General features: G+C 42.3%; 1 protein-coding gene and 2 long non-coding RNA genes across 3 annotated transcripts; 1 reads left to right on the top strand and 2 right to left on the bottom strand.

Annotated features, from left to right (window-relative positions):
* Positions 1-13,242: 13,242 nt before the first annotated feature.
* LOC135275882 (uncharacterized) lies at positions 13,243-64,800 on the top strand. Its single transcript, XR_010343458.1, has 3 exons — positions 13,243-13,367; positions 50,575-50,700; positions 64,691-64,800. It is a non-coding gene; the product is annotated as an uncharacterized LOC135275882 (long non-coding RNA).
* LOC105716551 (uncharacterized) lies at positions 44,171-52,818 on the bottom strand. The gene is made up of 5 exons (XR_001107303.3): positions 52,603-52,818; positions 50,126-50,212; positions 49,383-49,457; positions 48,340-48,458; positions 44,171-44,987 (listed from the first exon to the last, which is right to left on the bottom strand). It is a non-coding gene; the product is annotated as an uncharacterized LOC105716551 (long non-coding RNA).
* Positions 58,366-60,383, bottom strand: SOX14 (SRY-box transcription factor 14). Its single transcript, XM_012451252.2, has one exon. The coding sequence runs from the start codon at positions 59,907-59,909 to the stop codon at positions 59,187-59,189; it is 723 nt and encodes a 240-aa protein (XP_012306675.1). The 5' UTR covers positions 59,910-60,383; the 3' UTR covers positions 58,366-59,186.
* Positions 64,801-72,089: the final 7,289 nt, after the last annotated feature.

The raw sequence follows: 72,089 nt of genomic DNA, 5'->3' as shown, positions 1-72,089 counted from the left end.
AGAGATCTGTGTAGATGCTAAATAACTTCTCTAACTGACTTTTATTTTTTCTTTGAGACAGAGTTTCACTCTGTCATCCAGGCTGGAGTGCAGTGGCGCAATCTTGGCTCAATGCAACCTCTGCCTCCCGGGTTCAAGCGAGTTTCCTGCCTCAGCCTCCCAAGTAGCTGAGATTACAGGTGCATGCCAGGCTAATTTTTTTTTTTTTTTTAGTAGAGACGGGGTTTTGCCATGTTGGCCAGGCTGGTCTCAAACTCCTGACCTCAGGTGATCCTCCCACCTCGGCCTCCCAAAGTGCTGGGATTACAGGCATGAGCCACCTCACCTGGCCTCTAACTGGCTTTTCTAATTGATGATATTTTGTTCTCACCTGGCTGCCTATATGCCTCCTGAGCTTAGTGCAACATTTCTTGTGCTCAGGCAATGAATGGCTTTATGCTTTTCAGCCTTTTCTGTCAGAAGTTGTGTCAGTGTTTGCGATGGTAGACACAGCCTGGTGTCCTGGATCCAGGTAAACTTCATCTCAGGTTACACTAGAAAACGAAGTTGCAGGAATCTGGGGGCCTGTTTAGAAACATGCTTCGCTACTGAAATAACCCAAAATCTTGTGCTTGAACTCAAAATTGCTTCTAGAGTGTGAGCAAAGGTAGGGCTGTGTTTCTTCACATCCCTAGGATGGAGCCTGGGCTGGAGTGAGCACTCAGGAATGGTTTGCTGAAGGAGGGTGCCCTGACGTGCAACCCTCAGGCCAAAGCCTAGCCTTGTCCACATGCCTGGGCTCAGCTAAGATTCAACAGAGCCGGTCTCTGTTGGAATTGGAAAGTCAGCAAGTCCTTCATGAGTGCTACCATTGTCTGATTCCCCTTTCCTTTCAGCAGTTCTAGGCATTTCAGAAAGCTCCCCGCTGCCATTTCCCGGAAGTTATATCAGACCATGTGTCTTGTTCTAGCCAATGGTATGTCAGGAGTGACCTGAGTTGTATTTCTAGGCTGAGACAGTGAAAAGTGTGGATGAGCCACAGGTGTTTTCCCAGGCTCTTTTCTCCTGTCATGGAGAGTGTGACGGAGGTCTTGTGTTGAGGTGGCAAAGCCTCAGCATGGGAGCAGTCTGGATGCTGGGTCACTACACGTAGGACAGCTGCCCTGGAGAGTTGCCTGGACTCATATGAATGAGAATAGAATTTGTGTGTTCTTGATCCTGAGATTTAGCTTTGTTCTAGGACTTGAGATTTTTAGCTCCTATTGCCTTGCCTTCTGGATTTTTGATTCAACCTAAAGTTCAATTGAGCACATTTTTTGAATGCTCCATGAAAAACAGAAAACAATGGAAAATCATCATTTGTCTTCTTGTGTAAGGACTGCTTGCATTTGAGGATGAATGAGGCTCAATGTGTGGATTCTCCCTCTAGACATTGGTATATTATACTCTATCCCTATAATTAGAGGGAGTGAGAATGGGAGGCGGAGGGAAGAGAATAAGGAGGAAGATAGGGGAGGTGTGGAAAGAGACTTTGGATTAAAAACTAGTTATTAGTGATCATGTGGACCTGTAGAGAGAGATTTAGAGGGATGAAAAAGTCTCATAGCACCCCTGATATGTGATATACTTACTTGTATATCAAGTATCAAGTAAGGGTTGACTTGAAGGCAAACTTTTTCTTGGCAGGATTTTTATAAAATAAAAGAGGATGCCATATTTGAGGCAAAACCAGTACATATTTGCTTCCTTCACCCCAGTCTTGTAAGATAGCTACTAACCAGATTTTATAGATGAAGTCACTTTGCCTAGAGAGGGGAAGTATCTTGTCCAAGTTCACGGCTCACAAGTGGCAGAGCCAGAACTCCCACCAGGGTCTGTCCACCTCCATGTGTACCACGTTTCCAGTGCTCCATGTTAGCAGAGGTTGCTCATTTTCAGACAAAACCTAAAAGTCTCCATGCATATCAACCTGCCTTCAATTCCTAGAAGGGGATGGAGTTGGCATCTCTTTCCTGAAGTTCCGTGCCTGCTTCACCTTAGAGCAAGCTCTCAGATTCCACTCTTAACTTCTCCTTTGACTGCCACCTGGTCTTCTCTACTGACCCAGAATGCACCAGGACAAGCTCACCTCCCTCCCAGACCAAGCCCATCTCTGCAACCCAAGGCGCCAGCCTCCAGGATTCCTGAGGGAAGACTCCTACACCTAGCACACTGGAATGGGGTTTAGGTAATGCAAGAGATGCTGAGGGGACACTGGAGCTTCCTCACCCCCAGGTTACTTGTGGCGTGAGCAACCTCATCTAATTCCCTCGATAGACTGTGCAAACACTATTGAGAAAGGAGATATAATGGATGGATAAGGCTATAAAATTTTTGTAAATCACAAGGTACTACAAATGCTTACGTTATAAGGAGTGCATATAATGACCCCATTTGTGATTTGCACTGTGTCTGTTAAATTAATAGCATTTTGAATTGTTTTCCATTAGAGTACTTAAAGGTTTACCATGTTTCTTTTTTTGTGCTATAAAAATTTTTTTCCCCATAAGTTATTGGAGTACACGTGGTATTTGGTTACATGAGTAAGTTCTTTAGTGGTGATTTGTGAGATTTTGGTGCATCCATCACCTAAGTAGTGTACACCACACCCGATTTGTAGCCTTATCTCTCACCCCCTCCCACCCTTCACCCCATGTTCCTTTTTCAATGACTGCATGTGGTTCATCCTACGCCGCACTGTACGTTACTTAACTAGTCCCTTATTGATGTTTAGGTTGTTGCTGTTTTTTTTTTGCTATTGTAAATAATCTTGTAGCGAACATCCTTACATATAGGATTTTCTTTCTTTTCCTTTTTTTTTTTTTTTGGTGCACATTTGTGAGTATACCTAGAGAATAAATTTCAGAAATGTAATTGCTAGGTCAAAATGTGTGGTCTTTAAAAATTTAAATAGTTATTACTAAATTTAGAGGCTTTAAAATGTACCTAGTCAACTTTGTTAGTCTCTTTTTCAACTGTGGTTTATAGGTTTTGTGCCATGCTTAGAAAGGCCTTCCCTCTACAAAAAACACTTCCTTCTAGTGCTTTTATGGTTTTATCTTTTTAATGTTTAAATCTTTGCTCCATCTGGAATTCAAGTTATTGTAAGAAGTGAAATAGGGATCAGGCTTTATTTTTTCCCAAATGACTATCCAGTTGTCCCAACGCTGTTTACTGGAAAATCCATCTTTCTCTTGCTGATTTGAAATGCTGCTTTTATCATGTACAAAACTCCCACATGTGTTGGGTTTATTTTTTTCAATTCTCTGCTCTGTTCCATTACCTCTTTTGTCAAATCCTATGTGAGTTTTAATTGCTATAGTTTGATTATATATTTTAATATGTGGTGGGCTTAGTCTCTGTCATTACTTTTCCTTTTCAGATATTTTCTGGCCATTTTTATTTATTAATTTTATCATTAAACTTAAATGTGATTTTGTTGAATAAACAGTGCTGCAGGTGTTTTGATTGGGATGACACTGAATGTAGAGATCCACTTAGGAAGAATGAGCTTCATTCACTAATCTTCCCATTCATAGGAATATGCTGCTGCTGCTGCTTCTTTTTTTAACTCAGTCATGTCATTATTTTTATTTTATTTATTATTAGTTTATTTATTTATTTATTTTTTGAGATGGAGTTTCGCTCTTGTTGCCCAGGCTGGAGTGCAATGGTGCAATCTCAGCTCACCACAACCTCTGCCTTCCAGGTTCAAGCGATTCTCCTGCCTCAGCCTCCCAAGCAGCTGGGATTACAGGCATGCACCATCATTCCCTGCTAACTGTGCATTTTTAGTAGAGACTGAGTTTCTCCATGTCAGTCAGGTTGGGCTAGAACTCCTGACCTCAGGTAATCTGCCTGCCTCAGTCTCCCAAAATGCTGGGATTACAGGTGTGAGCCAACACACCTGGCCTATTTATTTATTTATTTTTACAGATTTATTTTCTTTTTTCTTCCAACTTTTATTTTAAGCTCCAGGATGTATGTGCAGGATGTGCAGACTTGTTACATAGGTAAACATGTGCCATGGTGGTTTGCCTCACAAATCAACCCATCACCTTGGTATTAAGTCCAGCATCCATTAGCTCTTCTTCCTGATGCTTTCACTACCCCTGATCAGGCCCCAGTCTATGTTATTCCCCACTGCCATGTGTCCATGTGTTCTTATCATTCAGCTCCCACTTATAAGTGAAAACATGCAGTGTTCGGTTTTCTGTCCCTGAGTTAGTTTGCTGAAGATAATGGGTGCCAGCTTCATCCATTTCCCTGGAAAAGGCATAATCTCATTTCTTTTTATGGCTACATAGTATTCCATGTTGTATATGTACCACATTTTATTTATTTAGTCTATCATTGATGGGCATTGGGTTGATTTCATGTCTTTGCTATTGTGAATAGTAGTCCTTTGTATTTATTAAAATATTTTGTTGCCTTTCTTCAGAAATAAGTAAAAGTATTTTCCTCATCTTGATCTTTCACACTTATTTCAGAGTTTATTCCTTTTTGAAGAGGTGAGGGTAAAAGGTTGATTTTGGTTGTAATATTAAATGCAATACTTTATTTCAATATATTTTGTAACTGTTTGAATACAGAAAAATTACTTTTTATAACTTTGAAGCCATTTATCTTACTTAAATTCTATTATTTCTAATATTTTTCAGTTGATTCTCTTGGCTTTTTCATGTACACAATCATAGCACTGAAAATAGTGATACTGTGTCTGTTCTAATAGGAAGTCTTTTAGTACTTTAACATTAAACACAATGCTCGCTTTTGAAGTAGGTATTTATGTGTGCACGTATATATCAGTATACATATATATGTGCACATTTGTATATATACATGTAAGCATGTCTGCACATTAATCAAGTTAAAGAAATTTTTATCTATTTACATTTTGCTACAAATTTTTATTGTAATTCATATTAAATTTTGTCAAGTGTTTTCTTTATATCTATCAAAATGATCACATTATTCTTCTCATTTGACCTATTAATATAATGAATTGTATGAAAATATTATTGTCTAACCTTTAACCTTCCTTGAATTCCTGAATGATTTCTACTTTTCCATGGGTTGTTCATTTAAGGAATTATTGTATTCTATTTGCTAATATTTTATTTAAGATGTGCTTATCACACTGTAAAACAGCCTGTATTTTCTTTTTGTGCTTAGGCAGGTTTTGACAAATATTTTTCTAGTTCCTTTATTAAAATGAGTTTGACAGCATAACTGGGCTGGAAATAAAAGTACACACCTGGGTGAAGCACGGTGATTGATGTTCAGGTTTAGTGAGCAAGTTGGTTAGACAACAGAAGCTTGGGGGGTGTATGCGTGTGTGTTGTCTGTCTTTCTCTCTCTCTCTCTTTCTTTCTTTCTTTCGAGATGGAGTTTCACTCTTTTTGCCCAGGCTGGAGTGCAATGGCGCAATCTCACCTCACCACAACCTCTGCCTCTTGGGTTCAAGCGATTCTCCTGCCTCAGTTTCCTGTGTAGCTGGGATTACAGGCAATGCCACCATGCCTGGTTAATTTTGTATTTTTAGTAGAGACAGGGTTTCTCCATGTTGGCCAGGCTGGTCTTGAACTCCTGACATCAGGTGATCTGCCTGCCTCGGCCTCCCAAAGTGCTGGGATTACAGGTGTGTGTGTTATATTTCTCATGAAGGAGGTAGGACATAATTTAGCTGAACCGAGGTCTCCACACCTCTCTTTAATTCACCTTTCTGTCAGTGAAAATCAGTTTGAGCCTGTACCCTCAAATTCATGAGTAAATTGTTCATTTACTTTTAAATGATAATAGGTACATCTATAGTTATATATTAAGAAAACTCAAGAGAAGCCTTTAAATATTTATTAAAGTAACTGGAATTTTATAAAGTATCATATCATATTTCCCATGACTTAAACACCACTCAAGAAATGATAGATTTTTTTTCTAATATGATAGTGTTAGGTATCAGCTAAAGTTATAATATTCTCCTGAGTCAAGGTCTATTTTAAACAATAGCAAGTATAAAATTAGTATTATAAATAGTATTTTTCACAATTTTAACTTTTTTTTTTTTTTGAGGTGGAGTCTCGCTCTGTTGCCCAGGCTGGAGTGCAATGGCACAATCCCAGCTCACTGCAGCTTCTGCCTCCCAGGTGCAAGTGATTCTCCCGCCTCAGCTTCCTGAGTAGTTGGGACTATGGGTGCCCGTCACCATCCTCAGCTCGCTTTTGTATTTTTAGTACAGATGGGATTTCACCATGTTGGCCAGGCTGGTCTCAAACTCCTGACCTCAGGTAATCTGTCCACCTTAGTCTCCCAAAGTGCTGGGATTATAGGCATGAGCCGCCATGCCTAGGCATTTCAGCCTTATTTTTAATGCCAGCTTCATGTCAGATCTGGTCAGCTTGCCACTCTTATGACCTGGTATTGTGGCTGCAGATGAGCTTGTCTTAGGTACACAGGGTCCATTCTTTCATTTTCTCATTTCTCACATGTGCTTGCATCATTAGTAACTAGGATCTAGTCCATTATTCTATTTACCTGGGTACATATGAACACATAACCCACCAGCTGAAGTATCCAGAAAGTGAGGACACCACTGTCAACCTCACATTAGGGACACATTAAGGAACTGTGAGATCCCTATATGACAAGTGGACCAGCAAGGGTTCCAGTGTCAACCTATACATTAAAAGGCTAATTTTTTTCTTACATTTTCAGATTCAAGTTAAATATAGATTATCAATCATTCATATTGAATTTATATATTGAGAGAATCTGTATAAAGATTCTAACATTTTCTTACATTACTTAAACAGAGTATCCTGCCTTCCCCATTTTGGAGAAGCCCAGGAGACCTAGGGAGCCAGTCAGGAGACCCGATAGAGGGCAGCAGGGGTGCCAGAGGCTGGAGGCCAGTGAGTGGCTGTGCATCTAGGAGGACAGACATGTGCAATGGGCAGCAGGCGGCGGATGGAGCTGAAAAGACTGGAGAGTGAGTGGGCTGTGATGAGTTCCAGATTTTTCATCAGATTTGAGTGGGGTGGGAGTGGGGCTACCTGTCGCAGAGGTTAGAGACACACAGGAAGAGTTTGTGAGGCAGATGATGACTTTGGAGGACCCCTAGGTTGCTGTATCCATGGGGCTGGTGGTTGTGGGATCTGTAACTTGGGAGACAGGTCAGGAGTCATCTGGGCTGGAGTCAGAAATTCGGAGTCCTCTGTATACAGTTGGTAGTTGAATCCCTGTGGGTGGATGAGCTCACCCAGGGAGGTTTGAGCAGTCAGCACTCTGGGGATAACTGTGGTTAAGGGCAGGGGAGAGAGTGCCTGTGACACAGGTATGAGGATGCCCATGATGCAGGTGTGAGGAGTGACTGGCACTTTCTCCTGACCTTGTGAAAAGTTTGAGCAACTTGACCAACCCAGCCCTCTCCACATGCCCTGAAGTAGCGAGCCTATCACTGGCCCTTCAGGTCCCATGACAGGAGTGTGAGGCGACTGAGCCAGATAGGTGGCCTGTGCAGGCCTGGGCAGAGGGCCACAGCCTGCAGAAGCTCCATCCTCCTAGGGCTAGGGAGGGCCATCCCATGAACATGCCAGAGTACATCAGAGAGAGCTGCACCTGGACTCCTCCTCCTGCCAAGTCTGTTTTGTTGGTACCACACATAAATGTGACATTGTGAGGAAAATTGGGGTCCCATGACAATTGCTCCTCCAGAGGCTTTATGTTTTTAAAAAACATGTGTGAGCTGCACAGTGACCACGGGTCTGAAATTGTAGGTTCTAATTTGCAAAAGGGGAAGTTATTACCTAATACTACAAGGCTAGACTTTCAAGGCAGGTTGCCTGGGTTTACCTTCAGGCTCTGCCATTTACTACCTATAAAGTTTTGGGCAAATTATTTAACTTCCCCAACCCTTGGCTTTCTCATCTGCAAAACAGAAACAATAATTTATTGAATAATTGAAATAATAATGTATTGAAACAATAGTTTCAAAAAGATGGTCCATTTTATGACCTGGTATTGTGGCTGCAGATGAGCTTGTGCTCAGTCAATGTTAGCTGGTTTTAAGCCAGTGTGAGAATGACCTAAAGACAGCACTGGTTAGACTGGTCAGAGGGACACCAGGAAGGGGGACTGGCCTCTGGTTAGAGGTGGCGGGTTCTCATCCCAGGATCCCTGGGGTTATGAGGTCAGGGAAATCTGGCCACCTTTGTTCAGTGAATTATCGCTTCCCAGATATGTGGGCCTGTTTCTTCCAAACATCCAAGACTGCTCAATGGCTAAGTTGCTATTTGTGTTTTCCGATTCAGTTAATGAAATAGTTCATAGTTTACCATAACTCTTCATACAAAGCTGCTATTTTATTTGTTCATTTGATTAACAACTGAGTATTATACTTTCCAAGCAAAGGAAAGAGAGAAAATTTAGGAGTGGCTTGGGCTCTTTGTGGAATGACAAGAGATACTGACATTTTAAACTTGAAATAATTCTATATATCTATTCTTACAGTAAATAAGAGAACATCTTTTATTGGGTTTTAGGATAGCTAAGTGGCATCAGGTGTCAGAAATTAAGTTATTGTGGAAGAAAACTCAAAATTGGGAATAGGCTTGGTGTGGTGGGTCACACCTGTAATTGTAACACTTTGAGAGGCTGAGACAGGAGGATCAACTGAGCCCAGAAGTTCAAGACCAGCCTGGGAAACATGGAGAGACACCATCTCTACTAAATATGTAAATAAATAAATAAATTAGCTGGGTACAATGGTGTATGACTGTGGTCCCAGCTACTTCGGAGGCTGAGGCAGGAGGATCTCTTGAGCCCAGGAGGTCAAGAATGCAGTGAGCTGTGATTGAGCTACTGCACTCTAGCCTGGGTGACAGCGTAAGACCCTATTTCAAAAACAACAAAAACAACTGGGAGTATTCTAATATGAGTTGATTTTTAAAAATCTAAATGGAGAAGGCTGGTATTTTTAAATTTCCATGGTAAAGCACATTACCACTGATTATAGAACAGGATTCTAATGGCAGCATAGCCTAAATATACTGTTTGTGAAAGTCTTTTGTAAACACTTCATGGTCACTATATATTTTTTACTATGTATTTTTTTATTGTGGTAAAATACATGTAATATAAAGCTTCCATTTTAATAATTTTAAAATGTATAATTCAGTGGCATTAAGTACATCCACAATGTGGTACTGCTGTCACCTCTATCTAATCCAGAATGTTTCCATCACTCTGAAAGGAAGCCCCATAGACATTGAGCAGTCACTACTCATTCCACCCTCCCTCCAGCCCCTGCTAACCACTAATCTATTGTCTGTCTCTATGGTTTGCCTATTCTGCATGTTTCCTATAAATGGAATCATATAATTACTATGAATTTTAAAAACATGAATGACTCAGTCTGTCTTTTTATTAAAGGTAAAGGGTTAGGCGTGGAGAATTATGTACGCTCCCTCCTGAGACTCTGTTAAAGAAATAGAATATATAAACCAACAAGGACACAGGGATTGGTAGAGAAGACATCAGTGACAGGAAACTTATTTTTAGATGCTGAAAGGTAAATAGAGAAGCAAATAGGGAAGCCGTCACCTGAAGTGTGGATTGAACAGAGAGCCAATTTGCTCTTAGGATGCTGGGGAGTAACTGGGAGGTGCCATTTAAGAAGTGAGGGGGCATAGGGCTGAAGAAAGGGGATTAACACTAAAGATGAACTCACATCAGTCAACCCTAGTCTTCCATCACCCACCACCTCATCTGCAGAATGTCAGTGATCAGGTGTCCACTCTGTCATGGGGCTGAGAGGTTTTTCTCTGGATGGCCCTGTGTGTTGACACCTAGGGGTGCCCCAGAAGCCCTGCCTGCTCAGTCTAAAGCAGGGCTCACCAATCAGCAAGCCTTACCTAGTGACCTTCAGCTTACAATCATCTTTTACTGCCACATAGGTATAAATAGACCATAAAGACTCACCAAGCATTTAAAGAAGGCTTCCAGCAGGAAAAAAAAAAATGAAACAGTGTTTAAAAAAGAAGTCCAAAGCTGAATAAGAGGGGTAATCTAGGGAATTGAAAGACAGAACCAAAGCTTTAAAAACCAACAAAAATGAATCAGTATCCAAATTAGTATTTTAATTGGTATCCTCAAAAAATTAGGGAAAGATAGTCATAGCTCTTAGAAATTAAAAACATTATTGTAAAATAAAAAATTAAATATATGGTAGAAGATAAAATGGAGATAATCTCTTATAAAGGAGAGAAGACAGTGAGACAAAAAAAAAAAATTATATAGAGGATCTGATCCAGGAGGCCTAATGTCTGATCAGTAGTTGTTCTAAAAGAAACTCCAGAAAGAGGGGAAGGAAGAAAATTATTTTAAAACTACAGAACATGTTCCCAGAGCTGAAGGATACATGTAGAAACTTTTATTTAAAATGTACTAAGTACCTAACATAATTAATTTTAAAAGGGCTCACATTAATGACTTTCATCATGAATTTTCAGAAACTCAGGGATAAAAGACAATTCTAAAAGCTTCCAAAGCAGAAAGAAAAAGAACACGTACAAAAAGTGAGGATCAAAATGGCAATAATAAACTCCTCAACATGAGTACTGTATATTAGAATACAATGGTGCACTTTGGGAGGCCGAGTTGGGTGGATCACTTGAACTCAGGAGTTTAAGACCTGGCCAACATGACAAAACCCTATCTCTACTAAAAATACAAAAATTAGCTGGGAGTGGTAGCTTGCACTTGTGATCCCAGGCACTTGGGAGGCAGAGGCATGATAATCGCTTGAACCCTGGGAGGCAGAGATTGTGCCAGTGTACTCCAGCCTGGGTGACAGAGCGAGACTCCGACTCAGAAGGAAAAAAAAGGAAAGAAAAAGGATACAATGGTGCCGTGTCTTCAAAAATGTGAAGGCAAATTATTCTCAATCTAGAATTCTACATTCATCAGACTACCAATTAAACAGGAGAAAAATAACGACATTTTATTACATGCAAAGTTACAGATACCTTCTCCTCTTAGATGTGCTTGAGTAAAACTGGATGTGAAATAAGACGAGAGTAGTAACTGCATGCAGGAGGATGGCAGTGAGCCCAGCACAGCAGTGGAGGGACTTTCCAGGAGAGCACCTGTGCAGCAGGTCCAGAGTGCACCTGGTGCAGATTGGAGAAGGGTATCTGGGGAGGGGTCTTCAGGAAAGAGAGGACTCAACGCAATACCTGATATTATGACATAAAGACATGCTATGGGTATGCTGATGACAGAAAGACAGCAGGAAATGAGTAATGTAAGGAGACACCAGACAAGACAAAACACTATACAAGAGAGGAAATGTAGTCATGCACCTTCCTTTGCCTTGCAGAGGACATGTTTACTGTGTCATAATGATGTAAATTACCTATTATTGATTTAACAAAAATGGTGAAATAACTGTATTAGGAGGACGTGGATGGGTGAGGAGGGGACAGCCTGAGAAAGTTAAACATCCATTCATCTTAACACCATAATCAATAGATAATGTCGACAGTGGATAAATCAAGAAATAGTGGTAGAAGCACATTATCTGGAAATGTAGAAGTTACTAGTATGAAAAAATAGCTTAAAGAAGTAAAAAAAATAGTGCTGGGTTGGGGAAACAGGAATGAGGATGGAGATGGCTAGGATAAAGGGCCATTGTTTCCTTTTTGATAAAGCATAATTTTTAAAAACGTGCATGTATTACATTGATTTAAAAAAAGCAAATAATAAAAAGTCAACTCAAGCTGAGGTTTGAGAAGGACAATATGTAAATTGCACTTAAAAGCCAATTTATTTGTGATTAAGACAGATATGCTATATGACTCTAGACAAGTTTTTAAAATTTCAAATCCTATGACAAATGAAAAATAGCTTCCTTAGAAAAGAAGATGAACCTGCTCCCAGCAGAAATGAGCTTCTATCCATTTCCAGAAGAAAATTCATTGCTCATTATGAGAATACATATAGGGTGTCTCTATGAACCTACAACCTGAGTTGTTAAAATTTAACAGTTTTAAAACTTTACAAAGACCATGAAAAGCCTTTATAATGCTATAAATTCCAACCTGGGTGGAGGCATGAGGTCCATACAAATTCTGGCTTCCTTCAACTTGAAGTAACTCAGCATGTAAATCCTCAGGAATCAAGATGAATTCTAAAAGTGAAATATTTCCACTTGTGTAGAAAAAGCAGTTGAGCAGCATGTAGGTCAGTAAGAAAGACTCTAAATTCCACTCAGCATGTGCATACACCAGAAAAGAAGTATGGTTCCAGTATGGACCCAGTATGGTACAGAAAAGGGGTTGGGACTGTCCAACATATTGTAGAGGCTGAGTAAATTGGGCAGGAGTCAATGTTCCTCTCTGCCAGAGTGAGCCCTTGTTGGCTCCAAAATGCCATGGACATCGCAAAGTGTATTTGTCAGCTGTGGCTGCCATAACAAAATTCCACAGATTGGGTGACTTAAACAACAGAAATTTATTTCTCATGGTTTTGAAGAATGGAGTCTTAAGATCAAGGTAATGGCAGGCTCAGTTTCTCCTGAGGTTCTGTCCTTGTCTTACAGATGGCTGTCTTCTCTCTCTGTCTTCACATAGCCTTAACTGGGTGCAGAGGTCCCCTGGCGTAGCTTCCTCTTCTTATAAGAATGCCAGTGTCACTGGATTAAGGTCCCATCCTTATGATCTCACTTCACCTTAATTATCTCTTAAAAGTTCCTTTCTCCAAATACAGTCACATTGAGGGTTAGGGCGTCAATATATGAGTTTTGGGGAGACACAATTCAACTCATAACACAAGAGTTTGGCAAAGAGTTGTACTATTCTAGAATAAGTTATGTTTAACTCCAATGGGAACCAAATGACCAAATGGCCCTTCCTCAGGTCCTCCTACTGAAGACCCTGCATTAGCTGAGCCTAGAACCATCCACAAAACTGCGCATTAGAAGCTACATCTCTTGATGACCAGCTGTCAGTGTTTTTCAACAACCTCAGGCTTCCATGGAGAAGCGCCCCCCAGAGAGGAATGCTGCATGATTGTGTCACAGTGTGAATACACGAGACACATGATCAGATGTGCTTCTGAAAGACCATATCCAATTTCCCAAGTTTCAGTGATTTGAATGAGTGAATGTATCAAAACATGGGAAACTAATGTAAGCAGAATTTTCTGATTTTGCTTTCCATAGACAGAATCTCCAAGCTGCATCACAATTCTGAAGTTGGAGGAGGAATCTTTACTTCTCCGGTTCCTGTGAAGACAAATGGATCTTGGATAGGAATACCTGGGCACCTGCTTGGTGATCAGAGGTTGTGCAGGTATTCTTATTTTATCCTATGGCTTAGCTGTGATAGTGTGGAAGTGGTTATAATAATGTAGACATGGAATATTAATTTCACCAAAACCAAGATTATTTCTAGTGGAAGGCTCATGACTGAGAAGGGCACATATATATGGTTGGCCAGGAAGTAGGAAAGAGACTTAAACCCCCATCTCTCATAGTGAGAGGTCAATAAATTATCATCTTTGATAGCGAGTAGTCAACAAATAATGACTAAAAATGAAAAATAATGAATTAACAATGTAGATATGTTATTTAGAAGCATAGAGGTAAATACTAAAATAATCAGTGAAAACAGGAAAACATGGTTGCCTGTGGGAAGGGGGAAGAAAGAGATAAGGAAAAGCCCTGCTGTTTTGTTTTGTTTCATTTTATTAATTTTTTTTAGAGATAGTGTCTTACTATGTTGCCCAGACTGGTTTCAAACTCCTGGCCTCAAACTATCCTCCTGCCTCAGCTTCCCGAGTTGCTGGGATTACAGGTGTGAGTCACCACACCTGGCTTGTTTTAGTTTATTTTTGAAACAACATATGCTATAGAAGTAGCCGAAACTTTATATTTTGGTCATGTATTAGTTTGATTAAAAATAAAGCAATGAAATTATAAGGGGAAAAATGGAGGAAAAATATTTAAGATGATTATATAGAAAAAGGTAATAGTCACAGACAAAACAGTACTGTCAGTAATAGCAATAACAATAAGGCAACCTCAATCAGTTAATACTTTGTGAGAAAATTCATTTATTTGATAAGTATTTATTGAGCATCTAGGATGTGCCAGGCCATGGTAATCATAATAGTCAAGATTCCTGCTCTCTTAGATTTTCTATTTTAGAAGGGCAGATAGAAAAGTGCATAAATAATCAAATAAGTAAGATTATTTTTTATAATGCTTAGTGTTTTGAGGAAAATAAAGGATAGTGGAGTGGAGAGTAACTGGAAGGAAGAAATGATTATTCAGACTGAATGGTCAGGGAAGGCCTCTTTAAAGAAGGAAGGTTTCAGCTCAGACCTGAGCGATGAAGAGCCAGCCATGGGAGAGACAGAGGTAACATGTTCTGAGCTCAGAACATACAAAGTCCCTGAGGTGGGAACACATCTGGTGTGTCTGAGGAGTAGCCAGGAGGCCAATGTGACTGGGTGGTAGTGAGCAGTGGGGGTGGGAGCCTGTGATGGGTATATCGAGGCAGGCAGAAACCAAATCCTGCTGGGCCTTGTAGCTGCTTGTAAAGAGTTAGATTTCTTGCCAAGTTTGATAGGAAGTAACTGGAGGATTTTCAGCAGAGTAGTATTAGAATCTGTTTTATTCTACTCGGGAGGCTGAGGCAGGAGAATTGCTTGAACCCGGGAGGCGGAGGTTGTAGCGAGCCGAGGTTGCACCACTGCACGCCAGCCTGGCGCCTGGTGGTGACGGAGTGAGACTCTGTCTCAATTAAAAAAAAAAAAAAAAAGAATCTGTTTCATTCTTTTAAAAAATGAGTCTAGGCCAGATGTGGTGGCTCATGCCTGTAATCCCAGCACTTTGGGAGGCCAAGGCGGGTGAATCACGAGGCCAGGAGTTCGAGACCATCCTGGCTGACACAGTAAAACTCTGTCTCTACTAAAAATACAAAAAGTTAGCCAGGCCTGGTGGTACGCACCTGTAGTTCCAGCCACTCGGGAAGCTGAAGCAGGAGAATCGCTTGAAACCATGAGGTGGAGGTTGCAATGAGCCAGCATCATGCCCCTACACTCCAGCCTGGGTGACAGAGCAAGACTCCATCTCAAAAAAAAAAAAAAAAAAGAACAAATGAGTCTGATTGTTGGGGCTGGATTGGGGCAGAGGATGGAAACATGAGGCAAGCATGAGACAGGAAGTTTTAACAGTCTTGCAGATTTCGGGACAGGGTGAAGGCTGTGAAGTTAGAAACCAGTAGGCAGATTTGGGCTGAGAATCCTAGTTTAAGTGGAGCTCCAACGGGCAACTAAAAGGCCAGTGGGCAACCTTGGAGGGAGAGAGGTAGAAGGGAGGAATTCTACTCCTGCAGCCAGTCTCCCCAAATTCCCAGGCTCCCTTTGACATATGTGAACACACACTCTGGTCAGGGGCCGCTGAGGGACCTGAGCGATTATGCAGGAAATAAAGACTTGTCAAATTGCTTTAAACTCAGCCCATCTCCATCCCGGCTTTCACCACACTTGACGTGAACATGTAACTGAGCTTGTAAATAACTGTGCTTGGAGGCAGAGCTGGGAATTACACCCCTCTAGACAGCTATTCAGAGGCTGAGAGAATAGGGCCCACTCGCTGTAATGCTATGCATTAAAAAGCACTTATGCTGCTAAAACCAGCATTAGAATTGCACATAAACATTGCTGTCATACTCTCAATGGGACTCTGGAGTCCAAGTGGGACTCTAAGAATCTGCAGAGGGGAGAAAAGCCATCTCAGGCAATGCGATGATCTCTCCCCAACAGCCCACCAAGCAACATTGCCTCTCTCCTGTGGAGAATCCCTTCCATAAATGGGGAGAAAAATGAGCTTATTTCCAAGCCAAGATTAAACTGGGTCCATACTGCATGGAGATTATAGGCTTCTGAGAGGAGAGAAATGAAACCAAGCTGGGAAAGCATATCCATCCAGAAGTGGCAGGAAGGGATAGCCCAGGTGTTCTTGGGAGTTACCTGAGCTTCCAGGCACAGTGCCTGTCACATAGCAAGTTGTGAATGAATGAATAAATAAATGAATGAATATGAGATCCATACATTCCCAAAGTGTCTTAAAAATCTTTTATTTGTTCATTTTCTGTTTAAGAATTAAATAAACCTGCTGGGACAAGTATCCACAAACAGCCTTAGGGGTTACATTTGGGCAACTTGTACCCATTCAGAAGTTTGTGCTGCATACAAAGTGCATCCAACCCATCCCAGTAATTCATCCCCTAATGTGATCTGAAGTCTAGAATTATCCATGGCTGAACATCAGGAAATGACTTAAGATTAAGTAGTCATCTGGAGTATATCTCTAGTGGACCACAGTCCATCCTAAAAAAGATAATTGCTGAGATTAGCTGGCTGTTCAGATAATTATCAACTCTCAAGTTTACTTGGTTACTAAATAAGTGAAAGAGATATTTCTAAAATCTCAAGTGCGCAGCTGGAAGGGGAAAGACGTCGGATAAGAATGCTGCCCTGGTGTGAGGCCAGCCTTTATGCACTGTGTCTCATTCCCCATCTATTAGAAGGAATCAAATTATTACCAGTCTTGCAAGGATGCTACAAGGATAAATAAATCAACACATAAGGACACTCTACCTCAGGCCCAACATATGCAAAGCTTCTCATGGAAGAGAAAAAAATTAAAAGCAAACAAGCAAACAAAATCCCTCTGTGGCTCTAAAACAGATGTCCCAGAATTTAGTACTAAAGAGTCCTTCACTGGGCTTTATTGACCATTAGCACCATGTTGATTCTTATTTAATATGCAGTTATCAGTAATGTATATATCGTTCTGCAACAAGTTAAAAACAATATACACTAAGAAAGTTTGGACCTTAAAGAAAAGGTATAATGTTTGCTAGGAAAGAGATGGTAAGCTCTACCAAATATCAGACATAAATATATCCAACCTTTTACAATGAGGTGTTTATATTCTGTTTGCACATCTGAAAGAGATTATATTGACCTTTGGCAATAGCCATCAAGACATGGTTAGGTTATGTTTCTGGTCCTTCTTTCCTAAATACAAGACCTTTCAGAAATTTGTAGAACTTTTCAGTAATTTGGCTATTAAAAATGTGAAAAATCAAAGTTTTAGGAATTTCTGCAGAGTTCTGGAAATGTTCTATATTGAGATCTACAATGGCAGTTACATAGGTGTATACTTACATAAAAATATTGACCTATTTAAGATTTGTGCACTTAACATATGTATGTTATACACACACACACTCACACACACACAGACACACACATGTATATAAATCCTAGACAATGAAGTATTAATTTCTAGAAAAATTCATATATATGGAACATCTTACTTCCCAGTGTTGGAATATGAATGAAGAATCATTTTGCTTCTCATACATATTAATTGTAAAGGTAGCTACCACTGACAGAGTCTTTTTACCAAGACTATGCTAATGGCTGTAAAATTAACTCATTTAGTCTTCAAAAATTCCATGTCCTCAATAAAAACTGGGGTTCAGAGAAACTGAAGTATAAACTCCTCAATAACGGGGAACTATATCTGTGATTGCAGCCTGTCTTCAGAATCATTGTATCCCCACCACAAAGACTGGTGTTTGGAATATGGTTAGTACTCAATAAATATTTGTGAAATGAAAAACACTTTGTCCAATATCATGTAACTAATATTTAACATTTTTTCTTTTTAAAAAACTTTTATTTGAAGTTCAGGGGTACATGTGCAAATTTGTCACATAGGTAAACTTGTCTCATGAAGGTTTGTTGTACAAATTATTTCATCATCAGGTATTAAGCCTCATACCCATTAGTTCTTTTTCCTGATTCCCTTCCTCCTCCCACCCTCCATCCTCTGATAGGCCCCAGTGTGTGTTGTTTCCCTCCATGTGTCCATGTGTTCTCATCATTTAGCTCCCACTTATAAGTGAGAACATGCAGTATTTGGTTTTCCATTTCTGTGTTAGTTTGTTAAGGATCATGGCTTCCAGCTCCATCCACGTCTGCAAAGGACACGACCTTGTTCTTTTTTATGGCTGCATAGTATTCCATGGTATATATGTACTATATTTTCTTTATCCACTCTATCATTGACGGGCATTTAGGTTGAATCCACGTCTTTGCTATTGTGAATAGTGTTGCGATGAACATGAATGCATGTGTCTTTATAATAAAATGATTTATGTTCCTTTGGGTAGATATACCCAGTAATGTGATTGCTGGGTTGAATCACCACACTGTATTCCACAATGTTAGAACTAATTTAAACTCCCACAAACAGTGTAAAGGCATTCCTTTTTCTCCACAACCTTGCCAGCATCTGTTATTTTTTGACTTTTTCATCATAGCTGTTCTGACTAGTGTGAAATGATATCTCACTGTGGTTTTGGTTTGCATTTCTCTGATGATCAGTGATGCTGAACTTTTTTTCATGATTGTTGACCTCATATATGTCTTCTTTTGAAGAGTGTTCAAGCCAGGCACAGTGGCTCACACCTGTAATCTCAGAACTTTGGGAGGCCATGGCAGGTGGTGAGGAGTTAGAGACCAGCCTGGTCAAAATGGTGAAACCCTGTTTCTACTAAAAATACAAAAACAACAACAACAACAACAAAAACCCAAAAAACTAGCCAGGCGTGGTGGTGAGCACCTGTAATCCCAGTTACTCTGGAGGCTGAGGTAGGTGAATTGCTTGAACCCGGGAGGCAGAGGTTGCAGTGAGCTGAGATTGAGCCATTGTACTCCAGCCTGGGCAACAAGAGTGAAACTCTGTCTCAAAAAAAAAAAAAGTGTCTGGTTCATGTCCTTCGCCATCTTTTTATTTAATGGGTTTTTTTTTTTGTATGTTTGTTTAAGTTTCTTATAGATGCTGGATATTAGGCCTTTGCTAATGCATAGTTTGCAAAAATTTTCTCCCATTCTTTAGGTTGTTTGTTTGCTCTGTTGATGGTTTCTTTTGCTGTGCAGAAGCTCTTTAGTTTAAGTAGATCACATTTGTAAATTTTTGCTTTTGTTGTAATTCCTTTTGGCATCTTCATCATGAAATCTTTGCCCATGCCTGTGTCCTGAATGGTGTTGCCTAGATTGTCTTCCAGAGTTTTTATAGTTTTGGGTTTACATTTAAGTCTTTAATCCATCTTGAGTTAATTTTTTAATAGAGAAGGTGTCCAGTTTTACTCTTCTGCATATGGCTAACCAGTGATTCCAGCAGCACTTATTGGCTAGGCAATCCTTTCCCTGTTGCTTGTTCTTGTCAAGTTTGTCAAAGATCATAGTCATAGGTATGCAGTCTTATTTCTGGGCTCTTCATTCTGTTCCATTGGTCTATTTGTCTGTTTTTGTACCAGTTACATGCTGTTTCGGTTGCTATAGGCCTGTAGTATAGTTTGAAGTTGGATAACATGATGCCTCTAGCTTTGTACTTTTTGATTTGTTAATTTCTTTCTTTAAAAAATATTATTTATTTTTATTTCAATAGTTCTTGAGGTACAGGTAGTTTTTGGTTATATGAATAGGCTCTTTAATGATGATTTCTGAGACTTTGCTGCACCCTTGTGTACACTGTACCCAATATGTAGTCTTTTATCTCACAGTTCCTCCCACCCTTTTCCCTGGAGTCCCCAAAGTCCATTATATCATTCTTAAGCCTTTGCATTGTAGCTTAGCTCCCACTTATAAGTGAGAACATATAATAATTGATTTTCCATTTCTGAGTTACTTCACTTAGAATAATGGTCTCCAGCTCCATCCAAATCGCTGCAAATGACTTATTTTGTTCCTTTTAATGGCTAAGCAGTATTCCATGGTGTGTGTGTGTGTGTGTGTGTGTGTATATATGTGTGTGTATGCATATATATATGTATGTATGTAATGTAACTGATATTGAAAGATTCAGAATTGGACATGTGTCTGACTGCAAAGCCCAAATTCTTCACCATTCCATCATATTTACTCTCAAATAAAATATTCGAGTCTGTATAATAACCAACCTAAAACCATTGTAAATGAACTTTAGGAATACCAAATTGAGGTAAGCCATATACCTACAAAAAAGTATATGAAACATAGCTGTAAGTTTTAAGAATAACAATAAGATGAACATCATGTGTCTACCACAGTTAAGAAATAAATCATCATCAGGGCCTTAGCCGCCCTGTATCTCCCTCCATAGATCTCTAGAGGTAACCACACCTGAATTTTGTGCTTATCAATTGTTTGCCTTTCTAGATTGTTTTAGCACACGTTGGTATCTTTAAATCATACAGTGCTTTGTTTTTTTCTTGGTTTTGAACTATAAAAAGCAGATGACTTTTTCACTCCTCTCGCTACGTTGGTCCTTAACCTTAATGAGCGATCCACTTTCTCCACATTCTTTGAATCCATCAGCCCGTTTATTATATAGCATGTTTTTTAAAAAAAATAGTAATTCCTGTCCAAATATCATAATCTCTTCCCTCTCTTTCTTTTTTTGTTGAACCTGTTTAGTAGAGTGCTTGTAAATGTTTCACAAGCAGCTTGGGTGTGTGTGTACTGATTTATACCATTTGCTAATTTTATTGGTGTAAATTTTCCTGTCAATGATTTCAAGCTATCACTAGGATGCCACTGAACATGGGTTTGGAAGAGACGCAAACAATTGCTTCTTGCGAGCTGGTACAAACCAGCTCAATATATCCCTGAATCTACTACAAAAAAATCTCAGTTCTGGATAAGACCAACTAAACATTTTCAGGCCAAGCAAAACCAGAAATTAGAGGACAGAAGACCTTCCATATAGTCTATGTAGGTGAGCATTTTCAGGGCAGAGAATGGGGTTGAATTAGTTTTCTATTCCTGCTGTAACAAATTACCACAAATTTTGAGGCTTAAGCAACAAAAATTTATCCTCTTACAGTTTTGTAGGCCGAAAGTCAGAAATGAGCCCTAAAAGGCTAAAATCAAGGTATCAGCAGATCTATACTCCCACAAGTTTCTAAGGGAGACTGAGTTTCCTTGTCTTTTCTAGAGTCTAGAGCTACATTCTCTGCATTCCTTGGCTCATGGCCCCTTCCTTTATCTTCAGTGCCAGCAGATGTACACCTTCTCTCTGCTAATTTCTCATGGTCACCAAATCTTCTTTTGCCTCCCTCTTGTAAAGACACTGTGATCACATTTAAGGCCTAATGGGATAATCCAGGATAGTCTACCCTTATCACATCTTGAAACTTCCTCTTGCCATAGATGGTAACATTCACAGGTTCCAGAGATTGTGATCTGGATATCTTTGGGGGCCATGATTCAGGCTCCCACAAGGGTTGGGGAGGAAGACAATGAATCTGGAAAAGTAAATGGAAGATATCTAGCAAAATCCACCCTTCTGCCCCATAGCATCCTTTCTTCCCCTTCCTTGAGGTGAAAAGCTCATCTCTGACCCTGGAAATACTCAGGTACCATGTTGTTGTGCAGTGATGTCAACTCACTCATACCCTTTTTTTTTTAAAACTACTTTGTTTTCCCGTTTCCACATGTTCTAAAATTTGGTTGTCTTTTCTTCTGAAATCTAAAGCATTAGCCACCACCAATGTTCCTCATACATAGCATGAGGAAAAGGGGTAGAAGACCATCAATTAACATACAGCATGGCTTCTATAGTCCCTCTTTCTATAACTGATTCTGAGGTCTATGTTGAGAATCAAAGATACCAAGGAATCTAGGGTTCTTGCTGCTTCCGAGGTTTACTTAGCAGGGGCGCAGTTAGCATAATGTCATTGCCGTGATGAAGCAGGATGATGTTCTGTGGGCTGCCAAAATGACAGAAATCTCTCTACTACATGGCTGCTGTACAGGATGCATGGGGGACTATTCTGAGATGCCTGCTACCTTCCTGGGTCTTCCTTTGTCATGAGGCATGACTCTTATTCTCTCCAAACTAAGGGAGGGTCTGTCAGACTCAGCTCAAGGTGTGAGGGGTGAGTATGAGTAAAGTAGCCCAGAGGGTCTTTTATCTCACCTGCAGAGAGTAGGATAAACTGGTTCTGCAAGTTGGCTGCTGACTTTTTCTATCTTACACCCAGACAAGTTGTTTTTGAACTTAAGAGCCATAATTTCCTGCCATTGTCTACCTGGTTTCACAGTAACCCCTTCTCCCAAAGCACTATATGCTTCACATCTAAATGGGTTGGCTGGGATAAGTAAAAGCCCTCAGGGTATGAGGAAGGAAATTCACCGAGTGCTGAGCAGGGTGGGAATGCAAGGAACACATCAATGAACTCTTTGAAATATTATCCACACCATCTCTCTTATTTGCACATCACCCTCCAGTGGTGGCTCTCTTTTGGCACTGTTTTCAGCCAAACTTGGTGAAATCTCTTCATTTCTCCACCTGCCATTCACTCCTCAACCCACTCCATTCAGACTTACACAACATCGCTGTCCTCAGCACCTCCCTCTAAGTTAGCAAGGACCTCTGTCTCCCGGTGGACGTGTTTCAGTCCTTATCTCACTTGCCTTTTCAGCCTCAGTCTTTCACTGTTTGCTTGCAATGGATGGTCTCTGTTGCCCCTCCAGATCTGTTCTTTATCCTTGCCACCCTGTTCTATGCTCCAGATTACATCAACAGCCCCCCAGGCCTTCTGACTGACAGTTAGGTTTGGCTAGTGAAAGTCCAGGGAGGAGATCAGAGAGAGGAGAGAAGGTCAGGGTATTTATTCTCCTGGCTTCTTCCCCACCAGGCTCAGTTTGGCAATTGCTGGGTAGCCCACTCTAACAGCTACAGCTCTACTGGATTCAGGTAGAATCCCTCTCTCCCCATTCCCCTTCAAGCCTAGGGATGCTTAGACTAACTTGTTGCTGGCCCTGGGGTGCTTCAATATTCCTTACTGGTATTCTTTAACACTATTCATCCCTTTGCAAATAATCCAGTCACTAAACTCTTTCATCACCCTTTTTGACGTGCCAATATATATTGATTTATTTTTGCTTGAAACATTTTACTGGGCATCATCACACCTCATTCTCCTGCTTTCATCCTTCATCCAACCTTTCTGTCCACTCCTCTGTCTCCTTGGCAGATTTCTCCTATTTCACCAAATCATAAATTTTAGAATTCAGTTAAGTCCTTATCTCTTTTCTTCCTACTGTATTCCCTTCTAAGGCAGCTTCGTCAATATCCACATTTTCTAACTGCCTATAGGCAATGACTCACAAACTTGTAGCTCCAGCCACACCTGTCCTTTGAGATCCACTTACATTCAACTTCGTTTTTTCTACAGTTACATTCATTGTATCAGTGAATATTTTTCTAGAGCCTATTGTGTTCCAGGCCCTGTTTTAGAGTTTTAAAATACTTAAGATGCCCTCAAACTCCACTTGTCCAAATGGAATCTATGATTTCTCACCCCCTTCCCCAACCCTCTTCCTCTTCCATTGTTTCTGACTGCAGTGAGTGATACCAACATCACCCATCCGACCTCACAACCAGGAACCTAGGGGACGTCTTTAATGGCTTCCCTTTTCTCATTCTCCATAGCTGACTCATGAAGTGCTATCAAATTATCTCCTAAATATTTCTTGAATCTAAACCAATTTTCTCTATCTTTACCACCACTACCATAGCCCAAGCTGCCATCGTGTGTGTGTGTGTGTGTGTGTGTGTGTGTGTTTGGTACAGCATCAACTGCAGTAGTCTCCTTTCTTGTTCCATACTCCAATAAATAGTAAACTTTTTGAGGCACAAGTCTGTCCACGATATATTCAGCCTCAGCTTAGGATCTCCCAGTACCTTCTGCTTGCTCTTATACAAAGCCACTGAAGGCCTGCCTGCTGCCCACCTCTCCAGACTCTTCTCAGACCACACTCTCTTCAGATCCCTATTCTCTAGTCCTTCTTGTCTTCCTGGAATTGACATTTCTCCCTACAGCATCTTGAGCCTTATTACTCCTTTTGTTTTTTAACACTCTTCCCACATACCCTACTTCACTCAGTAGCAAACTCTTTTAGCCCTCAGCTAAAATGTTGCATCCTCAAAGATGCCTTTCCTGGTGACTTTCAAACTACACAGCTCTGTTATTGATTGTGAAATAATAATAATGAATGTGAAATATTTCTTTTTACCCTTTGTTTCTGATATAGAGCTCCCAAAACTCTTGTAGATGAGAGTGCTTTAGGAAAGTCTTTTTTTTTTTCCAAATTTGGTCTTTGACCCCCAGTTCCTGACACAGAGCCCCAAAGAGTTTGTAATTTCCTGAGTGATAGGAGTGTCTGATAGGAGCTCCTAAATCCCTTGGAATTTCCTGGGTGATAGGAGTGGGTTTTGTGTTGTTGTTCAGTGAGGCAACTCTTGGTGGGCTCCTGGATAGATACAGAAAGTCCAAGCCATGATTGTAAGCTTGGAGCTTCCAATTCCATCTCCATCTTCTGGCAGAGGGGAAAGGAGCTGGAAATAGGGTTAATAACTGAGTATGCCTATATGATGAAGCTGCCATAAAAATCCCCAAAGTATGAGATTGGGAGAGCTTCCACATTGGTGAACATCCATGTGCCAGGAAGGTGGTGCACCCCAGCTCCCTGGGGATGGAGGTCCTGTGCTCAGGACTCTTCTGAAATTTGCCCTTCGTATCTTTTCATCTGGCTGTTTATCTGTATCCTTTGTAATACCTTTGGAATCAGCCAGTATAACTGTTTTCCTGAGTTCTGTGAGCCATTCTAGCAAAGGATTAAACCTGAGGAGGGGGTTGTGGAAATCCTCAATTTATAGCCAGTTGGTCAGAGTACAAATCACAACCTGAGACTTGTGACTAGCATCTGAAGTGGGGGGAAGTCATGTGGTATTGAACTCCTAACCTGTGAGGTCTGTGCTAAGTCTGCGTTAGTGTCAGAATTGAGTTGAGTTGTAGGACACCTATCTATGTCAGAGAACTGGTTGGTATGGAAAAAATTCCACATGTCTGGTGTCAGAAGTAAAGTATTGAGAGTGGTGTATGAGAGCAAAAACAGTTGGTTTCTTCCGGTATTCATTGACTTGTAAAGTACCAGACACCACTTCTTTATAGCATTTATCGCAGATGTAATTCTACATTAATTTGCATGCTATTTTGAATAATAGACTGTATTTGAGAGACCCTATGTGTTGTGTTCAACGTCACACTCACAAGTGCCTGGCACATAGCAGGTGCTCAATAAGTATTTGTGGAATGAAGGGGTGAAGAAAGAGTTTTACCGAGATTGAGGCTTGCTATAGTAACAATAAGATCTAGGCTGACATCAGTGTAATTTCCTCCTTAATTCAGTTTCTCAAAAGTTTTGGAGGACATCAGGTAGTTCAATAAACATTGGTGGCCTGAGACAATAGCCTTGGCCTATGAGATGTTCTGAGAGATGTTCCTATCCCATAGCCAGTCCCCAAAGCCTTGAAAGAAAAAAATACTTTGTCAATTTCTCACTTGACCCCAAAAAGATAGACTATATTGATAAGAAATACATATTATTTGATGATTTAATCACCTTCCTTAATTTTATTAGAACAATAAAACCTGGTTTATCACTAATATTTAAATTAAAAATCTATTAGAGCAAAATTTGAAGAAATGGAAATGTTGAGTTATGATCAGGTGCTTTTCTTACTAATCCTTGACTACTTAGTATCAGTCACAATTTTTCCTAATTTATTTCTCTTTAAGACTTGGACAGGACTTTTCAGGTTAATTCCTTAAGTGCTTTAACTTCATATGGGGCTTGCCCATTGACGCACTGACAGTGATAGAACTCTGGCCAACTCTGCATCAGAAACCTTCGAGGGCAACTCCTGATAATCTCTCACATCTAATTTGACTTCCTTCTAACTTAATCAGAAGAGTTGAAAGCGTTCCTCCTAGGATTCCCATTAGTGGTAGCTAGTGTTTATTGAGCACTTATTATGTATCAACCACTGTCCTGGCCCTTCACACAGATTTTTATTCTTTAATTCTTTCCATAAATTTTTCTTTACAGATAGAGCAATTAAGGCTCAGGACCTTACAGCTATAACTGGCCCCCAAACCTTGTAACTAGCACTTACTGGGGCGAAAAGTCAGTTTCAGAATCCTTGCTCCAGGATTCTTTCTCTTAAATGCTGACTTCCTACATCCTTTTTGATAGAATCTGAAAATAAATTTCTTTCAGTGTATCTGTATGCTTGCTATCATAAAATCCTGTGGTTAAAAAAAAAATAGTTGGAGAGATGAAGTTTTCCATGTTTCTATCTCTATTGTTTTACCTGTGTTTTTAGGCATTCTTGAGCCTTGCAAAAATGGCTTGATGAAATCCAGCCGACTAAGAGATGAATACAAATAAAGAACTAAAAATAGAGAAGTGATGATAAACAAGTTGGTGTTGGAAGTTGAATCCATTAAATATAAACTAAGACTTGACAACTGTGGGAACTGTGGTTATGCATCTTGACCAATAAAAATAAGAATAGATTTAAAAGTTAAAGGAGACGACAGCAGGAAAGAAAAGAAGGCTAATTTCCTTAGTTCGTAGATGTATGAATCAATGCTGCCTAAAATTTAAGCATCTGGTTTACTTAAAAATGTAATGACCCCAGCCTCTAAAAGTGCTTCTTAAACTTTGTTATCAGTTTTAGTGCTATATTTAGAGAATCTCTAATAGTGAAAAAGCATTTATCTGAAGTTCAGGCATTTCTTCATTTTATTTTGATTTCTGTTTCTTCTTTAAATTCAATTAAATTTCAATGTAATATTTTTTCTTAACATTAGTATATAGCATTATTTTATTTTTATAAAATATTTCTCATGCTTATTCTTTCTCACTCTCAAATAAATGTCTGAAATGAAGTTTATCTATATTAACAACGATTATTCTTGGGTGGAGGAGTTTGGGGATGTTTTCCTTTATAACTGCAATTCCATTATTACGGCAAACAAAATTAGCAATAATACCTTCACATCATGTAATTCTCAGTCTATGTGAAAAACTCTCCAAACTATCTTCCAAGTGGTTATTCAAACTATAGTTCAATCAGGGACCACACACTGCATTTCACTGTTATGTCTGTTAAGTCTCATTGTCTTATGTAACGTTAAACAGCCTCCTTCTTTTTGTTCCCCTTAACAATAATTGGTCAAAGACCAGGCCACTGGTCCTTTACAGTGTACCACCTTCTGGGCTTTTGGTCATTTGTGGTATTTCGCTTGTTTCCCTAATCTTTGTATTTCTTGTAAACTGAAAGTTAAAACTAAAGGCTTGATCTAAGTGGTTTTGGCAAGAGCATGTAATAGCTGATGTTGTACTTCACACTGCTTCATGCTGGAAGGCACCTGCTATCTGGTTGTCCCATGAATGCTGAGATAGAGCCTTGAGTTAAGGTGACAACAGCCAGGTCCCTCCTTTGTTAAGTCAGACTTTCCCCCTTGTGACCAGGAAATACTCTCAGGGGTGATGTTTTGGCACAAAACTATCCCATTATGGTTTTAACATTTATTGATGACACATGCCTGAATCATTTCTCTTATTAGGGATACAAAATAAGTGATTTTCTAATTCTGTAAATCTGAATGTTATTAGTTGGGGTTTTACTGTAAAGAAGAATGTTTGCTCATTATTTGGCACTAGTTGAAAAGCAGGCTAATGCCTAATTCTTTACCATTATTACAGAATTTTAAATATTGTATATTTTAATGTTACTACTTAATATTATAATATTATGACAATAGCTTCCTTCACTTGTGATGAGTGATTTTTCTTTTGGATTTCTCTCTTTTGATTATCATTATAGATTCGTGGATCCTTATATAATCAATTTATTTGATACTTAAATTATCCCATTTATTTGATACTTAAATTATCCCAAATTTCACCAGTAGAAAACCCTTCAAGATGACATTCTTTTAGTATAACTCAATTTTTCTTTGGAAGCTTCCTTGCTTTCTGGGTGTCTTGAGTTGCTTTTTAGAAGAGCAAACCTGAGTCACTCTTTCAGGTATTGAGAGAAGGCATTTATTAAAACAGGTGTATCTGATGCACACATTTACATACTTAGTCCAAAGCTGGGTGCTGTGAAAGAACCAAAGATATGTTTCATTACTAGCCTGTGAGAAGCTCATATTCTTGCCACAGAGATGACTAGCACCAAGTACAGTTGGGGGAAGTAGAGGAAAGCATTTGTTTTGGGTTGACTGGTAATCAGCAGGGTGGGGGGACCTCTGACACTGGCCTTGGGGCCAGCCAGGTTGGGCCGTCTCCTAGTTCTGTGAGACCCAGGCTGATGTTCAGTGTTTACCTGGGTCCCAGAGTACTCACTTCAAACGTTGCCAACTGAAACGGCAGCCCTGGAAGATGCAGGGGTTTATTTGAGAATTTGGCTTTGGAGGTAGCACAAGGTTTCCAGGAAGGGGATTCTGGGGTGGGGGTGAGAAGTAGGTGGGTGAGCTGTTGTGCCGCTTTACCAGAAATTTCATGGCCTGGCAGGAGTGTTCTTAGTGGACCACTGATTGATTGGCTCTGGTAATAATTTGTGCCATGTCTGTCTTACTTTCTCTCCAAATATTGTCAGCTTCAAGCAGGCAGCAAGCCTACCTTGTTCATTTTCCTATGTCCAGAGCCCTGCCATCATGCCCTGTATATCAATAATTATTTGATGCAAGTTAAAAACTTCTAAAAAATACTTGGAATTTGAAGTAGTAAAGAGAAGCAGGCAGAGGATCACAAACTTGGCCTTGCAATAGACCCAGAGTTAGGTATAATCAGAGAAAATATAACACAAAATAATCAGATAATACCTACAGCGAACCTGGCTTTATGCCTAGCAGGTAGTAAAAGACTGGCTAAATGCTTTTAAAGATAGCATAGCATGTTGGATCAACAGCTATCTTCACCATTTTCTCACTTGTGTAATATTGGACAAGTTACTTTACCCCCTGAGACTTGGTTTCCTCATCTGAAAAATGGGGACTCACAACAGTGCCAATTTCACAGGGATGTTGTGGGTATTAAATGACATAATGCATGTAAAGTGCTTAATCCAGAGCCTAGCACAACTCACTGTTCCACGTGTATCAACTGCCAGTATTTTTACTGGCAGTAGGGTAGGTGAGGCTGGGCGTGGTTAACTCTGTCAGATGCTGCAGAGACTTTCAGAAAGCCAGGGCTGGGAAACAGACTTTAAAATTGGAGCAGGTGTCATGAATAAGTCTGAGAAGAACAGCTTCATTCCAGTGGTGGGAAATAAAGAGATGCATTTGGTTATGAGAGTGAAAGAAAAGTTAAAATGGGGCAATTAGGACATACATCTTATAAGTTTAGCTGAAAATAAAAAAGATTTAGACTGGTAGGTTGATGGGAGAGCAAAAATATGGGTGTTCTGTGATGTTTTAAATAGAGGGTGACCTTTATCTATTTGAAGGAAGAAAAGAAGAGTCCAGAACAGAAGGAAAAACTAAAAATAATGGAAAGATGAGCAATGAACGTGGGCTGAAGTAGTAGTTTTAAACACAGACTCATCCCCTTTCCTACTGTTTACCACTGAGGGGAGTAAGGTCGGGTTGGGGGAGAGAGAGACAGAGAGAGAGAGAGAGAGAGAGAGAGAGAGAGAGAGAGAGAGAAAGGGAGAGAGAGCAAGAGAGAGAACAGGGGGATAGATTTTCTTACTCAAACACCACATGATTTTTCCATTAAAGCCCAGTAAGGTTTGAATCTTGTTTTTGCACGTGTTGGCCATATGATCTTACTGCAATTACTTAGCCTCTTGAAACTATTTCTTTCGGACAGTGATGCCAACCTTGCATAGGTACCTTAAAAATTAGAGATAATGAATATAAAGCACAAGTGACTTTGTAGGTAATCAATATAGTTACTAGGTTATTAGTAGATATTGTAGATATTAACACTATGTCCCCTAATTTCATAAGGAATTTCCTTGAAATTAATGTACTTGTCATTAAGCATGCATTTGAAAAATTGTTTAAAGGGATCTTGTAAGGGATAATTTTTAATGTAAATATAATATATTCCATACTGAAAGACTGAAGACGGCAATCGTAAGATCAGGCTAGCAGCTTTGGTGCCCCGTTGTCCTTCCAAAATAGAGGTACCTTGAACACAGGTGATTCCACAATAAAGGTAGTGATGAGTTGAAAAGAGGCTAAAATTCTTAATAGTAACAATAATAATGATAATAATAATAATGGAATATTATCAGAACTGGAGTTCTACTTAATTGAAGTTTCTGATTAATTTCAGGCAAATCGGATAACCCTCATGATTTCTACATTTGTCAAATATCATTCCGTCACATGTGCACCGGTTAGATGTCTAGTAAGTGTCATCCACAGAACATAATTTGATCTTTTCTTGATAATTCAGGATCCTACAGTGCCACAGGTGGTCATTACAAACATTAATAAGGAGTACCGTTCTGTAGGGTGAAATTAAGAAGATTGAAGGCATTAGACTGATTTACTGTTCACCCCAGGATACCACCTCTTTATAAAGACACATTTTCACATATTTCTTCTAAAAGAAATTCCAGCTTGTAGTGGAAGTTCGTTGTGTTCTGGCTAATCTAATTCTCCCTAAGTGGTGTTTATTTCCTTAGGCCCCACGATGTTTATCTGGAAGTCCATTTAATCATCTGCCAGGCTCTGGGTTCAGGGGGACCCTCATTTGGTACTATTAGCTACTTTCTTCCCTAACTTATCACCTAGTCCTAGTTGGCCCCATTGTTGAATGTACATTATTGCAATGAAGCAAAATTAAAATATCAGCATAGAACTTCTGTTTAGATACCTAATTATGTGGCAATTAGAATTTTTGTAAGGTGTTTTGACATTTTTACAAGCTTGTACTGGGAAGAGCTAATTTGCATTTCAATGTAGAATTTTACTAGTCAGAATTCACACCCAGAAGACAGAATCAAAGATTACTTCTGGCAGCGACAGCACTGTAAGGACAGCATGTCTTAGTTGAGCAACAGCTTTCTTATGAACAACCTAGATGCACACAGTTTCCTTCTTCCCAAGAGATTCTAACAGGCTTATAGTCTTTAGTTGAACTGTCTAGGAAGGTTCATCACAGAGAAAGTTTATAAGCTGTTTGTAAAAAAATAGTTTTATGACGAGAAAGGTAATGTTTTATTGTCAATGTTCTTGCTAAATGAACTACATCATTTCTGTGCTGATTCAAATGTTTTCCCAAATAACTTTTGGTTTTTAGCATCACTGTGTTTTCTGTACCAAACTCTAAATCCATCTTTCAACTGGAAACATCAATTTGCACAAAGTTCAAAAGGATGTTAGTGAGTTTCTACAGCCAAGATAGTTCTCATATTTAAAAAATTAAATCACAGAGCCCATTAGGTCTGGCGACCACATATCCAGTAGAGTCATTTTTACAAGGATAAATCAAGTCACAAGCATGCCATCAAACATGGTACAGGGTTGCCACATTGTTTTATTGGCAAAATTTTTAATTAGGTCTGATATATTAAGAATGCATCTTGTAAATTTACTTTTCCAACAACTCTCACCTAATAGGTTCCCAAAGTTTATTCAAGGTCTCAGAGACAGGACAAACAGGCACAACAAATTATCTACCCAAAACCCTCTTGACATCTTCAGTCACCCAGGAGCCCCATCACCCTAGAAGTGACAGAACAGAGAGAAGACTCATTTGTGCCTGTAGTTGGGAAAATGCAACTTCCCTTTGGGATGAACTTGCAGCATTTTACATGCCCACAAGACGGCAGTATTGTCCCAGGATGTTAAATACAACCACCTGGGAGCCTCCCGGTCAGTTGGCTGCAGAGCCTGAATGAGGGAAACGTTTTGAATACTGGTGAAAAGCCAAAAAGACACCAAGTACAGGAGTGAAGAGAGTTTCACAGGGAATGCAGGAGGCTGAGGAAGTAGAAATCTGGGCCAGCTTCCAATTCAAGGATTGTGTTTGTAGAAATACTACAATTTTATACATCCAGGTGCTGGCAACTTTTTCAGAAAGTAAAACTTATGGGCCTTTTTGATTTTGAATTACATTTTCCAGTGGTTTGTCTTATCATTTGTCTAGAAAGCAAACCGAGATCAGGGATTTCTTTTAGAAAGAAAGTTTCAGAGCAAAACCATACACAACCCTGACTCAAAAGAATTAATTATTGGAAGACAGTAATTTTTCAAGAAAAGCATAAATTAAAAATAAAAAAGCATAAATTAAAAACATGTATTAATATTTATCAGGGTAGATTTCCTTTTCTTTCTTAAGTTTTTAAATGTTTTGGTGCATTAATAGACATTAGCATCAGTTACCTCTACTATTACTGCTTGGATGATTACAGTATTGCTGGACATGGTAGCTTCTTTTTAAATTTCTTAGTTTAAATATATGCCTGGATATAGTGTTTCAACCCTTGGGAGGCTAAGTGGTGTGTGTGCAAGTGTGTAACTGTCCTTCTCTGTCATGCTGGGAAATTTATTGTAGAAAGGCCAAGACAGTTCTTAGTGCCTTCGGATTCTCTCCCTTCACCATTCTCTGGCTGTCCCACCCCTGGGTACCTACAGAACAGAAGAATTTGTCAACAGGAAGACAGCATCCAGCAACCCTCAATCAAACCATGTTGGTTGTATTTTCTGCAAGAAGTGCCCTACTTTTATCCTAGGAAGAAAAAATTCCAGGCCCTTTTGGTTAAGTGGAATGGGTTACCAGCAAAACCCAGCAATTATCTTGCTTTGACAGAGGCTAGTTAGGTCAAGTAATGTGACAGCATAGGCACTGAATGTGACAGGGCTGGAACTGAGAAAATCAAAAGAAAACATCAAGAAGGTACTGAAGAAATCGCTTGAGCCCGGGAGGCGAAGGTTGCGGTGAGCCGAGATTGTGCTATTGCACTCCAACCTGGGCAACAAGAGTGAAACTCCATCTCAAAAACAAAAAAGCATTATATAAAGTTAGATTAAAATTTTATAATAGCAGCACTCAGTATTGACATTATAAATTGGCATACCCCTTTAAAAAAAATGCAAAGGACTTAAAAATGTTTCTAGACTTTGGCCTAGTAAGAGCACTTGTGAGAATTACTCTAGGAGAATAATTTGGTGGTGGTCGGGTGGGAGCATGTACCAAGACATACACATAAATTCTTTCATTTGTACCGTGTCTTTAAGTAGTTTAGTATCGCCCACAACCCCCTGAAAAAAAAAAAAGCCATTTGCAAAAATATTCTTTTTAGTATTTGTTATTCTCAAAAATTGAAAAAATTAAATGTCGGCCATGATGATAAAATAGTGATTGGATAAAGGTATACCTAGCTACTGGATAAGACATTACACAGTATTAAAAATAAGTATAAATACCATTTAGTAACATTTAAGGATGCTAATTTTATGAGGTATAGTGAAAATAATGATCTGCAATGGGACATGGGGCACAGCCCCTATGCTGCTAGGCCCGGGCTATTCCAACTGTAGCAATGGGGCTTCTATCTAAACAGTATCTGGTGTCCAGTATGTTCAGGGGACAGGAAATAGATTCAGAGTATGGCTGTGTCTCTAGAGAGAGTCCTGTAATCAGCATCTGTCTGCCCAGTGAGTACACTTTTGCTTTGCTGCAGAACTGAGCTTGGTGTTAGGACATCCATGACAGGGACTTCAGCTTCCAAGTAAATGGCTATAAGGTCTCAGTCATGCTAAGAACTCTCCTGTACTCCTGAATGCAATCTGCAAAATGGAAACAAAGAAGTCATAACTGTCTCCCAGTTTCTCCCCTCTCACCTGGCAGTGATTTAAAGTAGTGAACAACAAAAGAACAAGCAAAGGGAAATCAACTTTACTCTATCAAGTAGCATTCACTTTGCATCTTATCAACTTATGGATTACATAGGGTAAAAACTTGGTTTCTCCATGACGGACTCCCCTCCTCCCACCATCTAACAGACCTCTTACCTTCCTCCACTTGCTACCTACACAGACTGCAAACAGTTTTCACATTAGTCAAAATCATACACAATTAAGGCAAATTGGTTGAAATACAAATCATATCACATATTCCAAAGGCAAATATTAATGACTTATGGATAGGTTTATGGGTTTTTTGGGAGGATATTTTTGTCAAATCTTTACAGAACTCCAAATAATTGGTAGTTAGTTGTATATTGATTTTTGTGCAGATACAGTATAATATAAGCTGATAAAATTCCAGGTTCCTAACCACATAGCCATCAGAGTCAAAGTAATAGGACAGGCAAAGCAAGAAGACTGGAGGAGGTTGCCCTGACTCAGCAAGCTCCCTTCAGCATGTCAGTCTCACCTTGAGACACAAAACGGTGCCTACAACTTTATTTACTAACGATTCTACCTTGGCTACAACCCCTCTATGGGGTGAACAGTTAGTATGAAGATACTTCAGATCAATTATGGTTGTCTACAAATGTCAGTGAGGGAGACTTTTACTATTTTGTGAATATTTATTATTTCCTATGTAAATTAGAATAAATATTATAAATTATTCTGAAAAGATTAATTCTGTCTTTGTAACCAACTTAGATAAAATAGGAGTTGTGGGTGAGTCATTAAAATAATTCTAAATGCCATCTAGCTTTTATAGAGAGGCGTTTTTTCTCTTTCTATTTTCAACAGAAGAGATACTTGAATTTTGTATTCTTCAAATACTAGTCATGTTTAATCCTTGCCAAGTCTTGAGGTATGAGTAGAAAAGTGACAGCGATGCAGGTTGTGGATTAAGTGTTATTTCAATTAAAAGCATTATTGAGGTTCCCTGCTACTTACCTGTGCCTGGTTTGTTCATGGGAGAATGGATTCGTGGATGGGATGGAGTTAAAGAATGGTGGCCAGAAGAAAAATGGATAATTGGGCTGAGCTTGAGAAAGTCACCTTCCAGGGACTATTCCCAGCGCCATTTGCTCTTACGAGGGCCAGGCCTCAAATAGCAGCCAAATTCCCAGTAATGATGCCAGCATCTAGAGAGAGAATTAGAAAAGAAACCAAAAACAGGCATCACTTTCCTAGATTAAGTTTCTTTTTCTTTTACTGCAATGGTTTTATACATGAATGGGCTACATTTGCCTCTGCAGCCAAAATAATTTCCATCTTATACTGTGCTTATGGTAAATGAATTGGAACTCAAGGCCTCAGAGTTTAAAGAGTTATTACAGCTCTGTGTGTGAGCCAGGACTACGGGGCTGCATGCATCAGTAAATCACCACTGTGCTACTGTTTGGTCCAGGGCCAAGAATGTAACCATCCTCCAGAAGGTAATGGAAGATTCCAAAGGTCTGACTTATTAGCAAATTCAGAACATAAAAGTCACATGCATTTTTTAAAAAGTCAATTCAAGAGAGTTAAAAAACATTAATCTGGAAACTAGGGTCTTTCTGTGCCAATCCGATGGTTAGCAAACAGTCTGTGCGTAACCTTCATTCACAAACACCGAGGAGATTGACTCCAGGCCTCTCTGCCATCTCTCTCGTGTTGATACACAGGTAAAATCATATTTTAGTATCTTGTTGAAAGAAACATATAAACGGAGGGCTCCACTCTGCATTCTCACCCAATTTTCTTTTTGCTCTTTAGAAATTGTGCTTGGAATGGAGGGATAGTGGAAGGAATGTCTGGTTTACTTTACTTAAATTAGGAGTTTTTTAAATTAAAAAATAGGGAGATCATTAAGAACAGCATATCAAACCCATGTGTTCAGCACTAAACATTTTGCTAAAGTTAATAAAGTTAATATTTTCTTATAAAAAATTTTTAAGAAGTAAAAGATTAAATTTAAAATCCTCCATTTTCTTCATCTTGGTGACATTCTCTTTTTCTCTCCCTAAATAAAATCAAACCACATTGCCATGTATGTACATATGCAACAATCCTGCATGATCAGCACATGTACCCCAGGACCTAAAGTGTAATAAAATATATATATTTAAAAAATAATCATAAAAATAAATAAAACTAACCAGAAAAAAAAATCACTGTCATGAATTTGGTGTATGCCTGGTGGATATGTTTATACTTTACCATATATATAAATGTATTCCTAAATAATGAATTTTGGGGTGTTTTATAAAATTACATAGATGCATGCTCTCATACCTCATAATGATATTCAGCTTGAATTTCTTCTGAATTTTTTAAATCTCCATCTACGTACATATCGATTTGGTTTATTTAATACACTTAGTCCATCCTATAGACTCTATCATAATCTCTCCATGTCCCTATTCTTGGACACTGAATTATTTTCCTTTTTAACCTCTACAATTGTGCTAAAATGGACATTCTTATTCATGTTTTCTTGTGCAACTGCATAGGGCTGGCTACATAATTTGCGGACCCAGTGCAAAATGAAGCTTTGGGGCTGATCCCTCTGTTCAAAATATAGGAAAAAAGTGCCATTAAAGGTATAAAAGCTAAAGCTTTTTCCTTTCTTTCATTAACTTTCTCTTGACTTGTGACGATGGCATTTTTTGTCATCCTAATGTTGTTCTAAGAACAATTAAAAATGTAAGCTATTATCATGAATCTTACCTTTCATCTTTATATTGTGCAATACCTGTTTTAAATGCAGATATAAGCATATTTAACTTGTATGCAAAATCATGGAAATGATACAACTTGCATTTGGCAGCTCCTAAATTTGTATGTGTTTCATTCTTCCCAGAACAGTGGAAACGCTGCAAAATGAACCCAACTGTTTTATTTCATTTCTTGACTCATGCACAGTCTACCAACCAACTCTCTACCTTTGGCTTACTGATGAATAAGGACTGAAAGAAAAAGGGACTATGAGATGCCCAGTCTTTCCCTCTCTTTCTCTGCCATCATCTTCTGTGTAAGTTGTTGGCTAATGCTGGGAGAACATGAATAAGAAAAAGTACAACAGGGTGCCTTGGTTGTTCATAGTTTTTGGTTCACCAATCCCTCTTTCTGCATTTGAAGCAAGTTCTGGTTCAAAGGGAAAGTGTGGCCTCTTTGAGTATTTAGCTCCCCACTTACTTAGCTAAAGACATAACATACTTATCTTGCTCTTGCCCTGAGTCCTGCTGAACTCCCACACTTCATGGGTTCACTGGGATTCTGTGCTCATGGGCATCGTGAATACTATACGTGAACAGGGCAGCCAGATGTGGTGGACACGTATATTGTGCCCATCTCCTCTGCTCACGACATGCTGCAGTGTCCCAGCGAACGTCACTTAAAAGCACAAGTTCAAAAGTAAAACTATTAAGAACTTCAAGAAAGTGAAGCAGAGCGTTCACCAAGCAGAGGGCTCTTCTGAGGACAGAATTCTGTGCCCATAAAGCTGGCCCTACACTTGCATGAGAATTTCTTTGTCGTATATGTCTAGAAGTGGGTTCCTGGGTGGTGATATACGTTGTCAATTTTTACCTGAAATGTTTGCTCAGACAATAACATTTCCTCAGATGGAGAGGAATTCTTTAAACTAATACACCTTGAAACTTGGGATGGAGGTGAGAACATGCTTGGAATTTTATTATGTCCAGGTAGAAACCTAAATTGAATCACCCAAATGATTTCCATAATGTCTGTACAAATTTATACTGATACCAGTAATTTGTGAACATTTCCATTAACCTTTATTCTCACTCATACTTAACAATAACATATTATTTAATTTTTGCCAATTGTGTTTTTTTGTTATTTCCCTGTGAGGTTGAACACTTTTTTATTTGTTTATTCTGAGGGTGTGTGTTTCTTTTCTGTGAGCTTCTTGTTCTATAATCTTTGCCCATTTATTTAGTAGGTTGTCTGTCTTTGGGTACTGATTTGTAGGAGTTTTTTTTTTTTTAAATTTGCTTCTTAATACATTCTCAATACTAATCTCGACTGTTGTAGGTCTTGCCAGTATCTTCTCTCAGGCTACTTCTCTTCTTTTAACTTTGTAAGCTGGGTTTCTTCTTTTAAAAAATTCAATTTTGAGGTAGCTAAGTTTATTTATCTTTTCCATTATTATTTCTATTTTTTGGTGTCTTCTCTGCCCTAAGATATTCTCCTACATTTTTTCTAATAATTTTAAATGTTTAATTTTTTTTTTCTTTTAAGCTTTAGATACTTAAGTCATCTGGAATTTGGTTTTTTCTATGAGATAGGAACTTAGCTTTATTTTAATATAGAAAGTCAGTTGCCCCAACACCATTTATTAAATAGTCTACCTCTTCCTCTCCCTAATTTTCACTGAGCTATTTCTCAAGATTCCTATATCATTTCACTGATCTATTTATATTTCTCACTTACTTAGCAGAGCTTTTAATGAGTCTTGACATTTGGTTGAGTGAGAACCCAGGACTTTTAAATAGCACATTTTATTCATTAAAAAAACACAGAAACAACAAAACAGAACCAAACAGGTTTTCTTACTTTTCAGAAAGCATTAAGAAATTCTTCAACCTACACAGCGTGAAGACACAGTGACTTTGAAATCAGACAGACTTGAGTTCTTATCCCAGCCTTGTCATTTTCTGGCTGTTTGAACTTGGGGCATGTTTCTTAACCTCTGAGGCTAGACTCTCTAATCTGTAAAATGGGGATAATAAGATCTACGACTCAAAGCTATTGAGAGGATTAAGCGAGTTAAGTGCCTGGCACAACCTAAACACTCAGGAAATATTACTTTTCTTCCCCTTTCCTGTCCTTGAAAAGAGCTGTGTGTTTCTCAGTTATTCTATTCACTTGTGGACTCTACAAAGGACAACTGGAGGTTGCTTAGAGGCAAAACAAAATCCATCCCAGGCTGATGATCTGATTCAGTCACCTTCCTGAAACCCAAATAATTGCCTGAGCTTTTGGAAAAGCAGAAGCTGCAAGGATGTCCTCAAGTGGTTCGGCAACTGGCAGCTGTTTTTATTATTAATTAAATGGCACAAACAGGTCATAATAAAACCAGAGCCAATCAGTCACCCTCCCCCGACTTATATAAACTCAACACTCCTGACAGGTGCTGAAAAGATCAAAAGGACTGGGAATCAATAGGATTAAGAGTTTGAAATTCTAACATCTTACCCTCAGTGAGTCTGGGACCACCAACTCTGGTGTTGCTCAGACAATAACATTTCCTCAGATGGAGAAGAAAACTTTAATATGCCTTGAAACCTGGGATGGAGGTGAGAACATGCTTGGAATTTTATCATGTCCAGGTAGAAACCTAAATTGAAGTGGCTGTTCTGGAAGATCAAAGGAAAAAAAAAGCATCAAGAATAAATACATGACAAATCTGGCTTCTGCAAAAGGAGGAAGCTAATGAGCCTAATGAAGAGGGTGGTCAGGCCCTCTCTAGTAGCTTCCAACATGTGGGGTACACTTCTGGAGAGAAACAAGCCATAGGTGAGTCACTGAGCATGCTGAGTCTGTGCAGGTCATGCTCTGAGCATCATGTGATGGAATGGAGAGGCCCAGGTGGGAGGGTGTTGAAGGCAGATGCTGTAAGGAAAGCTGATGCAGCTATAGAGGACAGTGGCTACTTGTCTTCTGAAACCACCACTGTGCTTCAGTAGCTCCCACAGAATGAGCATGAGCAGAGAGAGATGAGGCAGTGGAGAGAGGCTTTGGGAGCAGACCTGTGTTCAAATCCTGACTCCAGGTCTTGCTAGCTGTATGACCTTAGCACTTTCTGAGCCTTGGGGTTCCTCATCTATTCAATGGGGGAAAGAATTTCAATTTTAAAGTGTTGCTTGATAATAAACTGAAATGAGATATCACCTAGAATGCTTAACACAGGAGGGGCTCAATAAATGTGCCTATTAGCATCTTGTGCATGGAGGTGTTGCTTGTATTTCGGGGTCCTGAGGGGACAAACAGCGTCAAGTTTTACTCCTTCCCAGAGTTGCACCAGGGCTCCTACTTCCTGGGTCCTCCACTTCCACAGTGAATTGATCGTCTACCTCAGCACATTTCTCTTTTCCTCCCTGCCTCTCAGCAAAGCCACCCCATTCTTGGTTGTCTCCACCACTGTGTATGCAGAATCTCACCTAAGTGTGAATCCTGAACTTATAGTTTACAAATGGGATGTTTATGACTCAGAACACATGATCTAAACATTCTAAATCAGGGTCTCCCTGGGACAATCTGCATTTAACAAATATCTCTAGATCCTTGCTATCAGTGCATCTGTTAGCTTGGGCATCCATCACCTGGGAGCATGTCAGAAATACTGAATCTCAGGATTCACCTTAGACCTACTGAATCAGAAGCTGCATTAAAAAAAATACTCAGGTAGAGTGGACAGATAAAATACAGGGCACCCAATTAAATTTGAATTTCAGATAAACAATGCATTTGTTTAGCATAAGCATATCCCATAAGTACATCTGTATTTTATTTGTTAAATCTAGCAATCCATTCTTTGGCATTTTTACGTACATTAAAGTCTGAGAAGCATTGGTCTAGATCAGTAAATCTCAAACTTTTCCATGCTTCAGAAGCACCTGGAGGCCTTGTTAAAACCCAGATTGCTGGGCCCCCACCCCCAGAGTTTTTGATTCAGTAAGTCTGGGTAGGGGCTTGAGAATCTGCCTTCTAACAAGCTCCCAGTTGATGCTGATGCACACACTTTGAGAAGACAGCTCTTTGTGATGTCTGGATTCCCAAGTCAGCCCACCAAGGTCTCGGCAGTTCCTATAGCTTAGACAAGATAAGGGCTGAGGTTCTTTCCAACACTCATATCTGTGCATGAAGAGAAAAAGAGTAACAATCTGATCAGCCAACAGCTTATGCTGCCTGACCATCCTTCATAACAAGGTCTGTAAGGACAAGTGTGGCTGACCATGTGGGGTGCCAGAAGCTCATCTTCTTCTGACTTTGTGTATCCTCCCTGTTTCCAAGCTACTGGTGATAGTTCCAAGAGCATAAAGGGGAAGAATTGGAGGGCTGGGAACAAATGGAGTCAAAGCAGGGACAAATCTCTTAAGAGACTGGGTGACAGCGGGGGCAGGTTGTAAAGGCAAGATCTGGGGTGAGGAGTCCAAGTGGGCAGGTTGGGAAATGGGGTCACCTGTGGTGGTGAGTGAGGAGGAGGAGAGGTGGGGCAGGGCAGTCTTCTCAGACCTGGATGACCCCAGCTGAAGTGGCTAGTGGAAGTGACAGGAAGGACACCGGCTCTTGGAGTCTGAGACCTAGATTTAAATCCCTGCTCTGCCAAGGATTAGCCTTCTAACTGTGCTCAAAGTTATTAACTCTTATTTCTTCATATGAGCAATGAGGAAGTTACAGCCTCCTCAATAGGATGGCTGGCTGCGAGGAAGAGCAGAGGCAATACATGCAGGTAAAATGTCTGATCCTGTGAGAAGGCACTCAGTAAATGGTAGCCATTGCTATTATGGTTGCAAGAGGGTTTAACGCTACATTAGAGTAACATTCCATCTTAGAGAATTTATTTATCTGTATTTCATTTCATGAGATAATAGGTTTAGGGGAAATGTCATCCATACTCTGGGATGATAGTGAGGCCTCTTAAAAAAAGAAAAAACCAACATTGTTAGTAAGATGTACATTTCCACCCGAAGGTGATCCCTTCCTTCCCTTGTCCATCCCTACTCCCATTCCTCCTGGCTCAGATGTAGTGAATAAAGGGGCCCACAGAAAAGCTGGAACCTAGAATTATAAGGGACAAGCCTCTAGCCCTCATGTGGTATCCCGGGAAGGTCAGTTGTTAGCTGGACATCAGGCGAGAGGCACCAGGTGACACACTGAAGAGGGGCTGATTTAATGAGATACTTCCCCATCACTGTAAATACAACCCAAGTGTTCTTCAATATATTTCTGTGCCTTGTTTTGTAATTTTGTTTTCTTTAAAAAATGTATATATACTTCAGAACATCAAGTTGTAGATGATAAATACATATAATTTTATATGTCAATTTCTTTCTTTTTTTTTAAAAGAATTTTTATTTTTTATTTTTTTCATTTTGAGATAGTCTTGCTCTGTCACCAGGCGCCGGACTGGAGTGCAGTGGCGTGATCTCGGCTTACTGCAACCTCCGCCTCCTGGATTCAAGCAATTCTCCTGCCTCAGCCTTCCTAGTAGCTAGGACTATAGGCACATGCCACCATGCCCAACTAATTTTTGTATTTTAGTAGAGATGGGGTTTCATCATTTTGGCCAGGATGATCTCGATCTCTTGACCTTGTGATCCACCCGCCTTGGCCTCCCAAAGCGCTGGGATTACAGGCGTGAGCCACCACGCCCTGCCTATATGTCAATTTAAAATAAATAAGTTTGAAAAAGTTAAGATACAGTACAATTGACAGTCCTACAAATTTTAATATGTGGGTAAATTCATGCAACCATTATTACAATCAGGATGCAGAACAGTTCTAAAGCCTCAAAAGTTTCCTGGTGCAACCCATTTGTTGGCCACACCTTCCCCTAGTTCTCAGCCCCCAGCAACCAGTGATCTGTTCCTTATCACTATACTGTTATCTTTTCAAGAATGTCACAAAAATGAAGGAAATTCTGCTGAGTGAAAAAGCCAGTCTTGCCTTGTCTTATATTTTTAAATAAAGACAGCGAGCCTTTTTAAACATTTGATACAAAAACTGAATATGAGGCAATGAAAAAACTCATTTGTAAACTAGACTTGTTTTCCCATGCCCCCATACGAACTTACCGTCAAGTCTTTACAAACCTACCTCTCTCAGGAAGTCTTCTCAAATTGATTCTTCTAAACGTCTCTACCCTCTCTTCTGGGCCTTGTCCTCTCACACTCTGCTTCTCTCCTTGTCACTTTCTTAAGAAGTCGGTTCTGAGCATGAATTAAGCAGCAAGACAGGAAAAAGCACATGTTCTTTGCAGACACACAGATCTCAATATGCATGTGGATCTGTAAGGACAGTGGGCCAGGTACTTAGTCTCTTGGATCCTCAAGGTAGAATCACATTACCCTGAAGAGTTGCAGCAAAGATGGAATGAGAAGATGAACACAAAGCCCCCGCATAGCGTAGGCAGTCAACACACAGGCAGTCATTATTCTGAGCCACCCGCATTAAGAGTGCTGCTTATCCATCACAGCGCCCACAGACCATTCCACCAGAGGCTTCGCATGTGTACAGGCACAAAAACAAGCATTCAGTATAAAATAAGGCCCAGAACAATGGACTAAATGTTTCCTTTTCTCATTCATTATTTTGGCAGCATAGGGAAGTGTAGCCCATGTAAAGGTAGTCCCCAAATGATTTTTCTCTGCCAACATCCCCTGTGTGACCTTAACCATGGCACTTCGCTGTTCCTGGCCCTTGATTTTTTTTTTTTAATCTGGAAATGTGAGGGTGACCTCAAAGCTCTCAAGTGTCTCTCTAAGCTCTAAACTTCTAAAACCCCAGGTAGGCCAGATATGGTGGCATATGCCTGTAATCCCAGAATATTGGGAGGCTGAGACATGAGGATTGCTTGAGCCTAGGAGTTCAAGACCAGCCTGGGCAACATAGTGTGACCCCCCCATCTCTACAAAAATACAAAAAATATTAGCTGGATATGGTGGCATATGCCTGTAATCCCAGCTACTGGAGAGGTTGAGGTGGGAGGATCGTTTTAGTCCAGGAGGTCGAGGTTGCAGTAAGCTATGATTGCATCACTGTACTCTAGCCTGGGTAACAGAGCAAGGCCTTGTCTCAAAAAAATATATAAAATAAGACTCTGGGAGGCCGGGTGCAGTGGCTTATGCCTGTAATTCCAGCACTTTGGGAGGCTGAGGCAGGAGAATTGATTGAACCCAGGAGGCAGAGGTTGTAGTGAGCCAAGATCATGCCGCTGCACTCCAGCCTGGGCAACAAGAGCGAAACTGTCTCAAAAAAAAAAAAAAAAAAGACTCTGGGTACTCATAGACCACAGCTTTAAAGTTTAGTAATTTCTTATAAGCTTTTTCCCCATTCCATCTGGGTTAAAATTCTGTTGCTGACCCTGAAGGTGTGGACCAAACCCCCTCCCTTAGTTTATTATCTGCATGTCATTAGGTGTGTATAAAAACTGGAGAGATTATCAAGTCAATCTGGATTGTATAAACAATGACTAGACAGCTGATTTTTAAAACTATACAGGGTTTTCCTGCTTAAATATCATAGGAAAGGAAAAAGAGAGCAGTCTGAATTAATAAAGTAGTCCAGTCCATTAGTTTCTACCATGTAGATACAACTTAATAATAATAAGTACTTGACACTTGTTACATTTTATGGGCATTTACTATATGCCAGGAAGGCTGGGCACCCTGCATGTTATCTCATTTAATCTAAAGTCTGTGGCAAGGTGTTGCAATTGCCATTTTAATCCTCCTTTTAACTGAGGAGATAACAAACCCCGAGAGAGGTATGGTACACAGCCTATGGTTATACAGGCAGTAAGTGGCAGAAAACTGGATGGAGCCAAATAAAGTGCAGGTAATTTCAGATCAGGAATTACATTCATTAGCATCACTGAAGGGACGACACGAGTCTCTGGGGATTGGCTTTGTCCCCTTGAATTCTTAGTGCTAAAAAGGGCCTGAATGCAACTAGCACATCCTGACTATGAACCCAAGGAAAAAGGTGTAGAGGGAAAGGAAGGGTAAGAAGCTGAGGAAAGGTGAGAGAGCAGGGACATTACAGCAGGCAAAGGGGAAGAAGAAAGAGCTGACGGATGGGAGGAGTTAGGCTCCCAGAGCGGGCAACTTACAGAGGCTGAGAATTTCCAACTGGTCCTGACTCTGGGAAAGAAGGTGCAGGGAGCACAGAAGAAGGAATAGGAGGCCTTCAGGGCTGTAATTATCTAACAGGACTGTGATGAAAACAGGAGTCAGGGAGCTGCTGAATTCGGGAACAGAGGGGAGGTGGATAACGTTTTCTCTGGCCTCACTGCTGAGAAACTCATTAAAATCCTCTTTCCATTTCCAACCCCTGACTATCCAAAAGGCCAGTGTTTCTGAAACTGGAGAGATTGTCTTCTTTTCAGTGTAACTGGGGGAAACAAATAAGATATGCCAATTTAAAATTTTCTAAACCACGTCCCCTTCATCCCACCACATTGTGCTATGAAGAAAAGAAATAACCTTTTAAAATGATGGGAAAATTGTAGCCACAGGGAGGGCGGGGAAAGACTGGGGATTCTCTTTGTATCATTTTTTAAAATAAAAAGTATAATGTCATTTTCAAGAAATGGACAGAGTAGACGCTAAGCTGGTATTCTCATTCACCATACAAATATATGGGGAAAGGAATCCTGAATTCAAAAGATTTTTTAAAGGTGTGAAAAAATAAAGAAAACACTCAAAATTATATCTAACATTAATTGTGTGGCATGGTACTAAGTACTTTATAATCATTATGTCCTTTAATCCTTAAAATAATCCTGTGAGGCCTTCAGGGCTGTAACTACCTAAGAAGACTATTTCAATTTCCATTTTGCAGATGAGGTAAGTGAGACACAGAGAGGTTAAGCAACTTGCTAATGTTGGCATAGCTAGCAAGGAGTAAATCTAAGATTTAGGCCCAGAGGGTCGGACTTTTAATACCCAAGCGATTAGCCAAAATGCTCATCTGCAGCCTCAAAAGAATGAGAAAGACAAAACAAATCCAACCCAGAAGAGTCCTAATCAATTACTTACTGTGCCAAGGTAAGACTGATGAAGGACATCAGGACTCTGGAGAAATGTATGTTGACTTGAGGAAAGAATGATAGAGAGGCAAGAGATACAGGTCTAGAGGTGTGATGGGGTGATAGCAAGAAACCCAGACTGGGAGGGGAAAAGATCTGGGTTTCAGGTCCTTTTCATACTGGCTTTGTGACTGTAGGCAAGCCACTTAACTTCCCAAAGCTCCAGCATCCTCTGTAAAATAATAACTGCGACCAGGCAGTTGTGAGGAGCTGTGAGACTGAGTTGAACAAAAAAGCAGTGTTAGCTGGGGGTGTTACACATAGTCATTAAAGCTGTGGAATACCCCAGGAGGTTGAGAGTACCTTGTAATAAACAAATAAACAAAATTAGCACCAGTCTGCAACAGAATACTTGATTTCTTGGGTGCTTTTTGCTTTTGTGGGGCTAAACTCTTCCGTTGGCCCCTCCCTCCCTCCCTCCCTCCCTTCCTCTTTCCTTCTTTTTCACTGAAGGCTCCTTTGGAATCTGTGCTGTGAGTGACAAATCCGAGACAATATGATGTTGGACTGCTTATGGTTAGTGGCTTTTCCCTTCCCTTCCTGCACTCTCTTGTCCAGGTGACCTTCTTAAAGGACAGACAGCCCCTGGCTCTCAAAACCTATTCAGGTCCTTCTTCCCTTAGAGCTCCTCCCATGGAAATGTTTTAGGTTTTACGAAATATAATTAAACTGAAGACAGTCTGAGTAGCCAAGATAAGGTTTAGCACCACCAAGAAAGTGTTTAAACTTTATGAGAGAACCTGGGAATCTTCATGCCCTCTTCCCCCAAGAGATAGTGCTAATTGCCTGATAGTTTTTTTTTTTTTTAAAGCTTCTAAGAAAGATGATGGAAAGAGTAGTGGGCCAATACCTAAAAGACTTAGGTGCTAGACCAGGCTTTCCGGTTGTCAGTCAGGCTGTGTAACCTTGGAAAAATGGCTTTATTCCTCTGATCTCTCGTTTTTCTCAAGTGGTAAACTGAGCACTTTAAAATGATGTTTTCCAAAGTAACCTGAGAAATTATCTCTGTTACAGCAGAATAAATTTAATTTTGATTAGTATTATAACAAATCTATTGCAACAAACTTATGACTTATATACATTATTGCTTAGGATAAGGCTAAAGTGAAAAAGTGAGTCAACTTAAAGTCTAAAAGTAAATATTATAGATGAATGTGACTAAAATTGTGAAGGTGAAATTTAAAAGAAGAAGATCATAAGGAACCTTCAGTCCCTTATCAAAGGACAGAGTCCAGGACCAGCACTCAGCCATCTCTTCGATTTCTCTACTTGGTACCCCCTTTACTTTGTCTTCTCATCCTTCATCGGGGCTTTCTGTCAGCATTTGTGAGAAACCTGCCCAACACACCCATCCAATGCTCTGTAGTCCTTTGGTATAAAATTATAATTGGCACAAGTGATCATATCATCAATTGCAGTTCACAAGTAAAAGTTTTAGTAAGATCAATCACATTTCAGATTGTCTTTTAATTTTTATCAAATTATCAAATCTTGCTCACAGGTCTCTGGCCCTTAATTCTCCAAGGACTCACTCTTCTGGCTCCACAGTTCATTTTTTCAGCTCCGCAATTCATTTTTTCACGTGACTTGTTAGGGATCATCTGTATTCCAACTGATGGTGGAATTCTAAATCTAGAAGAAGGAGTAAATGAGTATGTTTCAGAGCAGCTCTATGAAAGTTAAGCCCAAAACAACTGAGAGCCTTTGCAATGTCCAAATATTGCCTTAAACATAAATAGTGTGATCAGTAACTTTTTATTTATGGCAAGCTTTGATCTTCCAGAAAGATGCATCAAATACAAACTATCATTAGCAGGGAAATGCAAAAGCCACTTGGTATTCCATGGTTGATACCCAAGAGCTCAATGCAGGCTGAGCAAGTCAGAAACGTTGTTCCTATCTCAAGGCAAAGACATAGAGGTTGGGCAGATTTGAAGAATCTAGTTTAGAAATTCAAGGGGATGATCAGGGTAACAGCTTTACTAAACCCGATTAAAGGCAGGAGAATGAGACATAGGACTTTTGGGAATATTTTTTCTTTCTCCCCCCAACATATTTACCTTCAATTGCTAAGCTGTGTGGTAAAGAAGGCTGCTGTGGAATGAGCATCATGAAATGAGTCTGGAAGGGCTGGGGGCTGATCTGGTAGGCTTTGCAGGAAATCCGTGTCTGTAAATGTGCCTCTCATCTGTGATGATTTGGGATCATCCTGGTGGTGTCCTGGTCCCTGGCTGTGTCTGCGAGACTTAGAAGCAGCCAGTGAGACTTGGGATGATAAAGCGGAATCGTGTGGGCCCAACTAGTAGAGGGCTCAGTGACAGGAGATGTTGATTCTTTCTGATTCTGAATATTCTGCATTAAACTGAGACAGAGCAGGTGTTTCAGCTCCGCCTCCTTACCCCCCTTCCTTGGACTCTTCCTCAGCTGTGAATGCCATGGGTTCTTTGTTCCCTCCTTTACCTACCTCCAGTAAGCCTTCGATTTTATACACAGTAGTGGGAAGACAGAGAGCTTGGGTATAGCAGCTTCATGTGAGGTCCGTGAGCTGGTGAGTCACTTAATGTCTCTGAGCCTCACTTCCCTCATATCTGAAATTGGCATAATAGCAGTATCTACCTAATAATGCTTTAGGGAGAATTTAACAAGATAAAATACCTAAGGCACAAGTTTCTTTACACAGAATGCTCACTTAACAACCATCTAATAAACCATGTGGATCACTCTTACTGCAGAGTACATCTTTCCAGAGAACATGGAGAGAAATCATCAGAGTCCTGGAAAGAGATACAATAAATTAAAACATATTCCTAAAACACATTTTAGTGAAAGAAAAAGCAATCTCATTTAATTCATTAGCTGAGATGATACCTAAACACTGTTAACTATGTTGGATTTTCTTTTAGTCACTGATTGCAGAGAAATCAAAATCTTACTCATTTGTATTCAATGGACTATTTTACACCAATCCAGCCATAGTCGATGCCGCTGGAAGTAAAATACAAGTTTCCTGACTTCTTTTTTGCATCTAAGCCAGGACTTCATTAAACGAATGGTCTAAGTCTTGGTGCTCAGCCTTTGGCTTTTGTGCCAGGCAATATGTCTATCAGGTTCCAGCAGAGTTCCAGGCTGGCCCGATGGCACTCCAGGTTTTTTGTCTTTAAGTAACACAGACTTCTCCTAGTAAGAGAAGTCAGAGCTTTTGATGCTGCCCTTTCTTATCAAGGGAAAGAATATATTAATGAACTTGACACAATTGGTAGGGGACTAAAGGCCAATTATTAAAATTTTCATGATTAATTGGCAGTGGCATGCTGATACCTTCATCATCCTTTTCCTACCCTGCTTTATTGACAAAGATGTGGAATCTTAGCACAGAGGGTCTGAATTCTTCTGGGTAGTAGGAAATTATTTGTCGTTCAGGAAACTAAGGAATTTCCACCATAATGGGTTGGCAAGTATATTCGCTAATAAAGGCCTTTTCAACTGGTTTCCCCCTTACTAACTAAAGGAATACATTTGACTTCTAGTTGAAACTCATGGGATGACCAAAATACAGTGAATATCCTTTTTGGCCTCAGTCCAAAGAACTTTTTTTTCTTTCTGAATTTATTCCACTCTTGACCCCTCCCCAATGAAGAAGAATGAAATTATAATGGCAATTTTCTTTCTCGAAATAGTTCATCACAAATGAAATTTACCTGTTTTCTTCCAGATTGTCTCATAAAAGGATGAGGGCTCTTTCTCTCAAGAGTTTGATGATTTCAGATGTTCATCTAGAGCATAGGGAAGATAACCTAATTTCTGTTTTCATAAAAAATATGGAAGACAAGACAATGTCCCTGTGGAATGTTCTCTAAGAGCTGACATGGGTGGGAGGCCAAGAGGATGTCCCTCCAAAGGCAGAAGCTCTTGATCTGCCAAGAAAGCTCTTCTGGAGGCCACCTGCAGAAGGATGGGGCTGTTGCAGAGACATACTAGTCATGAGACTTGGATTCATATTTTCTATGAAATTTGTCCTTCTAATATAAGAAATCCAAACCCATCTTCATTATCAGTCATTTCACCTGTTTATTATCAAACGTTTTCAGGCAATGTTGCAGCATCTTCAATTATCTGCAAAGAAGCTAAGTTTGTTTGATTTAGACAGCAAATTGACCTCCCATCTGATTTCAATCCTTCCTACCAAATAGGTGGGCCATGGATGCTGCTGTAGTTGTGTGATACACTTTGAATGTCACCAAGCATGTGGTAACAAGACTGGTCTGAGCCAGTCTTGTTACCACCAAGAGAGGTAGTCTTGTTACCACCAAGGAGAAGGTGTCATCTGTATTTATACCAAGTTTGTGTTCACATTAGCTCTGAGTATAACCGATTTATACAAATACGTAAATGTCTCATTTTAAGCCAAAAGTATATTCAGACAGAGAAAAGTTCAGCTCACCTTTTCTATAGATGACATATCTTCAGGCCTTCAGTTCTTTTCTTCTCAGTTTAGTTCTCAATGATAACTCAGAGCAAATGAAGCCTTCTGACTAGGTATAATGATCGTAAACATTGAAGAGCCCAGAAAGTAAAAGACAATGGTAACAAACAATTCCAAAATGTCTTAAAGCTGTTCTCTCATCCAGCTGATTTATATCATAAGCACTTGCTACAATAAGTCTATAGAGTTTGAGGCAAAATATACATGAGACATTTTAGTTTCTGCCTAAACTGTTAATCTTTGTGCCTCATACTTAGTTTGGTTGATTAAAAATTAGGTGGGTAAGAAAATGCATTACCACAGTGAGAGAAAGTGAGACCAGTAAGAAACAGGAGAGACAAAAAATTAGGCTGATAATTTACAAAGACCTAGAAAGAAAATTTCTGATTCATCAATAATATTTACAGGTTAAAAAAAAAAAAAGGAAAACTCACAAGAGGAAGAGAATAAGACAGAAAGAAAAAGGATGGAGGAAATGGTCTTCAGTCTGTAGAAGTTTCATCCTGTGGGAATGCATTGCTGTCTTAAATAAGGTATTGTTTTTCTTACTTATGATAACCAGCATCAGATGCTGGTTATTGGTCTTGTCCTTGCTTATGTCTATAGGTCTCCAATCACTCATTTGAGTGTCACTGAGGCAGGGGGTGACCTTATATTACCCCTTTATTTGGGAGAATATGGAGGAAGTATCTGTCAGACTGGTCATCAATTTTTATTTCAGGAAAAGTAAAACCTATTCTTATGTAATCTTCTCCAGCACTTGGTAGCTCCTCAAATGACTGAACCCCTCATTTCTTTCTCAATGTATGCAAATTTTACTATACATTTATTTGGATCTGGACACTTTAAACGAAAAAGATTCGATGTTGCTCATACCTTGAGCAAGCAGGAAATCCTAGTTCATACTTATGATAACAGGTATTTTAATAAAACAATAAATTATTGACCCAACATCTGACTCATCTTCTGCTACATTTTTTTATGTTACAGGAAGGTTTCTAACTAATAAATTTCTTTGCATTGCATACATATCTTATGAAAAAATAATTGCATATCCTCTGCATATAATCTTAACCACTGGCATGTTGTATGTACTCAAACTGCAGCAGTAATGAGATGTGAATGTGTGTAAAATTTTAAATTTTAAAATCGTAAAATCATAAAATTCTAAAATCATAAACATTTTATGACGCTGAATTATCAGGGAGTAATTATTTAACAACAACAACAACAAAATCTCTCTTTACCTGCTTCATCTCAATCTCATATTATTTTTTAAAAGAAAACTTCATTGCATATTCTAGCAAAGTGAATTGGTAGGGGAAGCTTTAACAGAGTCAGAGAGAATGTGCAAGGAGTGAGAAAGTGAATTGATGGATGGATGGTTAAATGAATATAAATGAACTGACACCTTTACAGGAAAATAACATTTCTTTTCTTTTTTTATTCTATAGATCAGTGGGTTTTGTATCTGTAATTCTTTCATATCAGCAAAGAGGAAATAAACTCTCATGTAAATCATTTTTCCCCCATCTGTAGCATATTAAAACCATGCCTTTTTTTTCTTTTAAGCAGACTCTTTTTTTCCTATTTGCTTATCAGTTCATCCACCATTACATTTTAAATGAAATTGCAAGACCCTTGTCCCTCCCCCAAATTTCAGCCTGATGTAGGAAAGTGGGAAGCAGACTTTTCTTGCTTTAGAATAGTGACCTAGATTCAATTACAGATAGACGCAGAAGAGAGAAATGACACCTCACAATTTTCTTAGTGGCCTTGAAAAAATTAGAAATCTAAAAACAATACTTAATGGAAAAGAATCTGTTTATTTCCCCCAATTTTCCATCTTATTTTTTCTCGTCCTTAATTGCATTGATTTGGTCCACTTAATTGTTCCTGGTATAATATCACAATAGGTTTCCCACGGGGTATTTCTGAATCATAAAAACGGGTATTTCAAGGAAATTTCTGAGTTTGGCTTTGAGGGTGGATATCTACACACAGAGTGTGTGTAATTCTGCAAACTGAACCCAGACAAGATGAAAAAAAAATCTCTTAAAAGGTATATTTTCCCTTGCATCCTTTAAAAAAGCAAACAAATTACATAAAGTACACTTATTATAATTGCATTGCAGACAAAGCATTGAACGGGGAAAGGGGATGTATATATTTTACTGTTCTCCCAATTACTGTAGAAAAATGTGGCCAAAAGAAATAGAGGGAAGAACCCTGTGATTCTGCTTATTTGACTTTTATCACTAAATTAAGCATATAAATGACCTGAGTGGGTGGCTTGGTATATTAAATTAAAAGGAAAGAAGAACAATGACTCTGTCTTCTTTTTTCCCTCCCTCTCTGATCTCAGCCTGAAAGGAGTCTCCGAGAGATAAGAAAGATGGGATTCGGTCCGCGCTACTCGGGTGGGTCCTGCTTACCGCTAGTGGGGAGGCGGTTGCCTTCCGTGCAGGATTTCCGTTCAGGGCTCACATTAAGCGATCTCAAGCGGGGGCACATTCCCCGCCACTTCCATGGTCCCTCAAACAAACAAAGAAGCTAAAATTGGCTGTCCCAAGACCAATGTGCTTAGGAAGCTTTGAGGCGCTCGAAGGCGAGGCGGGCTGCTGTGGGCAGGTGTGAACACCTCAGCCCTCGCGTCAGGTTTAGAGCCGCCCAGCGTAGGAAGCGGGCAGAAGTGGGCTCGCGTCTATGCGAGTATTCGAAATGAAAAAGAGCTGCAAACGGCGCAAAAGTCCAAGGGTGAGGCGCAGGAAAACAGAGCAAGGGAGCTGCCTTAGTTCTTAAACACTGCCTACGGATGGGCATTCCCCGGAAGAGTATTCTAGACCCTATGAAAGAGGTCTCCACTGGGCACTAGCCGCGGCATTGGGGAAGTGGGTGCGCGCCTGCTCTGCGAGAAGGGTCCCCCAGGCTGCGCGGGGGAACGCAGGAGACGCCTGTCCCGCGGGACCCAGTGGAGGATTGTTTCATTTCAAAGTGAAAATCTGCAGGCTTTGGGAAGCGATATTCAAAAAAGTATATAATCTCCATATGCCGCTCAATGGAGGATCCTCATAATTTACAGCGGCAGATAAGGCTAGAGGGTGTAATAAAAATCTGAAGCTCTCCCCTCCCCCCTCGCCGCCTCCCCGGAATTGCACCTTGGGCAGCGGAGCAGAATCCGGAATGTGAACTTCTCCCGACATATGTTTCCCGCAGATAAGTAAACAATCTGGACGTGAAATGGAAATGGTAATTAATGCAGTAATGCTGTTACACCTCGAGTGTGCAAATCCCATTGACTCGCTGCGCCACGGGGGGTGCCGGGCGTACGGGGACCGGTGGCGTGCGCCCAGGCTGCCCACTCCCTCCCTCCTCTCTCCCTCCTCCCTAGGTCCCCGGGCGGGGCGTCCAGAAGCCCTGCAGGGACGTAGCAGGGCTACTGGAAGCTGGGAGCTGCTTAAGCGGCGCTCGGGACTCCGGGCTCTCGGCCCTTCGAGGGCAGGTGCTCCGCGTTTGCCTCGACAGCCGCACCTCTCACCCACCTCCCTCAATTACCACCGCCACGCTAGCGCCTCCAGAGTCTCCTCGGGTCCCAGAGGTGCAGCCCGGCCCTGAAGCACCCAGGAGAGCCTGAGCTCTCTACTGGGAGCAGCCGGCGACATAGGCCGGGAGGCAGAGGGAACCCCGAACTTAGTCCGGGGGGTCGTCCTGAGGGCGGCGGTCGGGTCTTTTGTCTCTTCTCTTTTTGGGCGCCAAGTGCGGCCTGGGCATCTGGCAGAGGTTTTCTGAAGTTTCTTTCCATCTTTGCCCCGAAAGCACAGATTCTGTATGAATTGCTTCTCTTACGGACCTGAGTGGAAAAGTTTGGAAATGGCCACTGCCCGCCAGAGTAGAGTAACTTCTCTACTTTGCAGCAAAGAGGAAACTTTAGGCCTCCTTTCAGCCTCGTCCGGTCTGGGCACTCGCTCTCTTCCGCAACCCAGACCCAGTGCTTGGGCTTTTAGGGGGTTCTGGGAGGATGCCCAGTGCAGGGATTCGAGCGAAAAGGATGCAGAATCATGGGAGACAGCCAAGGGACGTCCCGACCCGCTGCTCTTCCCGCTTCCGAAGAGAACACCTTCCCCACCCAGACCCCAGAGGCTGGGCAGGAGCTCGTGGATGACGACTCTGCTAAACCGAGGGCCAGGGTCTGGGCTAGGAAGGTAGTAGTGAGGCCACTGCTTTCCAGACTTCAGGCTCCTTTCTAGTGCGGGAGCCGGCAACGCCCAAGCCCCGGGACCTGGGCACGCACAGAGCCGGGGTTCCGCAGGGCCTACTCCGAGTCTCTGGTTTTAAGCAGACGCCCCAGGATTTCTAGCGCCCCCATCCGCCTTCAACTTCATTATTTTCTTAATTACTCTGCTGCGGCCCAGCGCCTGCACTTCTGGTTCCAGGCCAGTGCCTATTCCTGCAGAGCCAGGAAAGAAACCAGCCCAAGTAGCTCTCCCACTGCTGGGTCCTCTAGAGCCTTGGAGGCAGGGAAGGGCCAGAGGCCAGGACAGCACGCCCCACGGTGGAGGCGGGAAGCACGGGTCTGAGCTCTCCTGCACCCAAATCTAACGGGCCCCTTCTGTCTCTGTGTCTCTTCCTCTCACACTCACACACAATCCACTCAGCAAATAAAGAGATGAGAGTTCTTTACATAAAGCTTGTGAATTAGGTGATACTCAAATTCAAATAGTTTGAAATTCATTGTCCACTTGAACAATGGTAACAAGGCCTGAGCTGGGGAGGAGATGAAGGAAATAAGAGTGCTGGCACCACAGCTCGCCAAGTTTTCCTGGCCCTGGCAGTCTCGGATCTCTCCAGAGAAGCTGACCCGGCGGGACACACTTCCATAAATGGTACGCTGCATCCCGCTTTGGCTCACCGGAGATTCCTACAAGTTAGCTCGCTCCAGTTCCAAAATGCAAGCGTTAAGGGGGTCTCAGTGTGATTTACTCAAAGTAGCTGGCCTTTTCCTTCTTTAAAGTCAGCGGGTCTGAGGAAATTAATACTTAAATAGGAAAACTCAGAAACTGGGAGGGAATCAAAGATTTTTGGAGTTGGATCCAAAACTGGGAAAGTGTATAAAAGGCTGACTGAGTTCTCCGAATGAGGAGGCCAGAGGCGGAAGGGGGCCAATAATTTCGCAACGCTCAGAAGATGTGGCTAGTGTACCCCTGAGCCAGACGATAGCCAAGGTTTAAGAAAGAAAACATAGCTAAAACCCAAAAAACTTTGCTCCTGCCGGCGCCGATGGCAGCCTCCCCAGCAGCTTGCTGTTCAGGTCTCTGCTGTCCTAGGGAACACCCAGCAGTGGAGTGACGGCGCTGAATACGGCATATATTGGGGTCACTTTTGGTGGGGAGAGGGGTCCGGGGAAGCAGTGGGAACCGCAGGCCAGAGGTCCCGGCCCTCCCTGTCAACCCTGCTCAAGGAAGGCCCAGGTTGCTAAGCCAGAGAAGTCTGGGGCTTCCTGGCTGCCGGACGCGTGCCTAACGCAGAGAGATCGGCAGAACCTCCACCTGCAGGGCCACGGGCGCCCCGCGCAGCCCCGGAGTTCGGTTCTCCGGATGCCAGGAGTCTGTCCAGGGCAACTCTTGGCTGCTCTTTGCGGCGCAACGCGCGCTCGGGAGAAGCGGCTCTTCTCGACTCCGGGCGGGCGGGGCGCTCCTCTCCCTACAGGTTTGCTTTAATGATTTTCTTGAAAGAAAGAGACAGTTGTGAGCAAACAGGTTTGACAGGGACTGCTGCCCCCCCACACCCCCCAGGGGATTTCTTTTTGTCCGCGCCTGACTTCAAAGTCGGTAATCGGCCCCTGTCAGCGGCGTGACTAGAAGGATTTCAGCTGTTTGTTAGGGCGAGTCGCTGCCGCGCACTTCCGAGGACGCTCGGCGGCCCTCGGGGCGACGGAGGTAAAGCTGAGGCAGGCCCTTGCGGGGATGAGGGGTGGAAGTGGCTGGGACCAGGTTTAAGGAGGGCAGATGGCTGGAGAAGGCCAGTCTGCGAAGGAAAGAAACGAGGTGTGATGGCCAGAAACGCCCCGAGCCAAGTCTTTGGCTTCAGGTCCCAGGACTCGAACTGGGCCCCCAGCTCTTTGTTGGCGGGAAAGAGGTCTCAGTCACCTCTGAGTGAGGCCGCAGCCTCCTGATCACCTCTCTGATACAGCGCACCCTAGTTTCCTAGAGTTCCCCATCTAAGACCAAGCGCAACCTGGAACCCTGGTTTCAGTTTTCCAGCTTCAGCCACCGCCCTAACCCTTTGCCCCTCGCACTTGCCAGGTGCCCCTTTCCAGCCTAACCCCGATTCAGGGTTGGCTGGACGCCCTAGTGGGGTGGGCGCCAGGTTCTTTCTCCAGTTGGGGTGCTCTGTGCGCCCAGGGCGCTCTCGCGCTGGGATCTGCGGGGAGATACTCAGACCCCTGTAAGCTTCATCTTAGAGGATGTTAAGGGACTCTGAGCTATGGGGGCTATCAGAGCCGCTGACAGGACTGTCAGTTGGGGTTATATTAGACAGGGAAACCTTGGCGCCTCTGTCCTAGGCCTCCTGGGCTTCCTAGGGGGCGGGAGGAGGGGCCTTCCCTAAGCGCCCGGGGCCCCCAGACCTGACGGCCACCAGAGGCAAGTCACTTCCTAATTGTCTCGATTTGTAAGAGGGTTTTGTAATGCTAAGTAAGCGTGGCTCAGCCAGCCCGGCCTCCCCCTACACCTCCCTCAGACCGCCTTTGTTTACCTTCGCCTGATCGCTCATTTATTTATCTATCTATTATTTATAGGCGTCCTCTCCTATTCAGCGCCTGTGTATGTTAATTGTGTTATACCATTTAATTCTAACATCAGTCTCAAAAGAGCTCTTAATGAGAAAAGCATATACAACATGGATCACTTTGCTATTCAGCTTAGCCAGATGGACAACTGCTAACTTTTTTTTTTTTTTAAAATAATGAAAATCCCCCTTTGACAAAGGGGCTCGGATGAATAGGCTCCAAACAACACCTCAAACACTTCTAATTGTTTTGAGGACAATATGCTAATCCGGGGGTTTCGGCTTTGGTGTCTGTTGACAACGTTTCCCTTGCACCTCGAGCCACCGACTCCTTTGGAAACAGCAGAGGCAAGCGCACAAATCTCTTAACAGCAGCAGAAAGCCGACAAACCTCGAGGCTGCCCCACCTCCCACCCCGCGGCATATCAAAAGCAGTGGGAAAAGTACGCAAATTAAGGAAAACCACGAGTGAGCGTGACTCTGGCGGTGAGACTCCCAGACCGAGGGTGGGAAGCACCCTTCGATTTTGAGAACACATTCCAAAGAGTTTTGCTGGATGACATCGGAGGGTCCTTTCTCCACAGGAAAGACAATAATCTTCAAGAAAACATTCACCCGGAGGGGAAAGAAAAGGGCTCTTTTCCTTGTTTAACATCATGGGCTGCACTGTTTTTTTTTTTATTTTTTAGGATTTTTAAAAACTCCTTGCCTGAGCCGTGACAACGTCTCTTTCCTTTTCCTTCTGCTCCTGCAGGGTCTCAGTAAAAAGTGTTCGACAGTCTGGGTCAGGGACCTATGGCACATTTTTCTGCATTTCGTAGAGTTTTATTTTTAAAATTAGGAACCAGTATCAAGCCCCGAATCCCCAGAGGGGTGGGTAGCAGCGTTTCCAAACACCTAAAAAGGCAAAACACCCTATTTCCCCAGTCTTTTCCCATGCTTTGAACTTAACATCCACTGCGGGACGCGGTGTTCAGCGCGCAACTGGTTCCCAGGAGACTCGGTGCTTCTCCCCACTCCTTCAGCGTTTGGTTTCTAAAAAAGTAGACTCACCCAGATATCTGCGGTCTGGGTCCGTCTTTGTCTTAGTTCATTCACTCCTTGAAATGGCCTGACCCTTTTGGGAAGAACGGGCGGGGAGAGTGAAGTCCCAGGGACAGATACCTTTGTCTAGTCTCTAAGGGCAAAAAGCAATTTCCAGGGCGCATTCCGGACAGATCCCAGACTCTAGGCCCTTCTACACCCCACCGGCAGACCACCAAGCTGCACCAATGGGGGGTGAGGGGGCAGCCACCAGCCATCACTGCTTAGAGTCCCTCTTTGCACTTTCAGCCTCCCCGAACCCGACTTTCCAGCCCCTCCAACCTGGCTCCTGACTTCAGATTTTAGGCACATCAAAGGTTACTTTTTTGCAATGACAGATTGTCTTTATTCAAAACGTCTTTGTTCAACAAATGAACAGAGTAACGAGGTAAAATCCTTCTAGGTACATTTCCAAGACATTGTCAAAACATTTATGACCATTTAGGATGTTTTAATTCTTTTCATTTTTTTGTTCACTTTCTACTTCCTGACTTCATAACCCGACATTCTGTCTAAAAGTAAACTTAGGTCTCTAGAAGCACTGCTTTACACAAAGTAAATAACCATGTAGGTCCTCTTTGTTTTCCCTTTAAAGAAGCAAACAGTATCATAGCATGGTTTTAAATAGAAATGTTTCCCTTTCTGTAGTTTAAAACTTTGAAGCCTTTTCCCTCCCACAGGTGAAGAGCAAATGGCTCCTAGTTGTGTCTGATGCCAAAACACAGAGACACAGCTAACTTTTCTTCAGGGGACAAAAGGAAAAAAATATATGCATATTCTAGATATAATATCAGGATCTGGGAGTTCAGAGTCCAAAGCCTATCCGAGGAGAGTGAAGGGGACATAAATAAAGCAAAACTGCCTACTTTTTTGTCCAAAGGGGGTACAGTCGGAGATTTGTTTGGGAGAGTCGGGACAGGGGTAGCTGAGTAGCTGTCATAACGTTTGCAAGTTTTCGGCACCTGTCTGCGCCTTGGGTCCGGGAGGACGCCCCTCCCTTCCCCCTGGAAGAGAGAGGAAAAGTCTGGGGTGATGTAAGGGACAGCGGCAGGGCTGACCCCGGAGGCGTCTGCAGGCCAGGGCTAGGCTCAGAGGACAGGGTGTAGACCCGGCTTTCAAGCCACCCTTCAGGTCCGGGCCGGGCTGGGGGTTACATGGCCGTGGCGTGGGCTGACGAATAAGGGTCTATGCCAGTCTTGGTCATGCCTGGGAAGAGGATGTAGGCGACGGGGGGCTGCAGGGTGGAGGCAGACCAGGCGGTACAGTTACAGGGCACCACGTAGCCGGGGTTGGTGGGGGACGGGTGGGTGTGCGTGTGCTGGCTGGGGCAGCTGAGGCTGCCGAAGGCGCCGTTCTGGTAGCCCAGGGTGGACGCGTAGGGCAGCGCGCTGGTGGCCAAGGTGTGGGGCACTTCACCCATCTTCTGGATGGCGCTCGAGCTAAACTGCGCGGGGTCCAGCAGGGAGTAGGGCGCCGAGGCCGGCGGCAAGAAGGCCCGGGCTTTCTCGGGCGCGCTCAGGAGGCCGTCGGAGGCCCCCACGGGCAGGCCTGCCGCCTTGAGCGGGTCCGTGTCGCCCAGGTAGGGTAGGGGGAAGACATACCTGTCCTTCTTCAGCAGGTTCTTGGGCTTGCGCCGCGGTCGGTACTTGTAGTCAGGGTGCTCCTTCATGTGCTGGGCGCGTAGCCGCTTGGCTTCGTCGATGTATGGCCGCTTCTCTGCCTCGGACAGAAGCTTCCATTCGGCGCCTAGGCGTTTGCTGATCTCTGAGTTGTGCATCTTGGGGTTTTCCTGGGCCATCTTGCGCCGCTGGCCCCGGGACCATACCATGAAGGCATTCATGGGCCGCTTGATGTGATCTGAAGGTTTGGACATGGTCCCGGCGGCTAGGCGTGTGGGGGTAGGGAGTGCAAGGGTTCTGCAGACGAGCCTGGGCGCGGTTGGCTGTTTGTCTGTCTGTCCTTCCAGAGCCGGGGTTCTGAGCTCCCCTCGCCTTGGCGCCGCTGAGGGGAAGCCAGAGAGAAGCACTGACCCCAGAAAGTTCAGCTGATCATGCCAGTCCCAGCACCCAGGCAGCCCCCGGGGAGCGAGTGGGGGCAGAAAGGGCGGGGGAGGAGAGGGCGATCGGCCAGGGGGCTGCAGGCACCAGGGGCTGGGGCCCAAGTATCGGAGTCTCGGGAATTAAGTGGCCAGGTAATTTTTTGGCCAGGGCAAGAAGCTCCTCCTTCTCCTCCTCTCCACCTTTGCCTTCTCTCGTTCCCTTCTCTCCTCTTGCTTTTCCAGTCTTAGCTCCCCCCTCCCGTGGCTTTCCTGGAGCTGCCGCGCCTAGCGCTGCACCTGGCTGAGAATGCGGGGAGGCTGGTGAACGAGAGCCAAAAGCGGCGAAGTTCAAAGGCGAGGTGGGCCGGGACGGCACGCACTCTGACATAAGCGCGGGGCGGCGACTCCCCAACCTGGGCGCCAATCAGCAGCAGAGAAGCCGAGGGGGCGCACCTGCCAACACGCCGGTGCAAGAAAGAGGGAGCGCGAGAGGTGGGGGCGGGGAGAGGTGTGAGGGACAGAGGCAGAGAGAGGGCTAGAGCAGAGCGGCTAGCTCAGGACTGGGGACTTGGGTTCCGCATTGTCTCCGGCACTGTCAACAAATAAAACTCTTCGCGCCTCCCGTTTCCTTTCCGGTGGCGAAAGAGAATTAGGGCTTGGAATACAAAGGCTCGGGGAAGGGACAGCAAAGGGAGCCAGGCGAGACCTTGTGTTGATAAATAGGACAGCCTTGCCAAGAAATGCAAGGACAGCACTTTCCCCCCTTATCAAAGATCCTTGGAAGAGAAAAAGAATATAGCAAGCTCAGGGTAAAAGCGAAATAAACTTTTCGCGCCCCACCCTCGGCGGTCCTTTGGCAGTGTTCTCCCGGCACGCCCCTGCACCTCGGCATCCATCTCTGCCCCAAGATGCGGCGCCTGGGCGTAGCACTGGCACCCTGGGTGGCTGAGCAGTGTTTTTTGACCTGCTGCCGGAAGGCCTCGGTCCGGCAATGCAGAGATTTCGAACCCTGGTTGGTGAGCCCTTAAAAGCACTAAGACTTGTTCTTCACTTTGGGGGCGGGGGTGGGGCTGAGATTTCGATCACAGTTCTCATTTGTTATTATTTGTGCCTTTAAACCTCCAACTTTTACTCCGCAAACGTTCAAACCTTAAGAACAGCCTGGAGGCTGGGTGTGGGGGTCTTCTGGGTGCCCCTTCTGCAGCGGCCCTAGAGAAGAGTCTCATGGTGTCTCTGCAACAAGGGTCCATTTGTCCCTGGGCGCCTCTTCCCGCTGCGAGACTCGTTTTTTGCGTCAGATGAGCATTCTTCGGGTAAAGAGGACGAAATAACCCGCAGAACCAACCTGCGCGCCTGTTTCCTTTGAATAATTGCCTGCCTGATGTGAAATGCCCTTGGGGGAAATATTTATTAAATGGAAACCATTGTCCCTGGACTGGCGGGACCCGCGTGTGTTCCAGGCTTATTGGCTTTTGCACCAGCCTCTCTTGGGAAGACCGGCCAGAAACGCGCAAGGCTCTGTTAGCTCCGAGGGGCTAGGAGTGGGGGAGGGTGACAGGGAATGAGGAGGCCTGAAGGGAGGGTCTTTCTCTAGCATATAGTATATCAAGTGTGAGGAGAAGACTTTGCTTCTCCTTCCTACAATTCGAAAAATGCGTGGAATTTCTTACCCTTGGTGCACTTTTCAGAGGTGGGCAATATTGCCATTTTACAGATTAGGAAACTTAGGTTGAGAAAGACAGATGATTTGTCAAAAGTGACTCCGGGAGTGATGCCAGATGTATAGGATTTGAAAATCCCTATTTTTACCCCCATTCCACCTGGCGTCACATCTAGGGATTTCATGGGGCTGCAGCTCAATGTGGAACACTTGATGAGACTATTAGGGCAATCGAGGGTGATCGACACCTGCCATGCAGATAAACCACACCGGAAGACTGATCCTGCACTTGATTGCTTAGCCACGGGCTCCACCTCCGAGGGCTGGCAAACAGGTGCACAGCCTTTACATTCCTTCCCAACACCTGCTCTGGCCTTTCTCCAGAGCCTCTATCCAGCCCTCTAACCTTGTTTTCTCTACGGACAGTTTCATTTAGCTTAGGGTCTCAGGAAGCAAACGCACTTTTCAGTCCAGTCTGGCAAGGATTTCCAAGCGTCGCTGGCAACTCCAACTCAGGTCTGACCAGCGGTGCGCTATGCTCAGAGCCAGCCAGGGATAGGAGGTTCAGGAGCCACCTGATTCTAATTCTACTGGATGATCACGACGCCTTTGGGAAGGAATGAGAGAAATACTGATATCTGCAGCGAGGCCCAGCGTTCGGAGGGGACCTGTCAGTCTCTCACTCTAGAACCCTTAGGGAACACCAAACGCATACCGAGAGGTCTGGGTTAATGCAAACCAAGATCTTGGAAATTGTTCAACAAGGGAATCTGGGATAAGGTCCTACACCTTTTCTCTCCTCTCAGCTTCCAGGACAATCCTTTCCAATTGTCCGGAGGCAGTTGGGGGCAGGGTAGCGCCTTCCTGCAATTCCTCTTATTTCCTTCTCCTCAAACGCCCGAGCTCCTCTCCAAGCTTCCTGTGTTCAGCCTTAGGTCGCAATCCAAAAGCTATTCGCAATGCGGAGCAGAGTGATACGAAGGGCGTTTGATGGCGGGCAGGGCGCCAGCTGACCTCCCGAAGTTTCGGAGACCGCGGTTGCCTGGTCCCGCTGCACTGACCTAGGAGGGGGCCAGCATCTGCGCTGAGCATTGAGACAGGAACTCCGTGCGGGGAGGGAACGCAAAGTTGAGGGCTGCACCCTCCAGGCCTCGCATCAGCTTGTCTCCTAAGCGAACTGCAAAGCCACGCACAACACTTATGGAGTACCGGTGACCACCCGTTTATTAAGACTCTTTAGAACTGGGGCGGGCGGAGGTGTTCCCGTGATCTTGGCGTCTGGCCTGGTGCTGTCCCAGCAGGTGCCTCTACTGTGCTGCGCTGTGCCTTCTTGATGGGTCTAGAACACCGGGCAGCACGTCCTGGAGAGGTGGCCCCTGAGGAGGGTCAGCAACTTCGATCACCACCAGAACAGCCATTAGAACAGAGGTTGCCTAAAGGCTCCTCCTGCTTTGTCCGGAGCCTGAAGTTTGGCCCCAGCCTGCCAGTTCAATTCTCCAGGGCTGGAGACGTCCCTTGAATGAGGTCTTTCCACTTGCACATTTGCCGGGAGAATCTGCACAGGCTCAGTACACAGCGCAGCTACTCAAGGTCCGCTGCTTGCTGGCCTTAGCGAGGTGTCCGAACCCCCACAACAGGGATTCTGGCAGGGAACCGTCGCTGTTTCTCAGAAGTGAAGGAAGAGGCTTCTTAAGAGCAACGACCCAATCCGCTTCTCCGGGCCTTTCGTCTCGCCCCAGGGCGCAGAACGTCCAGGATGCGCCTTCCTCTTTTCTGGCTCCGGGCCTCTCCTTTCACGCAGCTCCTGCGCGTACCTCAGGTATCGGTACAAGCCTCTCACTGCCTATGGGGAAGTTTTCTGTTTCCTGGGATGGGCTAGGACCCCTTCTATGCTCTCACTCTCACGCTTCCATTTCAAGTCCTCTTCCCCAGCCTCGCGTGGGCTCCTGTCGGAGTGCGTGCAGCCCACAAGACTTCAAGCTTCCCTGGGGCGGTGGCTGCGTGTTTTTCATCTTGCTTCTATTTGCGCACAACTCCAAGAGCAAATACGCTCAATAAAGTTTTCTTCTGCCCAGGCCCAGGTGAATTTTCCCAACAGGTCTTTCACCGCCTTGCAGCTGCTGGCACGGGGTCTTGAGTCATAGCCTTGGTAGAGCCAGAAGCCGCAATCTGGGGTCCCGGAGGCCTGCACCCACCTGCCTTGCCTCAGGCTCCGCCCCACCCTCCAGCCACCACCCCCTCCTCTCTGGTGGGCAGAGGTCACTACTTCAAGGCCTCTGGGGCTGAGGAATGGCTGAGTGCTGAGAGGAAGGGCACAGAACGTGGCTTGGAGAACACGGGTGGGGATGGAGGGGAAGAAGGGAGTTGGCTCTGCGTTTCGAGCTCCAATGGCTTTGCGAAGAGGCCAGAGAGTCACCTGCATCCAGAGGGCCCGGGGCTTGCTGGTACCAGTCCTGCCCGCTCACTGTGGCCACTCGAAGATTTTGGTGAGCGAAGTCGCAAGTGGCTGTTTCGGGGAGCCTGAGAATAGTGTGGGCTTCAGCTACAAGCTGATAGTGAGCGTCAGTGCACTCAGGTGTTTAGAGACAAAAGTTATCCGGCCCACCCCCTCCAAGTGTCCACAACCCTCTGAAGCAAGCATTGAGGTGATAAAATGGCCCCAGAAATTAAGACCTTTTGTTTAAGTCACAAACTTTTAATTTTTATCACCCAAAGTATCTTTAATGTTTGGCACCTCTGATTCCCTCTACCCCGTTCCCCGCTGCCCACCATTTTCTGTTTTAAAATTCAGGCTGTATATATATCCCTCCTCCAGAGAGTGCCCAGAGGATTCAAAGCTCTGGTCTTATTACGACATTTCTTGGTGATTTTTCTGGGGTTTTCCCCCCAGAACCCAACCCAGCCTAACTCATGCCAGCATCTTGAAATTTTGTAAAATCCCTCTTGTATCTTGCAGACAAGATGGCACAGGAGGGCACCGCTTACACCAAGAAACAAAGAGAAACTGAACGAAACTGGGGGGACGCGTATGGCATCTGGGAGCTGTTAGAGCAGTGCTGGGATGCGCTGGAGGACACTTCTATCTTAACATCCCAAGCATGCCCAGGTAAGGAGACTTTTTTTGCTTCAAACTGCCTTAACCTGAGTAATTTAACTTGAGTCTGTTTGTAGCAGAGCGCATGTGACTCATCAACTCGGTATAAGTTTAATAGAAGATTGCACAATATCTACACTCATCTCCCAGAAAATGGAGGTGGGTGGGGAGAAATAAAGCTTTGAAACCTCCTTATTCATTCATTAACTCAACAGCTATTTACTGAACACTTACTACGTGCCAGGCATTGTGCTAGGTGCTGGGACACAGCAGTAAACAGGATTTACCATGGTGTTTCTCCATTAGTGATTGTTACAGCCCAGGGGGAGGATAGAGAATAAATAAGAAACAAATTCTTGGGGTGATGCCTGGCTCTACCACCAAGTAGTTGTGACACTTAAAGCAAGGTACTTAGCCTGTCTGTATCCTGACTTCCTGAACTGTAAAACAGATATAAAGAATTATTATCAGAACTAAATGATTTAATATGAGAAACATCATTAGAATAGTGCTGGACATAGCGAAACTGCTCAATAATTGGTCAGATAATATTACTTTGTCGTTTAATATGAACAGTTAACTTCTAAGAGTGATAAGTGCTGAGAAGTGAATCAGGATGATGAAACTGGGGTTCACAGAAGAAAGGTGGTCTAATATGTATTAGCAGTCAGGGACCTGGGAGGAGCCAGCCTTCTGAAGGAACAGGGCACAGGGTAGAGGTCATTCTAGGCTGGAGATGTCAAGCTGAAGGCAGGAAGGATTTAGAGAGCCAGTGTGGCTGAACCCTGGCCATGACCCTGGAAAGAGTATAAGGAAAAGGCTGGATGAGATTGGTGGGGCCCAGATTATCCAGGGCCTTGTAAACTCCATAAGGGGTTTGGGTTTTATTCTAAATGTACTGAGAAATCATTATAATGAGACCCACCAGAATTATTTCACAATAATCCCAACAATCACATACAGAGAAATACTGATTATCAGACACTGTGCTTACGGAGGAATCTCATCTCTAGCCTTAGGTCAGAAACTTTTTAAATTGACATTTTTTTTTTTTTTTTAACTGGCCCTGGGATCAGCTGCCTGACCATCCTTAAAAGAGCAAGGGCATGCCTGCTAAATGCTGTGAACTCCTCTTACAGTCTCCTGTCCCCTTAGGAAGCCAAGGAATAAAACAAGGGGTGACATATCCATCCATACCCAGTGGGTATTAGCAGCCCACTGCCTTCTTGACTGACTTTTCCCACTTCCTACCAAGTGGAGTTCTACTTCCCTATGGAGACTCCTGAATCTCTGAGTTGACCCTTTCCAGAGAAACCGAGTCCACATTTGGGCATCCTGAATATCTCAGCCTGAGAAATGTAGGATTTGTATATGAGCAAATGAGGTTTCCTAAGATTAAAAAAAAAATCCCAGTGGTAATAAGAACATGAAAGACATTTTGTTTCTATGAATAAAAGCCAAAAGAATGTCAATATTGTATGCCTCTGCCTCAAGTTTTATTGTATTCAGGTATTTCTCATGCATTAGGGCTCTCCTACCCCCATTCTTCTAATGTAAGAATCCTTGGTCAGCTTTTATCATAAACAATACTCTTTAAGGCTCTGTGTTCGTCTAATGCAATCGGCCAAGTTATTGAAGCATACATTCTTTTGCCAGTTTTATCACAAATTATTCACTGCCGAGGATAAGACAAAATGCTGGCAACAAGCCCCAGTCAAAAATCAGAACAACGGTTCCTTTTGTTGTTGTGGTGGTGGTGATAGTGGTGGTAACTGCCTCTGCCCTCAGCCTAGATAGCAGAAAATATTAGGGCAGTTGGCGGTTCCAAAAGGTGCTACATTAAGCATGCTTCTTTTTACATACCTGTTTTTTCTTTGAAGCACCATTTTTACATGTTCTGAAGACCAACAACACATAACATTTTATCTAATGAGAGTGAAGTATTTGCTGAGTGAGCTGATGGTTAAGCAGAAAGAATATAAAAATGGAGTTCAAGACCAAAGGCTGCTAGTTACTGTGAGACTCAGGGCAAATTACTAAGTCCTCCTGGCCTCCATTTTCTCGGCTGCAAAATCAGGATAATAATCCCACACTGGTGGTCTGTCATTACCTGTATCAGTTATCTGCTGTTATGTGCCAAATTACCCTAAAACTTAGTGGCTTAATACAACAAATCTGTGTTATCTCATATGGTTTCTGAGGGTCAAGGATCAGGCAGCAGTTTTGTTGGGAGATTCTGACCCAAGGTCTCTTACAAGGGAACAAATCATAGTGTCTCCAGGATTGCAGTCATTTGAAAGTTTGACTCAGCTGGAGGATCTACTTCCAAGCTCACTCCTGTAGCTGTTGGCAAGGGGCTTCAGTTTCTCACCACATGAGCCTTCCCGTGAAAATTGCTCTTAACTAGGCAGCTTGATTTCCGTTGTGCAAATGGTCTGCGAGTGACCAAGCCTGTACCAAGACAAGCCTGGTACAGTATAGAAAAGGACTATAGAGGTTATGGATACTATGAGGAACAGTCTTTGGAGGCTGTCTTGAGGGCTGCCCACCACAAACTCCAACTAGATAACAGACTGGGAAGAGCTTTGTAGGCAGCAAAACTCCACAATCTAAATCACACTCACTGATTGCATTGTGTTCTGACATGGCACAGCTACCTTTTGGCAGAATTGCACAAAAAACAAACATCATTTAGATCTCTCATCCTTCTGTCCCCTCCTTCACTCTTCCAATGTAATTCTATTACAGTTTTTCTTTTTGGTTTAATTACCAATGTTTACATTATTATACCTATGCAAATATTCACAGTTGAGCATTGTAGTATATTATGACTATTTTCCTTTCCTACTTTCTAATCATTGCCCCATTTTTCGTTACTTGATTTGCTTTGTAGCTGTTACTGATTCTCCTCACACTTTTTCATAGCCTGTCGCACAATCTTCTACAAAGTCAGTCACATCAGATAATCTACCATCCCAGTCTGTTTCTTGGAGACATCCTTTCTGGAGGTGTTTTCCTTTTGGGTTGACTTTCCTATTTCAGTTTCTCACATCTTCCCCTTTCCCATCTTACTCCCATGTTTTGTTGAGTGTATCTTCCAGTATTTTCATTAGGTTGAAGAGACGGCATGATGATGGTAGTCCTCAACGTGAGTCTCTTGAGTCCCGCTGCTCCAATCTGGAATGGTGCCTTGTGCCAGGGGTCCCTTCTCTCCCATGTTGGGGTCCACTTTTTTGTGTCCTGTCTTGTCTCAGGACACATTTTTGGCATCCTGTCTTCTTTTTTGCTCCTTCTCTTGGCTCTGACCACTTATCTCTAACTTTCTGAGCTTCTCTCTGTCTTATCTCTCAACATTCTTTCTCCCCCCAGTGCTGGCAGCCAGTGCCCTCATGCTGCCCTGTGGCAGTCCTGCTTTCTGAGAAGTGGTATATGGAACTCGCTCTAAAAACATAGAAGATAAAACATCCCTGGCCTAGGGACCTGGAAGACCTCTTGTCTTTGATTTTAGAATGGGTTATTGGTGAGAACATGAGCTTGTGCATGAGCAAACACATGATCTAAACCTTTGCCAGGTTTAGCTCATGAGGTTCAGTGATGATCTAAATCTGGCAAAGCTTCCTCAGCCTAGGCGGTAAGGGCCCAACAGGACTTGATGGAGAAACTTGAGAAGGGCAAGGGACTTGCCCATCCTGCTCATTGTCTATAGAGATTTCAGCTGGAGCAGTGAAGCAAGACTGAAATTTGAGAGCAGACAATTGTAGCAGATAGCAGCTGACAATAATTGAACTCTTTACTCCTATCATATCCCAGGTGTATGCATAAACTTTTATCACACTTGTTTTATTTAATTTGCAACAGGCCTAGGTAGGGAGAGATGTTCTTATACCCATTTTGAAGATGATAGAACTAAGGCTCAAAAAGGTTAGACAGGATTTTCCCAAAACCATAGAGCTAGTAAGTGGTGTATACAGGATCTGAATTCAGGTGTTGTGTGACTCAAGAGCCCTCATCATTTCTCTCCTGACTGTCCTCAGTATACCCATGTGTGAACTTGGATGGAGCCTAAGTGCAGGAGGAGGCAGAGGAGAACTGAGTAGATCCTTGAGAGCTGGATCCTCACAAATGACTGCCTGAAGCAAGGGTTTTGACTTTTTTCTTTCATGAAAATAGGAACGGATTGAATAGGCTGAAGGGAGGGAAGGAAGTAGGTGACGTGGGAAAATATGTGCATTGGTAGCATGTTATAGAGATGGGATGAGGGAATTACGTGAACTGGGAAAAGGTGAGGAGTAAGGTGGACCCAAATCCCAATGGCATTCAATGTCAGAGTGAGAGACTGGCAATCTATTAGATGAGCAACCAAAACAGTACATTTAGGAGATGAGATGTGAGATTAAACGTGGGACTTTATGAAGTTCAGAATGAGAGTTCTATATAGATGAAGAGAGATGGGAAGAAATTGGAAGTTACCCTGTACTTATTTACTGTCCTTATTTATTCTGTGTAAGCAAGTGCAATGTCTTTGTTAATGTTACATTTATTTCAATAAATTCCCCTAAGAACTTACTTCTTTCAGAAAGTAGAATGTCTGGTCTGCTGACAAGGACTTATTTTGGTCTGTTATTATAGTCTTAACTGGATATATCTTTCAGCAGTTCTTTGCTAAAAATACCTTTAGGTTTGTACTTATGATACTAGAGTGGGTTGATTCCCTTATCAACCTATATTCAAGAGCTAAATTCAGTAGAATAATTTTAGCAATGATTAGCCTAGACTATAAATCAGGGCAGTCTATTTATAATTCTTGGATTATAATTTAGAAGATAATCGCAATCCTTATATTTCATAGTACTTATTACACACTGGAATCCTTGCTTATTAATCTTCACAGCAGACACAAGATTATGAGAAAAGTAAGCCACCTTGGAATGGCTTGGCCAAGGTCACATATGTATGTGCATGTCATTGGGTCAAAATAGGTAGCTAGGTCTGTCTGATCCTAGTCTACCAGGTTATGCTACTGAAATATTTGTCTAAAGATGTCTAAATGGAGGGCATATTTTTGGATATGTGAAAATGGATTTGAGCTGAGTAACTAGGTCAAAAACCCTGAAATTCTTTTGTTGTCCTAGTTGATGGCATAGAACCTCCTCCTCGTTTGTAAACCATCCTATCATGATTCTCTGACTTGCTAAAACAAAGTCTGTGACAGACAATGCTGACTGCCCAGCCAACAGTCATTTCTCCTATTCTCCCTTATTAATAGGACCTTAATATTTTTCACTATCCAGTGTCCAGGGGTTGCTTGATTAAATCAATAATAGACACTTCATCTGCTTGCCAGTGATTGATTTAAAAGTGAGCATGTGATCCAGTCTGGCTAATGAGCAGAAGTCTGCTCTGGGGTGGGGCTCTGACAGAAGTTTTCCTTGCTCTTCAGAAGAGTTGCATGAGAGGAAATGATCTTCAGTTTTCCTGTTTTTGGATGTTGCTGTCTGCATTTCACCACTTTACCACTGCAGCTAGGGTGGCTCCCTTTACACCATGAGAGGAACTGGCTTGAGAGAATATGCCAGTAAAATGAGGATGGAGAGTGGTAAGAGGGGAAATTTCTGTTCCTTGATAACTCTGTAAAGTTGCTAAATTAACCAACTTTGAAACTTCTTTGTGTGTGAGAAAATTCATTTTTCTTATTGTGTAAGTCCTCTCTAGTTAAGCTTTTTTGTTAGTGCAACCAAAAGCTCCCTATGTGATACCAAAGCCTCCTACCCAATTCTCTCGACTTCTTAGGTTTTGCCTGGAATTGAACTTAGCTGAATTTATACAACCACAGCTAAGTTTTTATGTGTAGGAGCTGAAGCTCTTTTGGTATGCAGATCTGAATCTTCTTTTTATGGATTTTCTGTTCAGCTATACTCTATTTTCACATACTTTAATGTAGTAAAATTGTGATTATTTTTACTGACCAGTTTATTTGGGTTGACATCTGCTTGCTGTATAAATAATCCCTCAGTTTTACAGTCCAGGAGGAATAGGAATGAGCCGTGCTGCGTTTCTCTCTGTAATGATCTTGGGATGGTAGATACTGCTCTTCCTTTACAACTGCTGGAAGTTCATGGTCTTGGCCCCAGTGGGATTTGGGGTGATATCTCCTCAGCTACGATTGTGCTGACTTTGCCCGTCCTGTTCCAGCTGACTGTGGCTGCTTAGCAGTTCTTTTCTCATCTATTGTTCTGACCACACTTACTTTGGTGGGGCTACGATAAGAATTCATCAGATTTCAGCCAGGTAAAACTGTGAGGTCTCTCTTATCTTCTTTCCATGCCTAAACATGGCTTGTTTTGCTCGAAGGAAGTACCCTCCTTTTCTCCAAACTTTCCTCTACCACTGTTGCAACATTCCTCTATCTTCTCCCTGTTCTAGAGCATGGGCCATTTATATTAATATGTCTTCTGCCGAGACTTCATCCTTTCTGCCTGGGAATGGACGCCGGTTTCTCTTGTCCTGAGGCAAAAGACAAGCTGACTGTGCTGTCTCCTCAGTGTACCTCCTATGGTCCCTCTTCCCTTTATAAAATATTCCTTGGTTTTATACTGCAAGAGGAATAGAAATGAGCTGTACTGAGTTTCCTGGAATAGTGGGCACAGCTCCCAATGTCTAGAATGAAAAGTCCATGCCTCTGGCTCCATATCTCTCTGGCAACTTCAATCCTAATGTCCTTCATTCTATTCTCTGCTCCCACAAATTACCAAAAGTGAACTAGCAAAGGCAACCAGGTCCTCCTGATCACAAAAGCGTGCCTTTACCCAGCTCTTCATTTCCCTGATTGCCTTGCAGGATTTGGAGTGTCTCTCCATCCTCTAAATGTTTGCCTCCAAAAGGTCCTAATATCAGTCCTCTAACTCCTCTCTTTTCACTTTTTTTCCCCTGGGAGCCCAGTCATATACTGAAAACCTACCAGCTGAGATCAGATGAGCTGATATCAGATAAGCTAACTTTGTATCCAGGACACTTCACTGTCTTGTACCCAATAGCTCAACACATGCTTACTAAATGGTTAACTATCCGAGATCAGATGAGTTAAACTTATATCCAGGACACTTCACGGTCTTGTACCCAATAGCTCAACAGATACCTGCTAAATGGATTCAGACCTGCCTTCTGCTCTGATCTCTTTCCCAAGTTCCTATACTGTTTCTGTGCTTAGTGGGCATTTCTAGATAGGTGTTCAGACATTGCTTCTGAATACTCTCAGCCCTCC

Source organism: Aotus nancymaae, unplaced genomic scaffold (assembly GCF_030222135.1).
Source record: "Aotus nancymaae isolate 86718 unplaced genomic scaffold, 86718_ANA_hifiasm-v0.15.2.pri h1tg000019l, whole genome shotgun sequence".
Classification (NCBI taxonomy): domain Eukaryota; kingdom Metazoa; phylum Chordata; class Mammalia; order Primates; family Aotidae; genus Aotus; species Aotus nancymaae.
The sequence above is the reverse complement of the archived record's forward strand: the minus strand, read 5'-3'. Positions and strand labels throughout refer to the sequence as shown.

Coding starts and splice junctions, on each gene's coding strand:
- SOX14 (XM_012451252.2), bottom strand. CDS start 59,909: ATGTCCAAACCTTCAGATCACATCAAGCGGCCCATGAATGCCTTCATG.